General features: G+C 41.5%; 1 protein-coding gene across 1 annotated transcript; it reads left to right on the forward strand.

Moving 5' to 3' along the window:
- Window positions 1–7,880: 7,880 nt before the first annotated feature.
- Window positions 7,881–55,773, forward strand: LOC148013046 (uncharacterized). Its single transcript, XM_087667677.1, has 10 exons — window positions 7,881–8,190; window positions 42,751–42,829; window positions 42,904–42,999; window positions 43,129–43,297; window positions 53,096–53,195; window positions 53,305–53,374; window positions 53,581–53,635; window positions 54,386–54,505; window positions 54,591–54,699; window positions 54,792–55,773. The coding sequence occupies exons 1-10, from the start codon at window positions 8,007–8,009 to the stop codon at window positions 54,890–54,892; spliced, it is 1,083 nt and encodes a 360-aa protein (XP_087523803.1). The 5' UTR covers window positions 7,881–8,006; the 3' UTR covers window positions 54,893–55,773.
- Window positions 55,774–72,089: the final 16,316 nt, after the last annotated feature.

Here is a 72,089-nt window from a genome sequence, read left to right on the forward strand (position 1 = left end):
AGATTGCACTGGTCGACTATTTGTCTCATCGCGCCTTCCTTATTCACCAACTCTCTCAAATTGCTAATGATGCGGTACTTTGGTTGGTTGTAGACTTGTGTTTTAGTGGCCAATCGATACCTGTTGTTCTCTTCCTCTGAGAACAGAAGTTGGCCTACCATCTCAAGTTTCTCTTTGTAACATGTGAGACATCGAAACTATTGAGGTAGCAACTGGAGTGAGTTGTGCATGGACAAGGGACAAAGCATTTGGTGAATTGAATCTTGGTTGATGAAGAAACATTTGTTATTGTTGAGAGAGTGGCTCCTACCCAAATGTAGAGTTTGGCCAAGAAAGGGAGAGTACCCACCAATGACTATGCTTTGGGCCATGCTCAAATGCAATGTGTGCTTTCTACAGGGGTGATTTTCTCTGCCAGCGAGGCTTCTATCCATGGTTCTTTGTTTCTTGGTATTTTTGTTGCTTGGTTCTTGTGGGGTTGGTAGTCTTGTGGTGACTTGGAACTTGAATGCTTTCGTATAGAGACCTATGTCATCTTGCATTCACTTGTCATCTTGTGAGAGTACATGCAAGTCATATGCTTCAACCATAATGAATAGGTGCTTCTCAAAGAGACATCACTCATCTAAATCCCATAGTGTTGACTTCGATGCATATCACCTACACTTAATTATCATTGCTTGTGTGTGTGCTGGCTTTGCTTCTTTTGGTATTATTTATACACAGTCACAAAACACATTGTTTATTTATATATACGTTTATGAATCCATGTCACTTTGTGTGAGGATAAAAACCAATTGTAGAACTCAGGATTATACTAGAGTTGGCATATGTATCTAGTAATCGTGGCAGCCTACTCAGTAACAACATATATTTTGCAACATTGAGTAGCATGGTACCTTGTCCGAGTCTACTAGCAACATATAGCTCCTCCTCGGTGAGAGTTTTATCGATTAGAGAGTTCTCTTGGCTAGTTCTAGCTAAGTTCATACCCCAAACGATAGTCAGTACTACTCGAAAGGAAGTTGGCGTCACATAGGTCGGGTCTCTTTGAGACGCCATTTGGCCAATCACTCCTCTGAGACTCATAATCTAGGCTCCAAGTTCGGCCATTGTAACACAGATTTCAAACCAACACTTTTCAAATTGACTTCGATCCTCTGATTGTCACTTTAGTTGCTCTATCTCTAAGAGATTTGGTTGGCAAAGCACTTCATTGAATGTCAAAATTAAGCGTAGTTTGTCGTCTTCCTTGTTAGAGATGAGTTGCATGCATTCATGTAAGAGCTTATCATAGTGCTCGTTAAGATATTCTTGCTCTTCCCAGGATAGCGGATATGACAAATATTTCTCAAGCTGCTCCCTAGGGAATGTGCCCATGTCCACAAGGACATAGACACATGCGAATAATTTGAGTTTAGCATCCAACTCGATCAAGCACTCTATGACACTTCTATGTTCAATGAGGGCTTGCTTGATTACTATCTCATGCAAGGTTCTGGGAGTTTCCCTAGGCTTTAGCATAGCTAGGGGCTCATGCCTAGATAAGCAAGATTGGTTAATGCTAGGATTGCTCATGTCCTTGGGGTTTTCGTGTTTCTCGTGAGGCTTTGCTACCATTGTGTCATGGTTCTCCTCATATGTGACTGGTATAGTTTAGTCAACCTCTTTTATCCACTCTTGATTGGTCAATGTAAGTTTTGTTGACTGTCGGTGGATTGAGTGTTGTAAGCAATCGTTGATGGTAATGGTCGCTTTGATTTATTAGAATACACGTATGTGTCTGAGGTTCCACCGGGGTTAGGAGAGATGGTAATGGGCTAATTCGTGGGTGGACTTGATGCTTTCTTCCTCATCTCTTCAACACTCTTGGTATCAATCTCCTTGGCATCTACATCCACTTACAACTTCCATTGTTTTTGTTGTTTTCTCCTCTTTTTCTTGGGCAATTGAGATGTGTCCTTTAAAGACTTGAGACTTTGAACTAGGTTAGCCGTTGATGTGCTTGGTTGGGCCTCAACATTCTCATTCTCTGGTGTGTCCTCGTGGGACATAGCCACGGCCTGTTGAACAACCTTGCTAGGTTGTGAGGGTACAACTGCCTCTCTTTTTAGAGAGTCTAAATCTTCAACTAATTTCCCTCTATTTAGCCCCTCATCTGATTGCATTGGTAGTTGCTCCTATGGTCGGGCATTTGCTCTGGGCTCTTGATCCTTACCCATTAGAACATGCCTCCATTGCTTCTTATCAGAGTGGGTGTTGTGTTTAGAGCTATTTTTCTCTTGGTTAGGAGGTTTGGGTGACTCTAGTGTAGAACCAAGAAATGGTTTAGGATTCCTGTCATGTAGGCTTAGTTGAAACCAGCTGAAGAACTCAAGGTTGTATTGATGGGAAGCATAGAGATCTAGATTTGCAGGAGCTTGAGTGAGGTAGAAGATATATGCACTAACATCAAGTGCCATGCTCCCCACTCCTACCATGCTAGCCATGTGTAGATCTTCTTCTAGAAGCAGTTTATCATACAAGGGATGTTTTTGGACAATGGCAGAAAGCTGGACCTCATGGACCATTTCCAACACTCTTAATGAGGTCGAGGCAACATATGTGGGATCATGTATTGATGTCCAAAGGGCTTTCCTTTACTCAGCGAGAGTGTCATTAGTGGGTGGCCAATTTTGGCTGCCAAACTTTGGTTGGAGTACCATTTCTACACACAATTTTTGTCATTTCCCTTTTCGTTTGATTGCTTCGATCTCTTCCTTATTGTCTCACATTGAGCAGTATAGAGTGAGGGTATTTCGCAATTCTCTAGCTGTGGCTTTTGGGATGTCCTTTATGACTTCTTCAGCAACGGCTACATAGTGGGAGCAAACATGTTGTTGCTCGTCCCAAGTCAAGGGTTACAACTATGAGCTTCATGTGCTCTCGTGTTGGTCTTTTGATGCCCACATGGATGTATGCATGTGTGATGGCTATTAGCTTGTGATCAAGCTTCATCATGCACTTCATCTTTGGTTCATTGGTTAGATGCGCTATCTCTTTGGCCAAATCTTCAAGGGATTTCTCCTCAAGCCTAGGCTTCAAGTGCTTCATAAGTGTTGAAGGTGTCAATGATGTTGGTTGTGACACCTCTTCCATAGGTGAATTGCTAAGGACATGTTCCACAAGGGATGTCGTCACGGCCAAAGGTTGTGACTTCTGTGATTCTTAATTGGAAGTAGTATTAGCTAGTTCAGTGGACTGGCTATTGTTGGTAGACTGCGGTATCAAGTCCTTAAGCAGACCAAAAGTGGTTGTGTCTTTTGTTGCCCTTTGCGTATTCACTTGTGTAGATAGAGCGTCAGTTGAGTTATCATGGTGGTGGATTGCACATGTATATCATTAGGCCGAGAATTAGGGGTAGTGACATGTGCTGCACCTTGGACATTTGGAAGCTCGGATGGAGATAGAGATTGAGATTGTGCAGCTGCACTTGACTACCTATTATTGTGCTTCATGTGTCCATTTAGGGAAAGAGGGTGTAGGAGATTTGGGACTCTTAGGTGGACTTGGCACTAACTGAAATATTTGCTTGTGGCTGTTAGATGATTCTACCATTTGCTTTGTTGAGCAATCAGCCTTATCATGAGCAACATTGCGCTTGTGGTGCTCATTATTCTCTTGAGAAGTCAAAGGCTCCTTGGGCACTAGTGGTCTTTGTGCACACTCGATGGTTACATTTGATATCTACTTGTTAAGCATGCTAGGCTGAGGATCTACCTTTCGAATCGTCATGTTTGGTTTCTTGATTTCAATCATGAGGGGCTCAGTCATTCCAATGTTTTCGACTCAAGACTTGGATTTTCATTTAGATTTCCTCCATTGCGCTTCTTCGCTTTTGATATGATCTAGCCTTCAACTGACAGAGGTGGTTTAGCTAGGGGTTTTGGTACCCAAATTTATCGACTATCTGTGTAATACCCTTGAGCACGTAGCAACATTTTGGATATCCATCGCGGCGTTGTGCTAACTCTCCATCAATACCTTCGTCTATAAGGCTTGGGCTTCTTTTGTGGTCTTCTACTATATTTGTAAGTCCAAAGCTTATCCTTGGCATTGTTTCCTAATCTTCTTATTTCAAGCATGGCCTCGCTCACTGATTCTCTATGCTCAACATGCGCTTGTATCAACTCTTTCAACAAGTCCTTGCTCTCGTTATTGGGCTTGCTTGGTATGTCAGATTATTCCCTGTCTTTTCCTTGAGGTTTCATGAGGTCACCCTTGCTAAAAGTTGTGATTATCCTCACATCCAATAGTGTCAAGTGTATCCTCTGGTGCTACCTGATCGGCCTCACACTTCGTCACTCTTTTGAAGGGTCTTACGAGAAGGGTTTCCTTTCCACAAATTGCACTATTTGGAGGAACATGGAATAGGATAGGCAAGCTTTTAGTTTCAATAGTTATAAGGATCCTGCACTTTCTTGTAAAGTGCTTGTGGATGTTCCCCGTAAGGATTAAGAGTTGCATTAGTCGATGTAAGCTTTGGTTGGCCTAGTCGAGTCCATGCTTCAAAGGTCAAGATATTAAAATCTGCTTCTTCCTCGATGAGAGCATCGACACCGTGCTCTCTTTTTGCAGTGAGTTCGACCCTAAGATAAGCAATTGGTACTATGTCTTCATCTTTCGGGTCTTGGCTTAGAAGTTCAAGCCTTTTGATACATGCCTTTGAGTCCCCAATTGCACAACCGGAGGTGGATTCTCTGCTAATGTCTTGGGTTATCTGTGCAGTGCCATTTCAAGGTGCATCTATCACCATGTCTAGTCATCCTTGTAGTTGTAGCTTACTGTTGTTGCATTCCGCTTTGACTAGATGTAGTTCGAATGCAACATATACATGTTTTTGTGGTTTGGCCTCTTTGCCCTTGTTGGCTAGATTGGCCCGTTGAGGTTCTAGGGTCTTTGTTTGTCTTTGTTCGGTTATGGGCTTTTGGTTGCTATTTTGCAAATGAAAATCTATGCTTGTGCAAAGCCATTACTACACCAAGATCTAATTTGGAGGACTTGTCACAACATGCATTTTCTCTCCAGCCTACTTGGGGGAGGTGCGAAGGGGGTAGAGCCCCCTTTGCGAGGGTCTAGGGGGGCGGCCCCCCCAAGCCCGTAGGGCCGTTATGCTAAATACCATGTGAGATTTGAAGGACCGTCGCTCATAGGCAAGTTTTGAACCACTTACTCTATATTTTAGCCTACTGATAGATCTATGATGTGATTTCAACTCTATATGATCTTTGGGTCAGTTTTATGGGTTAGTCAAATTTGTATTCTATTCACCTGTCTGATTTTGATGATTTTCTATCCAATTCTCAGAGGTCCGATTATCAAAGTCAGATGTCTAATTTTGGGTTGGTTCAATTGGCCGATCGGATTGTCTGATTTTGGTTGGTTTGATTTTTGTGTGTTCGATTTTCATGCATCCAATTCTAGGAGTTTGATTCTAGGAATCAAATGTCTGATTTAATAGGTGTTCGATTTTGGAGTGTTTAATTTTGGATGGTCTGATTTTTGTGTTCGATTTTTGTGTGTCCAATTTTCATGCGTTCGATTCCCAAGTAGTTCGATTATTCGAGCATTCAAATCAAACGAGTCTCATGTGTCCGATCAAACAGGTTTTTAGGGTGTCTAAGTCCGAAAATTGAACCCCGTCCGATTTAGGAATCAGACTTTAGTAAAAGTGTTAGATTCTTACGGACGAGTTTCAAGGGATGACGAAAATCAACTCGATTCTAATGATTTTGGTTATGAGGGGTCGCAGAAACTTCTAGAATGTAAGAGTAGACCCTAATGAAGGATTGTATATACTTGAAATAGCAAATAAACTCCAAAATACAAATAGGCAAACAAATCAAACCCTCTTTCCCTGTTACAACAACAGAAATCCTAATGATTGTTTTTTTTTTTCTCTGTTTTTTTCAACCCTAATGCATCCAAATCACAAAGCAAACACCTACACTACTCCAATCTGCTTTTCCAAGTCCAAAAAACCAAAAAATCACTTGCTAAGGAGATCGAATACCTCTTCAAACTCCCTTGCTTCCTACTTATCTACCTCAAGCATTGTTTTAGGAAAAATCCTACTTCAATGCTTGATTTCGAGCGTGCAAGCACTCAAGGCTTGAATCCATTGGTCCCGACAAACAGAACCAAAATATAGAGGCGACCCACGAACTGCTTATTGTTCAAGCATTTCAAGCCGAGCACTAATGGCTACCTCTCACATAGCTGATGTGCTATCTCTCTCTATGAGTGTAGTGAGCTTACCTCCACGCCTAGTTGAGTTGCCTCTTCTCCCGAGCACTCCGGTAGCTCCATGATCCAAGTGCAAGCTTTAAGCAAGCTCGATCCTCAAGCTTCACGCTCCAAGCTCCATTGCCATAGGCAAGAGAAGGGAAGAAGAGAGGAGAAGATGGAGAGTTTCTCCACCATAGTCCCTTACCCTCACACTCTCACACTCCCTCTCTCAAGCACAAGCTCAATCAAGCAACAAGAAGAAGAAGAGAGCTACTTTTGGCCACACACAAGAATGAGCTTCTTCATTCACTTTTTATCTTTTATACAAAACCCTAACCCTAAATTCCTTTGGGTGGTCATCCCCTTTTTGGTCTGCCCATTCCTTCAACCCTTTTCCTTCTCTTTTCTATTGGCATGGCCTCAACTCGTGCCTCTAACCATTTACAATATGTAGGGGTGAGAGCCTGGTGTTCTTTTACAAAATAAATCATGGTGTGTCTTGTACTCTTTTACAAGAGTATTGACTTGCACTTTTTCTTGTATGCCTCTCTCCTTGATTTAGGACTTTTTTGCACGTCTTGTGTTTCCAAAATTTTCTCGGTGCGCCTTCGTCTTTTGTTTCACTTTTTCCTTAGTCTTATCTTCTGTTTTAGATTTTCTGGATTTTCCACCTTGTTTTTCTGAGGGTTAACACACCTTGTATAATGTTGTCTTCTTTTTTATCAATGTAGAGTCCAAAAATGGTAGAAGAGAGGAGATAACCCTGCTTTGTACTCATGGTCTTAGAGATTGCATTTGAAAAGTCCTCATCCCTCTCACATAATACGTAGATGCCTTTGATGGAATCTTAAGTATTTGAAGTCTCTATAGTAGTCTATCTTGTGGGATTGTGTCAAATGCTTTGCGAAAGTCTACCAAGCAGTAGCAAAGTCTCTCCTTTCTAGCTTTTGCTTGCTTGTTATCGCTCACAAGGTGAATATGTGATCTAGTGTAGAACCCCCATTTAAATCTAGTCTATCTTGCGGCCCTCAATCCCCCTCTATCTACACGTGCGTGCGCACACACACACACACAGGGAGGGAGGTGGAGAGAGCACTAGTGTCTTATAATGAACAAGAGGCCTTCCAAATTTGAACATGACATGCAGCGTACAAAAAGTAAGGAGGGGCACTACATGAGTCTACTTTGAAGTAGGATTTCAAACATAAATAACATATATGTAAAAGAAGGTAAATAGAAAGATATAAAAGAATATCATCCACTGGAAGGAGTAAATAAAGAGGGGCTAAGAACCTCTCTATTAAAGGCTCGAGAGAGGAGGAAAACAAAGAGGAGATGAAATTTACTAAAGATGGGGAAAGTGGTATGAATGCTAACTTCTTCAAAAGTCTACAAATAGCTCATTGTTGTGACAAATTAACACCAATTCTCTTAGCCCAACCAAGCTAATTATGCTCCTAATTATAAACTTGTATGCCCATCACTCTTGATGGTCAACATTTTTGCGTCTTGTTTGTGTGATAGCATGCCATACTCCTTATCTCACATAAGACATGACCTTAAGTAATGGGTTTAAGAAAATTTGATTGTTTATAGACCTTTGTGTGGATTATGATCAATAACATGTTTTCATAGACATTACCATTTCTAAGCATTCTGACATAGCATGTTTCATGGGGATGGTCGTGGTCAGTAGTGTGACAGCTACTTTTCTTGAGAAGACCTAGGCTATTTGGGACATGGCTGCTGCTATTCTCAGGCACATGAGCATTTCAGGGTGCTATCGGACATATAAGTGCGCCACCAAAGGCTTCTCACTGCAATTCGGTCGGTCTTGGTCGTTCCCCTGCAGATCCAGTCTCTCAAGGCCGGCTCCTCTTGTCGACTGCAGAGGCATGGCCATCTCATCCACCTCTGCTGCAGGTAACCGTTATTTCCTTCCTAACTGTTTGTGTCTTTCTCTACTATTATCAGTACAAAACTGAGAGGACCGAGTATGCTTCGAGGAAGAATGTTTCTGCAATCCAGTCGTACAGTAGCTTATGGTAGAGAGTCAGAAAGTAGACAATGCTAACAGATCTCTAATGTTATCTCAGACTGCTCTCTACCCTTTGAGCTTTGAAGCAGTGATAATGTGTAAGTAAAGCACAGCAGATCGGGGTGCTATGTAAAGTCCAAGTTATTAAGTCAAGGAAATCATAAGGGAAGAGAGCCATGGCATAACAAGTAAAGCCCTGTGCAAGATTGCAGAGCAGACTTCTTGCCCTAGATCAAGTGTGGACCTCGAATACTGATGACTTGAAAACAAACAAAGAAGAAGAAGAGTTAAAAAAGAAGTAGGTTGCAGTGGAGGAGGAGGAGGCTGCTGACTTCTGTTCCCGAGTATAGAACCTTATAAATTTTCAAAGCTTCACCGAATAGGTATCTGTATCCCTTGAAGAAGTCCATGAATAGCATGTTTAGGAATCCAAGAAGCTACTAGCTGCGAGCTATAGAATCTATGCTTTGCTTCTTTTCTCCGAGAGAGAGAGAGAGAGAGAGAGAGAGAGAGAGAGAGAGAGAGAGAGAGAAGCTTGGGTTTTTACCTATTATGGGGGGAAAAAAAAAAGCTTGGGGAAGGGCGGTTTTTTTTGGGGGGGGCGTTGATGCTTGAAAAGGGGGGTGGGTTGTGTGTGGCCAAAAAGGCTTGTTTTTTTGTATGAATACACACGGTACCATACCATATGGATCGTACCTATGGATCAATCAGTACTATGTACAAAGACAACCATGAATGTACACTTTTGCACAAGAAGCTACCACCAAAGTTTTGATTAGAATCTAGATGCTATCATATGCTTAGCCTATATTCTTGATTTTGCAAAATAAGTTTGGCTCTAATGACGATGCCTTTTACTAATACAAGCTCAATCACCTCAAGGCATGCTTCAAGAAGAGGGTTCAACACTTGATAAACCTTGCAATTTGTTAGGATGGTGTCATCTGTGGAGCATAGTTTAGAAGATTCATGAACTTTGAGTAGTATTCTTTCAAGGTTGAATTGAGTTAACGATGATAGACTCATTTAGTTGAGCTCTCTTTATTGTCTTCATTGTTTCTTCTTGCTTGAGTCTTCCTTTACACTTGCCATTTCTCACATGGTATACGTATTCATTCAATCACATGCTCTAAGTAAACATATTGTACACTTGTTTATTCATTCATAGCATTCATTCATTTACTTTAGAGTTATCTTTTTTCTCTATTTGTATAGAATGAATGCTATACTGATACGACCAAATGTACAGAATGACTTGTCTTTTGCTCTGAATGGGATCACAAACATGTTCCTTCTATACATTTGACTGAATGGGACCACAAATATCATTATTGTAATACTTCCATGCAATTAAAAATTAGTCGGTTAGTTCGAAAGTTAGTTAGTTAATTAATAGGTTAGTAAGGTTACTAACTAAAGACTAACTAAAGTAAAAACTAACTAACATTAATAACTAATAGTTTTTATTTAATTAAAAATATAAAAAAACTGAGAGTCGTAATCCGACATTTTTTCCGGATTGACAAGGATTGTAGCCACCCTTTTACGGAAGTTACAATTGGAATGAGAGTTATGAGCTATATTAATTAATCACTAGTGTTAATGTGTATAGTATGGATGGTCTAAAAATATTAGATTTTTGGGCAAAAAAAAACATATTTTAGATATTACTTATTGTAAATATCCTAAAAAGCTATGGAGATTTTAGAATAGGATGTCATGTAAAAAAAAAGAGTGGTTTTTTCAACTTGTTTTGGAGATTTCATACAAAAAAAGAAGGATTGGCGAAGTCGTGCGCATTGCGATTATAGTTTACAGAGAGTAAACAATACTTCGAATAGGGAGAAGAAAGAGTGATCTGGAAGATTTCTAATCAAGTGTTGTGAAGATTTTACTCCCCTTTCGGAGCTAACGGAACTATCAGAATTGTGATTTGAGCATTGGATTGTTGATTTTTCCAAGATCCCCTCCATAAAGAGCTATTCTTCTCAACCACAACCCTTCTTCTCTTGTTTAGCTATAAATATGAGGCATGAAAGCAATTAGGGAAGCACAAGGAGCTCCGAGAGGCTGCGAGAGAGAGTTAGAGAGAGGGAGGTAGAAAGATATTTCTCCAAGAGATTGTGAGGAGCTTGAGAGAGAGAGAGAGAGAGAGAGAGAGAGAGAGAGAGAGAGAGAGAGAGAGTTACCCCCAGAGGCTGCGAGGGAGAGAGTTAACTCAATTCTCCTATCTCGGTCTTCGACTAAGCCATCTTCTCTTACGCTTTGCCATCTCAAATTCATTCCTCCTTCTTTATCTCTCAAATCTACTTGCAGACGATGGTTCCTAAGCGAAGAGTGTCGCGTGCGGGTGGCAATCCCACACCCAGCAACGAAGCTTCGGGTGAGGGTATCACTGTCAATACAACTATGGTACCGGATACAAGTAATACATTTTCAAATTGTTAGATGCTTGCTTTGATTCCCACATGAGATACATTAAGTCCCATACTATGCCGCACGAGAATAGGTCATTGAAAATGATAAATTTCATCTTAATATTTGAAAGATGGAGTTTTCGAAGTGCACGTATCAAGAGAAGTAAATTGCATCTAGATGCTATGCGACAAATTTATACATAGTATGAAAAGTATATAAGGTTGTCGACTTCCTCTTCTTGCAAATTAGGAGTTATGTTTTGGCCACATTGAAAGTATATGTTGCGGCTTGTACGCCTGATGGATTGTATGGTAGACAACCGAGTCTAAAAGATATTCATCTTAGAAACTCTAGGCCTTTGCCCAAAGCTCTTGTCGACAATACGAATTGAGAGCTTATATTTAATAGATTGGGATCTTGATGATGTGCGTAGTTAGTATAAGCAAAGATCCTAAGGATTAAAACTAAGATGCCTTGGGATTCGCCTGATAACTACTATGTTTATCAATCTAACTCGGGGTTAGGTTAGATATAAATAACAACTCTAGGCCTCAAAGGCAAGTGGAGATCTCAAGGATTAGGAAGCCTAAGTCAAATTAAAGGGCAATACTTTTTGGACAAAAGGTTGGGTTTTCGATCAATGTAAGTGATCAATAGAACTTACATTTTGCATAGTTGTATGAAACCTTAACATATGCCTTAGCCGAAGGAAGGGAGTGTTAAGAAAAATTTTGTATAGTATTACTCTTAGATCCCAAGGGAGAGAGCGAATACGCAGATGGAAATGTTATCATGTCTATCCTTGCATTGTTTGGAAAAATACAATTGGTTTTGTTGGTTGATCAAACAACATCCTAAATGCTTTTATATTCAACTGATTGTTGGATTGTCGTTTGGATGATTAATCCAAGTGCTTGTGATTGATGGTAAATTCATGGTAGGGGTTTGTGATGACAAATTGCCATAGGAATAAAGGAATGTTTTCTTGGAAGATGATATTAGGACTGACTGCCTTGATTGTGCTTGATTTTTAAATGATTTAATTAAGGAAATGTTCTTTGCACGGGTGGATCACTTTCATGATCGCACCGTGGATCAACCCGAAAAGGGCAGTGCTCGATTCATGGGCCGAAGGAGGTTGAGTGGTGAAAAGGCCAACCACGAGAATAATGTTTCACTCCTAGGCAGCTTGCGGGTTAGGTGGAGGTTTGGACAACCCTTGCCAAGTCCGGAATGGAGTTGAAGACCTCCATGGCCCCAACGTCTGTGGCGTTGGAAGATCCTATTCTAGATAAAGGATGGAAATTGTAGTGCCATGTGATTTGGACTAGTTACTTCTGCAAGGCAGAAGGGATGTATAATTTCTCTTGGATGGGTTGGAGACAAAGATTAACTTGGAGATAAGTCAAGGAATTTGTTTGAACTTGTTTGTCAAAAGGATTGCTTGCTTTGTTTTCGTGTCTATGCTATAAATTATGCGAACGAACCCTGTTCCCTAAAAGGCTTAATTAAGGAAGCTGATTTTAAATGTCACATATAAATGTGGTAGGACCTAATTAAATAACTAAAGAATGTCTATTGAGGGAAGCGAGTAGGCGGAACCCTCGACGGGTCTGCCTTACGGCAGGGTGATCCCAGAGAACTGGGAGGCTTCTCACAAGGTTTTACCGACGTCTCGGACCTTTAGAAATTATTAGGTTAGAACCTTGATTCATGTCGTTTTAGGGGAGCCCACACATCTGGGGGTTCACTGTTGTATTTGATTGTCTCATGTCTTGGTATATGGATTCCATTTCTTGAGCATTCTTTTGAGTTTTGTCAGAGTGTAGTGAATGTGGAAGTGTATGGCAGGACTGAAAGAAAATGAACACGAGAGAAGAGGGAGAGAGAAAAGAGATAGTAGAACGTAGAAATCTGCAGTTAATGAATGGTGAAATGAAGAAGACATATGTATCCATAGTTTGTCGAATGTATCTCCGCGAGGCAATCTCTCTCACCATGGGCAAGAAAAATGCCAATAAATGATCAGGTCGGCCAATAACTGGCTAACCACACAAAAGCAATGGCTGAATAAAATAATGCCCAAAATGCTCTACAATAAAGTGTGGCTGCTGTGTGGCTTCCTGCACAGCCTGCCTAGTCTGTTCGATTGATCGAGAATGCTGGAAATGACTTGTAGATTGCATTGAAGATTGCTTTGGACTGTCCAACCTAAAAAATAGGAGATGCATAACTGTGTCCGAGAGTGCTAACTGTATAACAATAACTGCCAATGCCTATCTAGGGATAAATAAATCTCTAGCACCCCCTCGTAGATCTTGGATAGGGCATAAGGTTTAGGGGTTTGGAGTGTTGTTGAAGAACGGTCTAGGGAAGAGCCTTTGTAAAGAAATCTGCCAACAAGTTATCCTCTGTCTTGCAATAAACCACATCAATGATCGCATCCAAGATCTTCTCTCGAGTAAAATGGTAATGCATCTCAATGTGCTTTGACCTAGCTATCGAGAAAGCATGTCATTCCGTATAGTTTCCCTTCTTCATTCCCATTTTTGGTTTTTGTTTCCAGCCCCAAAAAGGCTTTCTAGGCCCTTTTGAGAGTCAGAGCGCTACTGGAGAGACTTTAGTGGGTGAGACTCAAGATTGTTTGTGCCTATATATATGGCACCACCCCCATTGGTTCATTCACTCACTTCACTTCTTTTTATGAGACCATCATGTCTCTCTCTCTCTCTCTCTCTCCCCTCTTCTTCCACCATCTCTATCCCTGTTGCCAAGCGCCAATCTCTAGCCTCCTTGGGCTGTCTTTATGGTGGTAGTGGCTTCTCCTTCGTTCCCATACACAGGGGACAGCTTCTTGGAGCCCTAACCCCTTGTGTTTGGTGCTCTCTCTTCCTGGTGTCAATATCCACTTGCTTGGCGCCAACTTCCACCCTTCAAGTATCACTAATCCCTATGTTTGACTGCCTAGAGGTCCTACTTCACCTATTGTCTCTATTGTCAGCTTGGCATAAGTTTTCTAGGCTCCATACAGTTGCGTTTTGGTTCTTGGCTGCTTTGCTTCCATTAGGTGTCACACTTTTAGTTGGCGTCATTATCATTAGAGGCTATCTTCATTTGCGTTTTCAGCTTCTAGCTTATCATCACTACCTAGTGTCACATCTAGTTGTTGGCGTTAGCTCATCAGGCTTGCATTTGCAAACTTCGAGGCTTCTTTGACTGTCTCCCTGCTCTAGGCACGAGTCTTCATCCTTGTGTTGTAGATTCAGGGTTTTCTCTTCATTGGCAATCTCCTTGCTCTAGGCGATGCCTCATCATCTATGCATTTACATGCTCAGAGGCTTCTTCAGCAATCTCCTTGCTCCAAGACATCTTTTGTGCTACGGCACCCTTGTATCAAATTCACTTCATTATTTCATTCCTTCATCATCTTATTTATCTGAGTTTCTCTTCTCTTCTCAATGTTTTTCGTATACACATTGTGTTTCTTCCCACAAAGCCTATTGTCTCTGTGGTTGCTCATTCATTTCTTGACACTAGCATGGAATACGAGATTTCGTACCAAAGTAATGCAACTTTCATTGTCGCAGTGCAATGTAGTAGGACTTGTTTGAGGACAGCCAAGCTCTCCTAACAATCGCCAAAGCCACATTGTCTCGTGGTAGAGAACACCACTCGGTACTCTGCCTCTATAGATGATAGGGCAACAATTTCCTACTTTCTACTTCGAGAGATAGCAACTACACCCAAAGTGAAGCAATATCCTATTGTTGACCTCTTGTGGTCAACATCTCCAACTCAATTTGAATCAGTCGAGCCTTGTAAAACCAAGGCTGAATCTTTTGTGCATGTTGAATAATAAATACCTAGGTGGGGTGTCCCCCTTCGGAACCACAAAATCCTCATAGCATCTTGCCTATGAACCAGCTTGGGTTCACTCATGAACCCTGCAAGCAAACCCATTGGAAAACACAAATCAATCTGAGTATTAAGGAGTCATATCAACAACCCGATCAATTGGCTGTAGTGGCCTATGAACCAGCTTGGGTTCACTCATGAACCCTGCAAGCAAACCCACTGGAAAACACAAATCAATTTGAGTATTAAGGAGCCATATCAACAACTTGATCAATTGACTGCAGTGGGTAGTATTTGCCACCGATAAATTTACATGGGCTATAGCCTTCCAGCTCAGATCCATGGGAGTAGAAAGAGCCTTACACTCCATCTCAAATGTAGTCAAAAGCTCCCGCACATACCATTGTTGGGAGATGGAAATCCCCCTCGGAGTTTGCCAAATTTCATTACCTAGAAAGAAGTGGAGAAGGCCCATATCTATCATCTTGAATATCTCTCCTTTGATTGCTTGACCTTTTGGGCATGGTCACTTGTCAAGATGAGATCATCCACATAAAGTGCGAACAATGTATGCCCTCTAGCTGCGATGTGGATATACAATTGAGGATTAGAAGAGGAATGTCGATATCCTAACTTTCCTTAGAGGAACAAGTCTTATCTTCTCTTTCCAAGCACATAGAGCCTGTTTGAGGCCGTAAAGGGCCTTCTTCAATTGTACACCTAGCCATTTGACGATGAAAAACTAGGAGGTTGCTCAACAAAGATCTCCTCCTTTAGATCTTAGGTAAGAAATGTAGACTTCACATCAAGTTGCTAGCCATTGCGTATGGTTAGCTAAGGTAAGAACAGTCCTAATGGTAGCCATTTGAGCTCCAGGTGGAAAGGTATCATGGAAATCGACTCTTAGCCTTTGTGCAAATCCTTTTGCAATAAGCCGCACCTTGTGTTTTCCAGAGTGCCATTAGTATGGTACTTGGTCTTAAAGACCCATTGATTCCAATTACCTTCCTGTGAGTGGGGCATGGCTCAAGATCCCAAGTGCCATTCCATTCAATGGCATCCAACTCCTACTTCATAGCCTTCTTCCAATTTTATGATTGTAAAGCTTCCTTCACGAAGGTGGGCTCCCTATTCTACATTGCACAAGACATCAAACAATAGTTAGTACAAACAAGCTTGGTGGAGTGTGCTTGGTTCCTCTTAGATTGCTGGGGGCCATCTTGCAACTGCTACTCCTCAGGGACTCCCTCAATCCTTACATTATGAAGTGTATCATGTGCCCAACGAGGAGGTCAATACTCCCCTTGCCGCCCTGCCTCTGCCAAAGTCTTTGGAATGTCCATTGGGGCCAGGTCAACGGGTGAATTTGGTGGTAAAGCAATTTTCTCCTCCATTGGTGGTGGAGCCTCAAGAGGCATAGGTTCTAATTGTGAGAGTGCGCAGCGGAAGAAGAACACGAACACGGAGGAGAGGAGAGAGAAAGCAGAGAATGAAGGAAGAAAATCTGCACTGACTGAAATGAATGCTGAATACAAAACTGGGGACTGATCAGCCCCTGCACGCAGCCCGAAGCGTCAGTGAGGGCACCAGATCAGGCTGATGATGATGGCAGCACCGAAGACGGAGGAGAAGGATGTCGGAGTGTGCACCTGCTGAAGAGAGAAGATCAGCCAAGTGTGGGGGGACTGGCTATATATAGCCAAAAGAGCCCAAAATTGGCCGACCTGCCCCAGGGGCCCTAAAAATGGGCCGAGTGCATTTAATGCAGTCCGACTGCATTAAATGCATTCGCAAAATGCTGACGTGGCACATCTGGGGCCAAAAAATCCTGAAACAGGGGGACAATGCCTGGCAGGTGTGGGCAGCCTGGGAAATGCAGAAACTGCCCTAAAAATGCACACTGGACCCCGACAAATAAAGGGATTGCATAGAAATGCTAACTGACAGCCAGTCCGACTGTGTCTAGCCTTCTCCACCATAACACATGACGGACATGTCAGAGCTCCTAATGTCCTCGTCTGACTCAGACTGAGGCTCACAGGCAGGAGATGACAAGGCATGACAAACATGACTGCTAACACCCCCTCTCAGATCCTGGATGTGGCTGAAGGCCAAGGGAGAAACGGATCCTGGGGTGGCAAGAGGAATGCCAAGGTCGATGAAGTCCGTCGATGTAGACTGCCGCTGAAGGAGCTCCTCATGATCCTGGGAATCCCCCTCTAAAACACTAGGGGCCAGGGAATCCACAGCCGCATCACCGAGATCGTCCCCCTCTGAAAGGGATGGGGGGTACGAGGAAACCACCGGAGGAGAAGGTGGGGGATGGGAAGGAACCTGTGGAATAGAAGGTGCACAAGCGGGAACGGGTGTAGCAATAGACTGCCTCGGAGGACCCTGCATCAAAGAAGGGGAATGGAGCCTGTAAAGCCCGCTCTCCTGCCAACCTGTAGATAAGACAGCTCCTGTAGAAGAATCCTCAATAACAACGGCATGCTCGGTGAAGATCACTCGTGTGCCAAGCCTCGTAAGGCCATAAACTGAGAGGAGGGGAAGGCCCAAATCCGGAACATGTAGGGCCTGTGAAAAGGAGCTCGAAGGTCGGTCGGTAAACAAAGGCAATGTGCCAACACCACTAATAGGCACCGATAAAATGTCACCAACAGTGACTGAACCCTCTGATGGACGGAGATCGTGTAACAAATCACCTCGGGGAGTCATATGACTCGAAGCACCACTGTCCACTAACCAAGGCTGCGCAGAAGACACTGCAGCCACGGAAGAAGGATCCTCCTCCAAAGCATGGATATGAAGGAACACTGACTCATGGGTAACAGCTGGTGTAGAGGTAGAAGAAGGCTCCGATGTAGATCCACCCTTCGCTCCCGGACGAAGGTGAGGGTACTTCTTCCAGCATTTCTCCTCGGGATGTGTCCCTTTCCCACAGTGTGGGCACTTCGGTCTCTCTGAATCTGAGTCAGAGCCTGAAGAACTGTCCTTCTGCTTAGCCTTTGACTTCTTCTTCTTCTTCTGTCCTCCCGAACCTGCAACAAAGGCTCTAGTGGAGTCGGATCCACTAGCACTGACCTCTCTGAGTCGCTCGTCATGCTCCAAGACAAGCGGGGATAGCTCCTCCCATAGAAGCTTCTCACGGGTCCTCGATGTAAGTAGGCTGGTGTAGAAGACATCAAACCGAGGTGATGGCAGCTAAGTCAAAAGAATCATAGCCATGTCTTCAGAAGATATCGTTCGATCGAGGGATGCAAGCTCATCCCTCATATCCTGTAATCTGTTGACGTGGTCCTTCATGGAAGGACTATCATCAATAGCGAGCATCCGCAACTTCTTTTCAAGAGATATCCGGTGGGCAAACGTCTTCTGCTGATAGAGAGACGCTAGCTTCTGCCACACGTCCGCTGCAGTCTTCAACCTGTGAACATGAACAAGGACAGAATCCTGCAAACTCAGAAAGAGGAAAGATCGGGCTCTAGAATTGAGCCGATCCCATAAGGCTGCGCGATCCATAGATGTCCCATCTGCGGGATCCACCATAGGCCGGGGAATAGGAACAGAAACAAGCTCCCAAAGATCGAAGGAGTCCAAGATACACTCCACCTTGCAGGACCAGAGAGAAAAGTTGGAGCCATGCTGAGGAAGTACGGGTATCTGTACAGGGGGTACCAAAGGCTGCATCTTCGGCCCATTGGAAAGGGCGCGCCGAGATACATGAATAGAAGGGGGATGGGAACGAGGAATAGACTCCGTATGACGATCCTCGCGATAGAAATCACGCCTCCGTTCAGATGAATGTCGAGACAAAAGCTCATCATCTGAGTCATCAAAACCTATAAACTGATGATAAGACATCTTCCAATCTGCAAAATACCAAACACCAAAGAAAACTGTGCCGATGCCGAAGAATGACCACCAGATGGGTCACCAACCACCAGAAGAACCACCAAACTCCAGGAAATCAGGTCGCCTATCACCAGGAGGTGAAAACGCAGTTGTGTAGGGCACAAAATCTGGAGGGAAAGTTGCTAGGCACCAAAACGCAGCCCAGAAAAGAAGCACTTGCTGGAGATGAGCCGCCAGGAGGGAAAACGACCACCTTGGATGCAAAACGCAGCCTGTAGGGGAGTTGCCCAGCTGAAGAGAAGGCCACCCAGCTGAAAACGCAGGGAGCAGGAGCTGGTTGATGACGTGGCAGCCTCTGGAAGGGGCTGATGCAGCAAACGCAAATATTCAGACCACCCGGAGGGGCCGCCTGGCTGTTGGAGAGAAGGGGGGCAGCAACAGATGAGAGGTGTGGTCTCTCTCCAGTCGATGAAGACCTCCGTGCTCTCAGTTTGGCGATGATACCATGTGAGTGCGCAGCGGAAGAAGAACACGAACACGGAGGAGAGGAGAGAGAAAGCAGAGAATGAAGGAAGAAAATCTGCACTGACTGAAATGAATGCTGAATACAAAACTGGGGATTGATCAGCCCCTGCACACAGCCCGAAGCGTCAGTGAGGGCACCAGATCAGGCTGATGACGATGGCAGCACCAAAGACGGAGGAGAAGGACGTCGGAGTGTGCACCTGCTGAAGAGAGATGATCAGCCAAGTGTGGGGGGCTGGCTATATATAGCCAAAAGAGCCCAAAACTGGCCGACCTGCCCCAGGGGCCCTAAAAATGGGCCGACTGCATTTAATGCAGTCCGACTGCATTAAATGCAGTCGCAAAATGCTGACGTGGCACATCTGGGGCCAAAAAATCCCAAAACAGGGGGACAATGCCTGGCAGGTGTGGGCAGCCTGGGAAATGCAGAAACTGCCCTAAAAATGCACACTGGACCCCGACAAATAAAGGGAATACATAGAAATGCTAACTGACAGCCAGTCCGACTGTGTCTAGCCTCCTCCATCATAACACATGACGGACATGTCAGAGCTCCTAATGTCCTTGTCTGACTCAGACTGAGGCTCACAGGCAGGAGATGACAAGGCATGACAAACATGACTGCTAACACTAATGTCATTGGATCAGATGTCCAATTGTCACATAGATCTCCAAGTATGGGATGCTCAACACCTCCCTTTGCAATTGGATACTCCACTGGCCGAACATCTTGACTCTTTGTATACCTTCCAAAAACGGGATTATAAAGCTTGTATCCTTGGGACTGCGAGCTATAACTCATGGACACTTGTCGTTTGGAAGCCGGCTCAGACTTATCCCTCTGTTTCTTTGGGATGTGAACATAAGTATCACACATGAACACCTTGAAATAAGACACTCGGCTTTTGCCTAAAGTCAGTCTCAAAAGGTATCATACCAACCATGACCAACGTAGGGGATTAATTAAGGATGTGGACAGTGGTGGCCACTGCCTTGGTCCATAGACATTGATGTGTCTGCTAATGCTCCATCACAGTCTATGCCATCTTGATCATACTGTGATTCTTTTGCTCCAATATGCCATTCTCTTGAGGTGTGTTCATGTTGTCAAACTCTTGGTGAATGCCATGATCTACACAAAACCTGGCTAGCTTGTTGGAGACAAACTCTCCTTTGTCGGATCGTAGGGTCTTGAGTTTCCTGCCAGACTTGTCCTCCTTGAAGGTCAACCAATCCTAAAAGTGCGGGAATCCATCGGACTTCGGCTCCAAGAAATACGCCCAAGTCATCTTGCTAAAAACATCAACAATTAACATAAAGTATTAGCTTTACTTTATGGACTCTATTCACATTGGTCCATATACGTTCGTTGAAACAAGTTTCAAGGGCTGATTAACCCTCTGTGAAGTCTTGTTAGGAATCACATTTCTATGATGCTTGCCACAAATGCAAGATACACATGGCGGGTGATTCACGCCAATCTTAGACAATCCACTCACAAGCTGACCACAAGCAACCTTCTGAAGGTATTCGTAGTTGAGGTGGCCAAACTGAGCATGCCATAGCTCAATTTGAGTTTGAGAAGAGAGAAGAAGAGAAGTAAAGGCTGATGAAGTTGGCATCTTGTAGACTCCATTCTCCCCATGACTTGCACAAAGAACTTGTCTAGAATCTCCATCAAGAACTTGGAAAGAGTCCTTATCAAACTTGACCATGAGACCAAGAGCACAAATCTTACTCAATGAAAGAAGATGATATCCCAAACTCGGCACATGGAGAACTTGTGATGTGTGGCACCACCTTGTCCCTCTGGAATCAACTGTATTTCATCTTTGCCTTTGATAGGGATTGGAGAGCTTTCACCTATGAGAATTCACCCATGCATTGGACGCATAGGGGCAATACCATTTGTAGAAGGAGTTGTATGGCGGGAAGCCCAGTATCCACAATCCACCCATGAGGTTGAGGGGCCAACATCACTACATTAGAGGCTATTGGAGGAGCATGCTCAATCACCTCCAAATGGAGAAAGGTGGCCAACGAAGAACTCGTTGTATACATCATTCTCATGTTTGGTATATGGATTCCATATCTTGAACACATCTCTGAGTTCTCTTCCTTTGCAGTGTTCTTTTGTTCTTTTGTTCTTTTGTTTTCTTTCTCATCTATCTTATCTTCAGCAATTTATTTCAGCACTTGTCTATGCTTCCATTGCTACATTACTTCTGATACTTGTCAAGGCAATCCTTCTTCCAATGACCTGTCTTGCGACAAATGTGACAAATAGACTCCTTGGCTTTATCTTGCTTGGTCTTCATGTCCTTCTTCTTCTTCTTCTTCTTCTTGTTCTTCCCCTTCTATTGGGAAGAGTGTCTTGTTAACGCCTCCGACTTGGGAGCATTATGACCTTTGAGTTCCTCCTAGTCTATGACCATGCGAACCAACTCCTCCTACTAAAGGGTATTTGTCCCCCTTGAAGCAATCAAGGCGGAATCGAAAGCACTGAATTAGGGCAATAATTGTGAAAGAAGAGTTATTGTTGTGTCCTCTGAGGTAATCATCTTCCCTGTGTTCGAGACCCATATATGCAATTGCCGATGCTTATTGAAATGCTTCTGTATGGAAGCGGACTTTGTGTTGGGTGTAAAGGCCCTTATGTTGTCTTGTGTATCTCCTGTGTACATATTACTTCATACACGTGAACTCACCCTAGCGGATGTAAGTGTACGGTATCCTAAGTATAAATACATCATTTTATTCTGTGTGTACCACACTGGTACATACCTATCCATCGACTCACTCTCACTCTCACTGTTCAGCACTATTCAGCACCTTGATTAATGTGTGCTCTCTCTTTGCTTCCGCTTGTTTTGACAAACTGGTATCAGAGCACAGATCGTGCATGCTTTCCGAGACCAACAGGTAGCAGGTGACCAGTAGGTAGCAGTTCGTGAAACGAGCCTTTTTTCTTGGATAGGGTGGTTTAACCTGATTAAGCACTTAATTACAACAATCAGCAAATGAACATAAACTGAAATGCTTACTTTACCTTCATAAACTTGGACAGTGGACACCCTGTTGGCCTCAAAACTGGCACCCCTTTCGGTATTTCTTTAATTTCAATTGCTAATGGATAAATTACAAGCCGAGGTTTCACGATCTCCTTGGCTGATTCAAAAACCCCTTGCTGTTCCAATAATTAGCAAAGCATTCGGGCAAATTGCTCCTTGCTGTTTCAATAATCAGCAAAGCATTTGGGCAAATTGCACATTTGATTAATAACATGCTAGTAACATTTTGAGATGCTTTAATCTTGCTAGTAACATTTGATTAAGTTATTAATCAAATGTGCAAGGTTGTTTAGCACATGTGATGCACATGGCAATTATTTCATGGGAACGGGACGAGGACCTCGAGGATGTAGTGGGTGTTAAAGGCAAAAGTTGTGTTAAGTTATGCCAACTGGGTTTTGGTGGTCAGTTGGTGCCAAGTTGGACCCTAGGACAATTGTTTGGCCATTAAGTATCAGTGGTGACACTAGGGGCTAGCATTAATTAATTAATTAATGCTAGTCTAAGGGTCAACAGAGGTTGGGAACCACTCCAAGTTGCAAATGGCCTAGCCAATTTCATTACAGATGGGCATGTTTAATTTTGGGCAGGGTTAAAAGGGTTGAAATTAATTTTCAGAATTAATTAATTCTGAAAAATTAATTTAATGGCTGAAAATGCAGTAGGAAGGCTGCCACTTGGCAAAATTTTCCCATGCAACTAGGGAGAAGGTTGTTGGAGGGTGGTGGAAGTTGAATGGCAGCCATTCGGAGCTTGGTAGAGGGAAAGGAGGTGATTAGATTTGGCTCTGAGAGGCGACAACGACTGATCACGTGCGGCGACAGGACAGGGGGCAGCAGGTTTTCTCTTCCGCCTCAAGAGAGGCAGCGGTAGGAGAGGAGGGCTCGCCTGCTGAGTAGGTGTTGTACCCCCCTTTTGAAGTTGTTGGTGCCATCAGATTTGTCATCAGAGCTACGAATCAAAAGATACATTTCAGTTGATTTTCTCTCTTTCTACAGCATTCTCTCATCTCCTCCAGTCTATGCTCAAGTATTCTTAGCAATTCTTAGCCATTGGTAGTAGGGTACAATCAAATTTGGTTGATAGCAAAGAGTTTACTGCTGTAAACCCTAAATTACAGCAGTAATTAGGGTTTAGCAGCCACCTTGGGACCCATGCCATCAGTCAAAGGCATTGTACATTGAAACCAGCACCGGAAATTTGTGGAATTGTGAGGACTTCAGATGCCAGCCCATCTATTGTGAATTGGGGGCAGCATTTGATCAGTTGGGGTTCCATTAGAGCAAGTCCTAGGTGAAAATCAAGGGGCAATTTGCTTGAATGCTTTGTTAATTATCGGAACAGCAAGGGGTTTTTGAATCAGCCAAGGAGATCGTGAAATCTCGGCTTGTAATTTATCCATTAGCAATTGAAATTGAAGAAATACTGAAAGGGGCGCCAGTTTTGGGGCCAACAGGGTGTCCACTGTCCAAGTTTATGAAGGTAAAGTGAGCACTTCAGTTTATGTTCATTTGCTGATTGCTGTAATTAAGTGCTTAATCAGGTTAAACCACCCTATCCGAGAAGGAAGGCTGGTTTCAGTTCGACCAGGCTGCAGACGAAACGGGCAGACGTGACAGGCGTTGCAAGCAACTGTTCAGACAGATGGGCTCCAGGTCAGCACTTGCTGGTCAGTGTGACGGTTGCTAGGAATTGCGTGGCGGGCGACAGACAGGACTGACGAAGGCAGCGTGTGTGGCAGGCGATAGAGAAGGACGAAGGCCAGGTTGACGGGGACTGATGGGCTGACCAGTGCGTGGCGGCGACAATCGACAAGGCTAGACGTCAGACGCGCAACGCGTGACGGGGCGATAGGGGCAGGTCAACGTTAATCTTTAAAATTTGGAAATTTTTTTGGTTTCCTCTCTCTTCTCCCAGGTATTCACGCGTGCAAGCACAGAACACAAATTTGTGCAAGTTTGCTCCTGGAAATTTGGGGCTTTTCCCAGATTTGATGCCGGACATATATTTCAGTGACTTTTGAACCATAAATTGCAGACATTGAGTCCACGAGTCTTTGAAATTTTGGGGATTTTCTGATTCAAGTGAAATTTTTGCTTGGTTGAGCAAATTTCTTGGATGTGAACTATTGGACCCCGAAATTTGGGGCTTTTGCAGAATTCGTAAAATTTCTGCAATATTAGCCCATACTTGATGCTCGGGAAGATGCATTGATGCAATTGGAGAAAACTCATTGCAAAATTTTTGGGGCTTTTCATATTGATGTATTTTGAGTTGATTTGAGATCAGACAGTGAAATTTGTAACAGATTCACTGCTGAGTGGGAGTCTTTTGAGCTTTGGATGCTTCAAATGTTGAAAAAGGGGCGGCTTCTCTTAATATATCTATTGCTGAATACTCACTATGTAGTGAAACAATGGTAAATATAGCATTTGAGTCATTGCATTTGGGTATTATGGTGATGTATTACTGAAGTGGGAGCTGTCTTTAATGTAAACGTATCAGATTTGATTCATGTATATGTTGTAATTAGTACTTGAGACTGAAATTGCAGCTAAACATCTACTTCTTGGACACCTTGGAAGTATAAGAGTGTGTACTTGTTGTTACAATTCAACAACCTTGCTATTGGCTGAAAGCATTCAGCCCTTTATTGCAGTTGTGTATTACTGAAGATGGCTGGTAGTGCATCTACATCTGACATAAAGAATCTCTTTGAGATTCGTAAATTCGATGGCAATGGTTTTGATTTTTGAAAAGATCGTATGCAGGTTATACTCTTTCTAAAGGATTGTGATGATGCTTCAGTAGAACATAAGCCTGTTGCTTTGTCAGATGAGGATTGGGCTAAAATGAATAAAAAGGCCATTACTTGCATTAAAATGGCCGTCACAGATGATATCTTGGTTGATATAAAGGGGCTTGATACTGCCTATGTAGTTTGGGAGAAACTCAAGGCTACTTATGAGAATATAACTCTTGCAATTAGGTACATCTGCGAAAGTTGGTCAGCTTGAAGCTTGATGAGTCTAAGCCTGTCTCAAAGCATTTGAATGCTTTCACTGGTATTTTGAGTCAGTTATAGGATGTAGGTTTGCCAGCTTTTGATCCTAAATTGAGGGCTATCTTCTTGCTCATGACCTTACCCGATTTATAGGAAGCATTGGTTGTGTCATTGAGCAATAACCCGAAGTTGACATTTGATGGTGTGCGTGGTTCTATTCTAAATGAAGAGATTAGACGGAAGGCAAGTGGGAAAAATAGAGGATCAACCTACAATGTAAGAGGAAGAGCTGAAAAAAGATCGAATGTTGCAAATAAAAACAAAAATCCCAGCAAAATCAAGGAAAAACAGCAAGATGTAATTTGTTATCAATGTGCTCACAAAGGGCATAAAAAACCCGATTGCAGGTATTTTAAAAGGGAACAAGAACGTAAGAAGGAGGCTAATGCAAAAGGCAAAAAGAATGACAAGGATGGTAGCTCTACCCCTAAAGAGACAAAAAAAACAAATGTGGTATCTAGTGTTATTATTGAGGAAATAGAAGAGGATAAAGATGCTGATTTGTTGGCTGCATTTTTAGATTCACTTGTTATGACAGCGGAGGACATGCATATCACTAAAATGGATGTGATAGATGCTTTGTTGTCAGCTCATGATGGTTTGTCACAATTGTGGATTGTTGAGAGCGGTGCTTCATTTTATGTAACTCCATCTTTGGAGTGTTTTTCTTCTTATGCAGAAGGTAATCTTGGAAAAGTCTACCTTGGCAACAATCATGCATGTGATATTGAAAAAATAGGCACCATACACATGGATCTAGAAGATGGTCAGGATTTGATTCTTCATGATGTTAGGTATGTACTTGGCATTAAGAAGAGCTTGCTTTCTGTTGGGCAGCTAGACAACAAAGGTTGCTTCACTACTTTTGGTGGTGAAATGTGGAAAATACAGAAAGGGTCAATGCTAGTCACTAGAGGTGGTAAAAAGGGGACTGTGTATTATTTCTACTGCAATGCACTTCCTTGAAAGTTTGTTGCAGTTGCTGAAGTACAATCACACATGGAGTTATGGCACAAGCGTCTTGGACACATGAGCCAAAAGGATTTGCAGGCACTTTCTTCACTTCGAAGAGTTGATGTGAAAAACTCAAAGCTTGACTTTTGTGATGATTGTGTTCTTAGTAAGCATGTAAAGAGTCCATACTCTCATGGAGCCTCTTGGAAGGCATGTATCTTGGATTTAGTCCATTCTGATGTATGCACCATGTCAATAAAAACTTATAGTGGTTTCCGTTATTTTGTGTCTTTTATTGATGACCATTCTAAGAAGCTATGGGTTTACTTGCTTAAGTAGAAAAGTGATGCATTGGATGCTTTTAAAAGGTTTTATGCTTTGGTTAGTACTCAAAAGGGCTTAAAGTTAAAATGCATAAGGATAGATAACGGGGGAGAGTATGTATCTAAAAAATTCAATAAGTTTTGTGATGTCAATGGGATTAAACGAGAGCTTACAGCTCCTTACAATCTATCATCTAATGGTGTGGCTGAGTGAATGAATCGCATATTATGTGAGAAGATTCGGTGCATGCCGTCCACAGCTAATCTCTCACAATCGTTTTGGGGAGAGACACTTAAAACCGCGGTGTATATTTGCAACCGATCTCCACATCGCACACTTGAAAGTGGTATCCGTGAAGAGGTTTGGTCTGGCAAACCTGCTTCATATGACTACTTAAGGGTCTTTGGTTGCGAATGCTATGTACATGTATCTGTTGATAGCAGAACCAAACTTGAGATGAAATCTCATAAAGGTATCTTTATGGGTTATGGAGATGAAGGTGAAATGGGTTATAGAGTTTGGGTTCCAACCATGAAAAAGGTGCCATGTAGTTGGGATGTGGTATTTAATGAGTTAAAGTTATTGAAAAATGCCACATCTAAAGACTCAGGGAAAAAGATAGTTAAATTTCAGCATGATCAATACCTTGAGCAGCCATCAGCCACTGAAAATTCAGCTCCTTTTAATGCTGATTATGACAATCAGTGTATCATTATTGAGCTAGATGAAAATGGGTAGCAAGGGGATGTTGAACATCAACTTCAGCACCAAAATCAGCATGCTGAAAATGAATTACAGCAGCCTAAAATTGTATTACAGCAACTTGAACATGCAGTTTAGCAACCAAACAATGAGGTCATTGACATTCCTTTGGATGTGGATCCATTACCTGATAACACAAATCATTGGGTAAGAAGGTCTACACGTGTTAGATGATCTATACAAAGATTTGATCCTTCTTTGGATTGCATTTTGCTCACAAATGAAGGTGAGCCTCTTACGTATGAAGAGGCCTTATCATGTGAATTAAAGAAAAAGTGGGAGCTAGCTATACAGGAAGAAATGAAGTCATTGTATCAAAATGATACTTGGGATTTGGTTACATTGCCCAAGGATAGGAAAGCCATTTCTAACAAATGGGTTTATAAAATCAAATGTGTGGATGGCAAATCCAAATACAAAGCTAGACTTGTGGCTAAGGGCTATACACAAAAGGAGGGCATTGATTTTCAGGAAGTATTTTCTCCTGTTGTCAAAATGACCACTCTTCGAGTGTTATTTGCCATTGTAGCATCTATGGATCTTGAACTTGATCAGATGGATGTTAGAACTATATTCTTGCATGGTGATCTGGAAGAAGAGCTGTACATGAAACAACCTAAAGGCTTTGTTATACAAGGAAAGGAGCATTTGGTATGCAACCTTAAGAGAAGCTTGTATGGTTTGAAACAGGCTCCTATACAATGGCATAAAAAGTTTGATGCCTTCATGCTCTCACATGGATTTAAAAGTAGTGCAGGTCATTGCTTATATATTAAGAAGGTTGATGATGGAAGCCTTTTTATACTTGTGCTTTATGTGGATGATATGCTTATTGTTAGTAAGTATAAAAGCGAGATTAATGCATTGAAAAGACAGCTGAATTCAACCTTTTCTATGAAGGATTTGGGTGTAGCTGAACATATTTTGGGCATGCGTGTGACACAAGGTAGAGAGCAGCAACTCTTATTTCTCTCACAAGAAAAGTACATCAGCAAAGTACTTGATCGTTTTTCTATAGTTGATGCTAAGCCTCTTGGTGTACCTTAAGCTTAGCAAGGCAGATTGCCCAAAAGATGATAAGGCAGCTAGCTCTATGAAGGGTGTTCCTTATGCTTCAACTTGTGGTTCATTCATGTATGCTATGGTTGCGACTAGACCTGACATTGCTTATGCAATGAAAGTTATACGCAGGTTTATGTCAAATCTTGGCAAAGCACATTGGGAAACAGTGAAATGTATCTTATAGTACATTAAGGGCACACAAAGAAAATGTATTTGCTATGGCAAGGGTATGTTAGATTTGCAGGGGTATTGTGATGCAAACATGGCAGGTGACTTGGATACTCGCAAGTCTACTAGCAGGTACATCTTTACCTTGACTGGTTGGGCGGTTTCTTGGTGCTCTAGATTGCAAAAAATAGTAGCACTCTCTACCACTGAGGCCGAATATATTTTAGCCATTGAAGCTTCAAAAGAAGTAGTTTGGCTTGGTCGATTGGTCAAGGATTTTGGGCTGCCCACCAAAACACCTGTACTTGGATGTGATAGCCAGAGTGTTGTATAGCTAGCTAAGAATGCCATGTTTCATGCACATACTAAACGTATTGATGTTCGGTATCATTTTATTAGACAGGTTGTGGATAATGGTCTAGTCACCCCGACTAAGATCAAATCACAGGATAACCCTGCAGATGTTCTCACTAAAAGTCTTGCAAAAGCTCAACATGAGCATTGCATTAGACTTGTGGGAGTTGGTTAAAGGTTTGCTTAGGACCTTTAAGTGGGAGGTTGTTGGGTGTAAAGGCCTTTTACGCTCTTCCGTGTATATATTACTTCACACATAAACTCACCCTAGAGGGTGTAAGTGTACCATACCCTAAGTATAAATACATTCTTATATTCGTTGTGTGTACCACATTGGTACACACCTATTTGCTTTTGCTTCTACTCGACACTTGGATGGGTTTAAAGTTTGCACCTTTACCTTTAGAGTAATGGCCATCTACTTGTACAACTGGTCTAACTCTAGCCATATCTCCCAAGCAATTATCAAATGCTCAAGGTGAGCTATAATTGTTGGAGTGCAAGAGAGAGAGAGAGAGAGAGAGAGAGAGAGAGAGAGAGAGAGGAAAGAGCGGATGTAGGCATTCAGTTTATCCCAATGTATATGTACCTTGACCAACTCAGCTCTCTCATCAGTAGAAAGCTTGGAGGCATCATGAGCTATAGGACGATCTATAGCCTCGATCACTAGCTCTGCCAAATCATACAACTCCAAGATGGCAAACATTAATACTTGCCAAATGCAGTAATTCTCCCCAGTGAGCTTTCGATTGGAAGGAAGTGTGGGTAACACGGGGACCTTGTGGTCCATAATAGCTGAAAACTCCATGTCAATCTCGGAAGACATTGTCACTTGAATAACGTGCACAAAAACAAGGGCGCCGCAAATGGTGCTTGCTGGGGCTTTCTCCACTTGTCTTGTACTTGTCTCAATTGTTGAGGCGGTGAAAACTCACAATTTGCTTCAAAAGGTTGAAAATGTAAACTTTTGTTGAAGTGGAATCTCCTGTTCAGGTCTGCCCATGATCAATTAGCCCTTTAGTGTTATTCTAATACCATGTCAGTGTAAGAGTGAAGTGGTGCGGAAGCGTATGACCAAGACGGAGAGTGAATAGAGAGAGAAAGAGAGAGAGAAAGAGACAATGGAACATAGAAAATATGCCATGAAGAATACTGTATAAGGAAGTAGATATGTACACGGGTGCAGAGTGTATGCTTGTGTATGTCTCCACCTCGAAGATCTCACGGGTTATGAACCTTGAAGTATGTGCAGCGGGCTCCACGATCAGCAATCTAGAAACCTGTGATCAGAAATATATGAAAGTGTGTGGAGGTTGGGCAGAATAAATAGGCCAAAAAGAAATGTGAAAAGTAATGCAGGTTGGCTGCATTAAATGCAGCTGATTGCACACAAACTGGCCGACTGCTCCGGCTGTGCCATGTGGCACCTGCGATGACTGCAACCTGCTGCGCCTACTGACGTCTCTTGTTGTACGACCAGACTGCCACGTGTCATGTCTATTGCGACTTCACAGAAATCTGCCACATGGATATGCTGCTTGCTCCACCATACAAAACTGCTTGCGAATGCTTGTTTGACATGAATAGCATATGTACATAGCCTATTTGATGAATGCCTGTCTAGGGGATGACATTCTCTAACACCCCCTCTCATATCTTGAACTTGGCATAAGGCTAAGGGATTTGGAATGCTGGCGAAGTAAAGCCTGAGGAAGTGCCTTCGTAAGCAAGTCTACAAGATTGTCCTCTGTCTTGCAGTATACCACATCAATAGTCTCATCCAGAAGCTTCTCCCGAATGAAATGGTATAGAATCTCGATGTGCTTCATCCTAGCATGAAACATAGGATGCCGGGCCAAGGCAATGCAACTCTCATTGTTGCATTGAATAATAGTAGGATTTATTTGTGGGCAGCCAAGCTTCTCCAATAACCTGCGAAGCCATACTGTCTCACATGTGGTAGAAGACGCTACTCGATACTCCGCCTCAGTCGAAGATAGGGCAACTATGGGTTGCTTCTTGTTGCTCCATGAAACAACACATGCACCCAAGGTAAAGCAATAACCTATCGTGGACCTCTGATGATCCACATCGCCAGCCCAATCTGAATCACTCCATCTTGCAAGTACCAAGCCTGCATCACTTGTACTGGTTGGATAATAGATCTCGAGATTGGGGTCCCCTTAAGGAACTGCAAAATCCTCTGAGCAGCTTGCCAATACACCATCTGGGTTTACTTATGAACCGGGCCAGGACACCTATAGCATAAGTTAACACGAGCGTTGAGAAGCTAGATCAAGGAGCCAACCAATTGTCTAGAACGGGTAGCATCCGCCAAAGGAGAATCAAAATGGGTTGTGGTCTTTTAGTTCGGGTCCATAGGGGTCGTAATAGACTTGCATCCCTCCATCTCATACGTAGTTCAGAGCTCTTGCATATACGGCTGTTGGAAGATACAGATATCCCTTGGAGTCTGATAGATCTCATGACCTAGAAAGAAGTGAAGAAGTCCCATATCCGTCATCTCGAACTTCTCATGATGTGTTGCCTTCATCTGCTCGACCATCTGGGCATGGTCACCTGTCACAATCACAATCGTACGCATAAAGAACAAACATCCTGCGATCTTCACCTGGGGTGTGGGCATAAAGTTGTGGGTTGGCCTTGGAATGCCGATACCCCAATCTCTCTTGGACGAACGAGTTAATCTTCTCATTCCAAGCACGGGGAGCTTGCTTAAGGCCATAGAGGGCCTTCCTCAACCTGTACAACTTACCATCAGAAGAACCAAAGCTTGGAGGCTACTCAATATTGATCTCCTCCTTGAACTCCCCCATTCAAGAAGGCAGACTTCACATCTAGCTCATAGACTGGCCATCTCCTATGGCTAGCCAATGCAAGAATTGCACGAATAGTAGCCATCCGAGTTGTAGGGGCAAAGGTATCATGGAAATCAATGCTTGGGCATTGTGCAAAACCTTTAGCAACAAGGCAGGCCTTGTGCTTGTCCAATGTGCCATCACTGCGGTACTTGGTCTTGAAGACCCATTTGACTCCAATTACCTTTTTATGAGAAGACTTAGGCACAAGATACCAAGTGCCATTTCTCTGAGTCGGCTCCAGCTCCTGCTCCATCGCTTTTTGCCAATGATCATGTTGTAAAGCCTCCTTCACGGAGGTGGGCTCCCGATTCTACATAGCATGAGTCATCAAATGGTAATAAGTGTATACAAGCTCGATGAAATGGGTTTGGTTCCTTTAAGAATGCCATGGGCCATCGTGCGATTGCCACTCCTCAGGAATCCTCTCAATCCCTGAATCACAAAGTGTGTCACGTGCCCAATGGCCGAATCTCTCCTCGTCGCTCTCCATTTGCTGAAGTCTCTAGAATATCCATTGACTGCTGGGGCTCAATTAGAGAGTCCGGTGGCGGAGAAATAAGCTTCTCATCCGAAGAAGAATCCTCAAGGGGCAGGGGCTCCAAAGGTATAGTCGCCAACGTCATAACTATCTCATGGATCTCCAAGAATGGGGTACTCCTCACCCCCCTTTGAGGCTAGAACTTTCACGAACCGAACATCAGGGCTCGTGTAGACATCCGGCTTAATGGAAGCATACAATTGATAACTGTGAGACTGCGAGCTATAGCCCGCAAACACTTGTCTTTTGGAAGCCGCTTCAAATTTGTCACGCTGTGTTCTCGGAATGTGAACATAGGTGTCACACGCAAAAAACCCTGAAATAAGAAACATTTGGCTTAGATCCAAAATACGCCTCATAAGGTGTCATACCAACAACAACGGAAGTTTGGGATCAATCAAGAATGTGGACTGTCGTAGCTACAGCCTCAGCCCATAGACATTGAGGTGTTTGTTTGTGCTCCATCATGGTACGGGCCATCTCGATCACATTGCGATTCTTCCGCTCCAATATGCCATTCTCCCGAGGGGTGTTGGTGTTAGCAAACTCTTGGTGGACACCATGATCTGCACAAAAACTAGCAAGCTCATTAGAAACAAATTCTCTGCTCTTGTCCGATTGTAAGGTCTTTAGTTTCTGGCTTGATTGGTTCTCCTCAAAGAGTAACCAATCCGTGAAGTTGGAGAAAGCCTTCAACTTCAGCTTCCAAAAATAAGCCCGTATCATCTTGTTGTAATCATCCACAATTAGCATGAAAAACAAGCTCCCTTTAAGGGACTTCGTCCACATTGGTCCACAAAGATCAGTAGAAACAAGCTCCAAGGGTGCTGAAGACCGCCTTGAAGCCTCGCTGGGAATAGCATCACGATTTTGCTTCCCACAGGTACAGGACACACATGGCTGTTGGCTCACCACAATATCTAGCAAACCTTGAATAAGCTGTTCCCTAGACGCCTTCTGAAGGTAATCATAATTGAGGTCTCTAAATTGAGCATGCCATAGCTCGAACTGTGTCTGAAAGGTAAAAAGAAGAGAAGTCAAGGTAGAAGAAGACTTCAACTTGTAGACTCCATTCTCCTCATAACCAGAAGCAAGGACCTGTCTCGATCCACGGTTTAGAATTTGAAAGGAATCCTCATCAAACTTGACTAAGAGGTCGAGGGCATAAATCTTGTGCACCGAAAGTAGATGGTATCCCAAGGCTGGCACATAAAGCACCTTGGATGTATGGGCACCACCTTGTCCATTTGGAATAAGATGCATGTTGCCCCGTCCCTGAATAGGGATAGAAGAACTATCACCGATGAGAATCTACCCATGCAAAGAACTATCCATGATCAAGAATCCAAAAGGAACCCACATCAAACCTGATCAAGAGGCTACGGGTACAAATCTTGTGCACTAGAAGTAGATGGTATCCCAAGGCCGGTACGTAAAGCAACTTGGATGTATGGGCACCACTTTGCCCATTTGGAATAAGATGCATGTTACCCCGTCCTTGAATAGGGATAAAAAAATTATCACCAATGAGAGTGTGCCTATGCGAAGGTGGCAAATGAGCAACACCTGCTATAGAAGGAGTCATGTGCCAGGATGCACCATTGTCAACAATCCACTCCCGAATATGTGGGGCTGTCAATGTAGCATCAAAGGCCTTCAAGGTTGATGCCTCAACCACCTCTAAGTGGAGGAAAGTAGCTAATGAGGGAGCAAACATCGCTTCAGAATCCTTGAAGATTTCTCCTTCTTTTACTTTTTCTTCTTCTTCTTGTTGGGGCAGTCCTTCCAAGTGGAGGAAATCGGTTGATGAGGGAGCAACCACTGCTTCGGAACCCTTTGAAGATTTCTCATTCTTCTCCTTATTGGGGTAGTCCTTCTAGTGATCGGTCTTGCCATAGATGTGACAAGTGGACTCCTTTAACTTGCCCTTCTTTGATTTGTCCTCCTCTTCCTCCTCCTTTTGGTCCTTCCCCTTCTTTTGAGAGAACTAACTTATTAATGCCTCCAATTTAGAAGCATTGGTCTCTTTCAATTGCTCCTCTTGGTCCAAGACCATAGGAACCAACTCCTCCCAGCGAAGGGCCTCTGACCACCGCAAGGCAATCAAAGCGGATTAAAAACCACCGAAATGAGACGGTAACTGTGAAAGAAGAGTTATCGCTACGTCTTTTGAAGTGATCACCTTCCTTGTGTTTGGCACTAGTATTTGAAGCTGCCTCAGCTTGTTGATATGCTCCCGCATAGAAGATGACTTGTTGACACTCATGGTCCTCATCTGCACTTCCAAAGAAACTTGTTTCATGATGGTCATTCGGTTATACATATGATCAAGCATCGGCCATATCTCCTGAGCTACTGTCAAATGCTCTATCAAGGAGATCATTATTGTAGTGCATGAGAGAAATAAAAACGAGTGGATGGGAGCATTTAGTTTGTCCCAATGCACTTGAGCCTTTGCCAACTCCAATTTATCACTTGTAGAGAGTTTGGACTCGTCTCTTGATGGAGGAGGGTGAATAGCCTCTATAACAAGCTTTGCTAAATCATAGGATTCCAGAATGGCAAGCATCATAACATGCCAGATGCGGTAGTTCTAGCCATTGAGCTTTTGATTTGATGAAAGAGCTGATAACACGGGCACCTTTCGGTCCATGATCGCCTGAAACTTTGTCTCGGCCTTAGAAGACATCTTCACCTAGAATGCTTGCACAAAACACAAAAAGTAGCCCCCTTTGATTGTGAAAAAGCAACGTGTTAGGGCTCTTCTCTGCTCGTCCCACTCCTTCTTCACCTACCGGAGGCGATGAAAAGGTAAAATCTGCATTTGAAGGCCCAAAATGCAGCCTTCTTCCTTCTCAAACAGCAAAAGTTAGTAGCAACTTCAACAAATCAACTCCTTTCTCGCATGACCATGCTTGCCTCAGCCTTGTTCTGATGCGCAGACCTCCTACTCGCCCTTGAACGCTGAAAACACAGCCTTGTGTTGTGTTGAAATCTCCTCTTTAGGTAGGTCCAGTCCTTCAATGCTTTGATACCATGTCAGAGTGGCGCATGACCAAGATTGAGAGTGAATAGAGAGAGAAGAGAGAGAGAAAGAGACAATGGAACATAGAAAATCTGCAATGAAGAATGTTGTATAAGGAAGCATATATGTACACAAGTGCAAAGTGTATGTCTGCGTATGTCTCCACCTCGAAGATGTCACAGGTTGTGAACCTCAAAGTATCTGCAGTAGCTTCCATGATCAGCAATTTGGAAACCTGTGATCAGAAATATGTGAAAGTGTGTGGAGGCTGGGGAGAATAAATAGCCCAAGAAGAAATGCGAAAAATAATGCAGGTTGGCTGCATTAAGTGCAGCGATTGCACACAAACTGACCGACTGCTCCTGTTGTGCCATGTGGCACTTGCATTGACCGCAACATGTTGCGCCTGTTGACGTCACTTGCTGTACGACCAGACTGCCATGTGTCCTGCCTACTGCGATTGCACAAAAATCTGCCACGTGGATATCCTGCCTGCTCCACCACACAAAACTGCTCGTGAATGCGTGTTTGATAGGAAATGCATATGTACACAGCCTATCTGATGAATGCTTGTCCAGGAGATGACAATCTCTAACAGTCAGAGGGCAATGAATGAGGAAGTGTATGATTGACTAAGAGAAAATGAACATGAGAGAAGGGGGAGACAGAAAATAGACAATAGAGCACAGAAATCTGCAGTATATGAATGCTGAAATGAACAAGGCAGATGTATACATGGGCTATTGAATGTATCTCCCCGAGCCGATCTTTCTCACAACTTAAAAAACCAAGTGAATGATGACTGGGGCAGGCTGCCAATAAATAGGCAAGAAAAATACCAATAAAATAATCAGGATGGCCAGTAAAAACTGGATGACTGTTGCACGAAGGCATTTGCTGAATAAAATGACAGATGAAATGCTCCGCAATAAAGTGTGGCTCCCACACGGCATCCTACACAGCCTGACTAGCCTGCCTGATGGCTCCAAAATGCTGGAAATGACTTGTAGACTCATCAAACTATCTGACCTGGAACATAGGAAATGTGTACGAGAGTGCTAATTGTACAATAGTAGCTTGCCAATGCTGTCCAAGGGATTAATAAATCTCTAAGTAGTGTTCTTTTGTTTCTCTTTTCTTATAGTCTTTTTTTTCTCTTGGGTTGTTCAGTCTATTACAGCAGTCTTCCATGCCTCCATTGTTGCACCCACTTTTGACATAGTATTAGATGTCCGTGTTAGGTCATGGAGGGCTGTTTTTGCCATTGCAGATTTGCCGACTACTGATTTACCTTCTACTAATTGCTGCTGTCCAGGCGAGACCTTTGGCTGCTGATCGCCCAGTTTTCAGCCTCTGCAACTTGTGTTTTTCACCTCAGCTGTCTAGTTTTTTATTTCCCATTGTTTGATTGCTGTACAGCCTGCATTTAATGCTATTATTGACCGCATTTTGCATTCCAGCATCTGCATTTTGAGTATTTTTCATCCTACCAAGCTGGGTGAGTGCTTTTTGAGGCTCTGTTGGTTGTTTTTTAAATCAGATTTTCCCTATTGTGGCTGTCTTTTTGTGATCAATGGTCTTTGCACTGCCTGTGAACTTGTGCCAAGTGCAATCTGTGTTGTGTTCTGGCTGTATTCTCTCTTTGATTCTCTTCTTTGCTTTACCTTTCCTCTTATCTTCTCCAAATGGCACCTCCCTATTACTCTATTGATGATAAAACTTCATGGCCTTGACTATCTTAGATGGAGTACCATCATGGAAGCATGGTTTGTGTGGAAGCAATTATGGTATGCTTTTTCAAGAGCTATTGAGTGGCCCAACCTCTCACTCCTCTTCGAGCTGATCAGGACCTTGATAACTATGAGGAAGCTATGCTTACATAGGATTTTGATGATGCTTGTGCGTATTCTGTTCTTCTCCAATGCATTTCTAAAGAGGTTCTATCGGTGGGTACCTCTTGCAGAACAACTTTTGTGGGAGAAGCTCTAGATGTTGTACAAGGCTCCATCGATTATACGTGCGGTGACCCCTTATGGACAGCTCCAACAACATATGAAGTATAAACCTAAAGATAATGTTTAGTCTTCCTTGCTCGTGTTATACAGGTACATGATCGGCTTTGGTAGATGCAATTTGTATTTCTAGAGGCTCACCATGTGGGGACTATGCTCTATAAGCTCCCTTTGGAGTTTGATGGAGTAGCCAATGTTTTGCATGCCTAGATCTCATTGGCGCTAGTTAGTTTCACACATGTTCTCAATGCCCCTCCCTTTGTTTCTTTTTAGTGTTGGTGATCCGGACATCCTTTAGGACTCTCCAGTGCTAGAGAGGAGTATGAGAGGGTGGTGAGGTGGTTCAGGTGAGCCTCATCTATACAAGTATATAGGTGCAAACAATTCAAATAGAGACTTCTCTTTTGCATTGATTGAAGTCTAGTAAATTTTGAAATCTTGGAGTTGGGATTGACTTCTAGGTTCATGATGGGCTATTTCTCGATAGAGAGTGGGATTGGTTCCATGTTCGAGCTCACATGAGGGGACACTTAGTTGTTTAGCCGAAGATGGTGAATCCATGGTCATATATGCTCAAAGGCATTGTTGATAGGATGGTCATGTATGCTATTGTGAAGCATTGTTGATAGACATTGAGAGTCTCTTTGATTTTTCTCTATTTTCAAGAGGTAGTATGATCGACACCGACATTAGGTTCTCTTTGAGGCACCTTGGTGGTGGCTTGATCACCTATTGCTTGGGTATCCATAGTCCTATTTATGTATCATTGTATTGTATCAGATCACCCATGATCTGAGAGAGAGTGTTAGTAGATTAGTTAGCTCATGAGTGAGTTCGTGTGATTTAGTGGGCTAGGCACATGTGATTATTTATGTATGTTTCTAGTATCTATTTTTATTGTTTTTGCCATTATTTTGTGCCCAACCAACATTATTATTATTTTATTTGCTGGCTGAATTGATTCGGATATTGGCATATTTTTTGGCTATTTAGTCAGTGGCTCCCTCCTTGGTCATTCATTCACTTGTAAACTTTTAGAGCAGGTTTTGTTGGAGAGAGGGAGCTCGTACTAGTGCCCACATAGCTAGTGACTAACGGGTGTATCTAATTGTCTCATGTCTTGGTATATGGATTTCATTTCCTGAGGATTTTTTAAAGTTCTTCTTTGTAGTGTTCTTTTGTTTTTCTTTTCTCGTAGTCTCTCTTTCTTTTCTCATCTTCCGCAGCCTCTTACAATAGTCTTCCATACTTCTATCTTTGCACCCGCTTCTAACAAGGAGATGGTAAGAGGTGGAAGTGGAGGTGGTAGGAGAGAGAAAAGAAGAAAGAAAGTTATATTAACGTCTACAACAGGCCAAGTTGGCCTATGAGACCAAAATGTTGCATACAAAATGTCTGGGAGATTTCAAAAGTCCCAGTGAAGCTAACGTTTATGCTATGTTAAACTAAATTGAGTAGGTACAAAATGATATCTAGACTAGATACAATCTAGAGGTACTTCCACTGCGGTGTGAAATTGCTCCTGGAGTGTTCATCCTAGGATGTCCCGCATGGGTCGCTCTAACACGGAGAGACTAAAGCGGCGGGGCAGGGCCCTCCGATGACGGTAAGAGAGGTAGAGGTAGAGGAAGAGGAAGATGTTCAAATAGTCTACTTTTTTTTCAAGTTGGCAAGGTCTTTTTTTTGTCCAATCTAGATATGGGTCGGATGTATCCGATCAAAATTGAGGGATAGACGGGATGGTTTTGTACATGGACGGGATGCAACCTTGCACCACATGTGCACATACAACTCAAACACGAACAAAAGTGCCCTAGTGAGGGGCTAATTTGCTGCAACGTGCTGCCCAAACACTTATGCGAGAGAAACACATGAAGAATGAAAATGAGGAGCATAGAGTTGGGCAGCATTGATGTTGATGTTGATGTTGATGAGTTAAAGTCAAAGGTGACTGGCTCTAAGGTCATGGTTGTGGAGTTAATTGCAGGTGGCGCACATGCTAGTGGTGCCTATGAAAATCGACAGTAAATAGCAAGGTACTCTAGGAGTTTGAGACGATGCCCATCTAATAGCGGCAGTGGTTGGGACTCAAGGTAGTAAAGATTGGTAGTAGAGTTGTCACTGATGGGTGATATAGATGGTGCAGAGAGTGGAAAATTAAGTATTTTATGATGACATGTTAACTTCTGTAGGGCAGTATCTAGGTTGCTGTGGCAGTGGCAGTGGCAAAAGTATGCAAGGAGCTATTTTTGGTTGGCATGATAGATGGTTAGGTGAATGCCCAAGTGGCAAAGTATGGTGGTGTTGGGCGGCATTTGAAGAGGTCTATTGAGTGATAGGATGTTGAACTTTGTATAGGTGGCCAAATGATAGTTGGGTGGTGCACTTGGTGTTGGAGGTAGCTGAGATAGATAGTAGCAAAGTCGGGCATAGGGCAAGAGAGAAAAATCGACAGGGTCTCAACAAGGTGCGGTAGCTTGAGAGCTAGACGGTGGCGACCATGGTGATGAGGCCAGTCAACAGTGGAACTTGCTTTGATACCACACTGTGGTAGGAGCTTAACTACACACATGGTAAGAGAGAGAAATTGAAAGGTTCTCAACGAGGTGTGGTAGCTCAAGAGCTAGACGATTGCTACAATGGTGATGAGGCCAGCCAGCAATGGAACTTACTTTGATACCACATTGTGGTAGGAGCTTAACTACACACACACACACACACACACACACACACACACACACACATAGTGGTAGGAGCTTAACTACACACACACACACACACACTCACTCACTCACGATGAGTGATGAAAGTACAACTATGATGTACTAAAGCAACGCACCGTTAAGGGCTATTCGTGGAGGGGAAGTATGGGAAAGAACGTGAGAATGACAATACTTTGAATTGAACCAACTTAATCAATTATCACCATGAGAGAGAGAGAGAGAGAGAGAGAGAGAGAGAGAGAGAGAGAGAGTTGACACCATGTTGAGAGGGGAACCGGTCCCTCCCTCTTTATAGGAATTTATTGAAACAAACCACGGGCATCTTATGCGACATGCGTGAACTATATACAAAAGGGACGATTTGCTATAATCTGAAAGTTAGGGTTTTGAAACCCTAATTTTTGCAAACTTTGGGCAGCAAGCTGATTTTCTTCTTTAGTGCTTGGATTAGATTAAACTAAGTAGAAAGTGCTTCTTGGATGAGAGATAGATAAGAGAGTACAAAGCATGTGGCTGAAATTTCAGTATGAGAGCTTTTTTTAAATGAAAAGAGAGACCTCCAATATATTGGTGTGGGACTTGGGTGCTCGAAAGTAGAGGCTATAAATGACAAGTGTTGTTGAAAATGACGTGTAAGGACGCTTGTCTCTTCAAAAAGACACATGTCCTCTTTTAGATACTACATGTCTCTTTTCTAGAGAAAGAAGCTTTCAAACTTTTTACTCTAAAAATCTCTCCAATGGTTAAGAATTTGAAATAGCTGTCGAAGATAAAATTGTTCCTTGCTTCGAGAGCTTTTGACGTGAACAAAATTTCCATTTGAGCAACTTTCAAAAATAATAATCTCCTAAATTTTAGAATTTGCTAAATTTAGCTTTTGGAGAGCTTCATTATATAGGTTCACTGATTCATGGTTTGTTTCTTCAATCATGAGCATTTGGTTTCACTTTTTGAGACCACTCATTGTATAGGCTTCTAGTCAATGTGACTATTTGAGTGTAAAAGTCTTAGTCATTTGAGCTTTGTGGTCAATTCAACCGCTGGACTAAACTTCAATTATAGGGCATTCTAGCCATTGGCCACTCTTAAATAGAAAAATAAACATTAATCATATCTTGAAACACTTAAATAATACAAATCGCCTTTCAAAGCACATGAGCATCAAATTAATTTGGAATCATTGAGCTAAATATGTCTTGGTAACAATTGATATACAAAAGGTTTGTCACAAAACCTATCTTTGGCAAGAAGGTTAAAGGTGCTTGTGTGTATAGGTAGGAGCGTTCACACCAAAATAAGTGGAGGAACACAAGAAAGTGTAACAATTTTGGGGGGATGGTAGTGTGTTAGGAGGTAACTCCAAAGGTGGTGGAGGTCCAACCGAAGCCCCTACAGAAAGCCTTGGCAAGAGTAATGAAAGTGCTTGCATTCATAGGCCCTACCTTTGATGATCTAGAAGACCAGTTGCGCCGCTTTAGCTTCAACTAAGGAAGGAAATTCAGGAACCAAAGAAGAGGAAGGAGATTGCTACATCAACATAGCTATGATGCACTTCCAACAACAACTTTGGGCACCCCACGAATTTCACTACAAAAAGCTTTGCAGTTTTTGTCAAAAAGAGGTTACACAAGCCTAGAATGCTACTATTTGAAAGGATTTCACAAGCTACAAGTTACAACAAGGAATCAGTCTGTGTAATCTGAACTACAGCACCTCTATCTCGAGCTACTTCCAAGGCTCTATGAATGCAGATCCAAGGGGAGCAATGGCTTTAGTTGGGTCAGGGTCTTACATGAACTGTGGAAATCCTCCAATGTTAGCAACTCCTCCTAGTTTTATTATGACCTCCCCATCCAACTATGCCCTAACTCTTATGCCGTAGCCCCACAATACCTTGCTCTATGGTCCCTGCCATTCAACTCCCTGCACAACACCCAATCAACTAGTAATTTGCTATTGATGTGGATTATATGGGCATTATAAAAGCAGTTGCAACTCACGAGCAGGATAATCTCCTTGTCAACAATGTCATGATGTTTGTGACCATCACAGGAGATGGTCCCAAGAATAAGAAGGCTTCATGTGACCTTATGCATGATAGACACAATCAGAGACTCTACCTCTGATAGCAGTATTGACATGAGCTCAAGCCACAGCCCAGTCCCCTTGGCTAGCCCTCAAGAGAATCCTCTTCCCAGATTATAGGAGTGGCGAACTAAGCATTTTCTCAAGCAGCACACCATCTTCAGAACACAGTGCAACCTTCTGCACTGCTGCAGGTCACTTCTAGCCCTCTTAATGCACATCTTCCCTTGAGGAGGCCAATATTCCTTAACTGCCCTAGCCTTCAGGGCTGTTCATATCTATTGACCTAGTGGCCAATGTTTTGGTCACCCGTCCAAGATGTCGAATGTGTAATGCCTATTTTCTTCAAATAAGTCTAGGCCATGTATCTTTCTTTCCAGCATTTTTAGATTAGCCTTCTAGATGTTCAGGCATTTCCAGCTTTATTATTTTCTAGTTTGGCATACACAAGATGCCCAGCTTTTCATTTAGGCATCCAATTTGAAGATGACATTAAATATGCGTGTCAATATCGTCATGGAAATCTTTATTGGCAACAACATAACTTTTGGTGTTACTTCTCTGGTCTTGTTTTTTCTTTGCTGCATCTCTGTAGTACGAATTTCTGAAAATGCAAGAATTGTCTGAACATCTGCACATTCTTACCATGTTGCTTTTGGGGGCTAATTCAGAATTGTGTTATTATTCTATGGGAACCTTTCTGGCTTCAAACTTTTGGAAAGTTTAAGTTTTGGCTACGTGACTTAGATTGCTACTGTTGTTTTGCAGGTGAAGGGTTTAAGCTAGCAAGTTTTTTGACGCAAAAGGGGGAGACTTCTGTAGGAATTGTCTTTGATGAAAACATATGGTACATGTCTTTTGATTTTGTGAAGCATGCTCTGATATGATTACGGAGAAGTGATTTTACACACCCTTGAACAGGCCGTTGCAGAATGCTTTCAATGTGTCGCCTGACTTTGACTTCAATATCAAAGACATGTTAGGGCTGATTAATAATTGGAACATCCTTGAAGAAAGGTACTTGAGAATATCGCATTTGCATGTATGTTCAGTGGCTGAATATCTTCAGATGGTAAAAAGGCCTGCATGGGTGATCTGATTGCAAGTGTTTGCTGAATTCTGCTCTCTTAATTTGGGGTGTTGCAGAATCAATTTACAAGGAGACAGTTTGCCTCTGAAATCTGTCAAATTACAAGCTCCAATTCCAAGACCAACTGGAGCAATTATGTGCATTGGCAAAAATTATGCTGATCATGTGAAGGAAGTTGACACATGGAAAAGTGCCCCAGGAATAACTGCTCCAGCTATTCCACAGGTCTGTTCTTCAATACTGATGTCAAATCCTTTTGCTGCTGGAGAATAGACATGCAGGTTGGTAAAATTGTTTGCTGTGATTTTAGCCCATGTTGCACATATGGAGAGACTCATAAAGCTGGATGGTTGATTAGTTGACACTCACTATGCTGGTAATCTACATGCTTCAAACATTCATACTGGCATCTCCTCGATAGTAGAATTAGATGAATTTTCACTTGGCAAATGTTTAGATCAGTACTGGGCCCATTCCTGTGATATGGTGTGTCATTTTAATGGCCCATCTGCCCTTTCTTTGGTTGCAGCTCATGGACTGGGAACAAGTGGGCATGCATATGGGTCTGGTATCAATTGATAGTTGTGTCCTATCTCTGCATCTACTATCATGGCTGCAAAGTTTCCTTTGTGTCAAGCCACATTCCATACCCTGTGATCACCTTTCAACCAAGAGGCTTGCATGGCAATGCCTATGCTCGTGAGCAACACTGCATGTGCCCCTTCTGGTTGCCAACTGTTCTGACTGTCAAGAAGTGTGTGAGGGGACTTATCCACCAACATTGGTGAAACGCAAGCTACACAGCCTATACCCTGTCATCACCTCTCATGAGGATGGGCAGTAATGTTGAATAGGGGATGGGTAACCAAGAGGCTGGCATGGCAATGCTTAGGCTTGCAAACAACACTGCATGTGCTCCTTATAGTTGCCAACTGTTTTTATGCCAAGGAGTGGGTGGGGTGACTTAATTTTAAGATGTGAAAGGTAATTGTCAAGCTCAAAGCTCAAAAATGGCTTACAAAGATTTTGCAGAAAGTATTTATAAAAAACACAAGCATTCAAAATATATTTATTGTGAAGCTTGAAGTGCTAGGAAAATCAAGCCGGCAAGAATTGTAACCAGCCTTCCTTCCGTGGATGGGTGGTAAATCCCTATTTACAACTTAATTACAGCAGAAAACAATTAATGCAAATCTGAAAATACAAATTTACCTAGTGATCTTGGACAATGCACACCAGATTGGCCCCAAAATTGGCGCCCCTTTCAGTATTTCTTTAGCTTTATTGAAGAAAAAGTTGATTTACAATGGGATTCTCCCGATCCCCTTCGCAATCTAAACTCCCCTTGCTGTCCAGAGTGACCAGCAAGTCTTAATCTATTTTGCCCCTTGATTCAGACACTTAATTGGCCTTCACCCACTGCATAGATGATGGAAATGCCCCAAATTCAATGGCTGGCTAGTCCTCCACTTGAATTTAGCTGAAATTCACCTTCAGCCTTGTTGAATCCAAGTCTTGGAGCTTTCAATTTCTGGCACGCTTTCCAAGGTTGCTGCTAAACCCTAATTTTTGCCGTAAATTAGGGTTTGCAACAGAGAAATTTGCAATTTCTCAGCCTCCAAGCGTCGAAGTGCTGAGATCTTTAGAGCAAGATTGTGAAATGGTTGGGAGATGAGAGAAAAAGCTATAGAGAGAGAAAATTCAGAGTTTTGTCACAAAGAATGATTGAAAATCAGTCAAATGCAGCTGCTGCCTTACCACAACAACTTGTAGATGCAAAGAATTGAGGAAACTCAGTCATTTATTGCTGTTGCCTTGTCTCAACAGCTTGTAGATGCTGTCACCTGCTATTGATTGGTCTTCTTCTACCCGTGGTTGCCTCAGAAGGTTCTCCAATGGCTACAAATTAGATCAGTAGCATCTCCTCCCTCTCTCTTGTAGGCTGAATACACTAAAAATGCCTCTCTCCAGCCTCTAAAGACATTTTTCAGTCTTGCATGGGCATTTTTGATAAGTGACAGTCTTTCCAAATGGTTTTTCTAGCATTAGCTATAATTAAATATTAATTTTCAATCTTTAAATAATGAAAATTAATCTAATAACTATTCAGTGTGCTGAAAAATAATTTGACTGGCCAATAATTGAATTGACTAGGCAACTTTCATTCTTGAGTGTCTTTGTGCCATCTTTAACGATCAGATTGGCATTAGGTACTATTAAATGTTACTTCTCTAGTGTCACCAACTGACATTTATGGCTAAATGAATGACCTAGGCCAACAACTAGCACCAGATACCACCAAGTATTTGTGTGGCATAACTTATAGCAACTTTTGCCTTTAACATCCCGTGATTTTTCTCAGGTCCCAGGCTTGTAAATTTACTCTAACCCTAGTTGCACCTCACATGTGCAACATTTACTTAATCATGTGATTAAGAATTAATCTACTTTTTTTTTTTGCAAGTAAAATGTGGCCGATTATATTACTATAAAAAACTGATTACAACGGAGTGCTCATGCTCAACAGACTAATTGGAGTTGATGAAAGTCACAAGTACATCATATATACAAGCCTCTCAAGGTAATCTGGGGGGGGATGGGGGCAAGAAGCCATGGAGGGGGGGTGTATCGCTATCTGGGGTTGTCTGTCTGCATCACGAAAAATAGGTCATGGCCGCCCCAAGTGCGTATGAAATGACATCGGAGCTCTTAACGAGTCTTGGACTCGCTCCGTACCTGATCCCATCGGCCGCGGGAAGAGTGGATGATGGGGGTCCAGAGCTTTGCTAAGGTTGCTTGTACTGAAAGTCTCTCTTTGCCGAAAGGGAGTGCATCTTCCGAATATGCCAACCGATAAGACTCCCTATGATCTCCTATACCTCAAAGCGGTCTGCTGTGGGCTTCAATGCCTGGCGGATGGATAGAGCCTCTAAACCGATCACTACGCACGACCTTGCCGCGATAATGAATATCGTGTCTTGCATCCTGGTCTCATACAAAAGGTGACGGCCCTGGCTGACCACCTACCCCAGCAAAAAGCTCCCCATGAGATACATCCAAGGTTGGGTGCTATATATCAAAGGATGTGGCATGCTTCTCTCCACACGCGTTACGTCGCCTCACACGACCAAAGGCAGTGCTTTGGGGTTTCCAAAGACTGCTGTATGCAGCGCTTACAACCTCCCTCCTTCTACATCTCGGCAAGCTAGCTTTCCACTGCCAAGCCTCTATGCGCCACTAGCCATAAAAAATACGATACCCTTCTCGGCCTCCAGCTATCCCATAGGCAACGCCAGAAGGTTGGTCCTAAAGGCTCCGTGATGCTGTGCTCCGCCGAGTGCTTGCTACGTGATGACGCGCAATCCACATTCTCCTGTATCAGTACGTGTCTGCTAATCTTGGCGGTGTACTCCAAGAACCTCGGTGGCTTCTTGGCGACCGTAGTGGCCGGCCATAGCCACTCTCTCGGATCCCCCTCCAACTCATCAAGTGGTATGCCCTCCTAGATCCAGAGGCGCCACTCCCGGAGCTCCTGCCAAAAGACAAAAGGGTCTAGTTGCCATGTCTTCCCCTAAAGGCCAATCACCTGGATCCTCTTCCATGAAAGGACAGCTATTCCCTCTTTCTGCTACCCTTTGTCAAGAGCCAAACCCCCCCACCTCTTTTGTACGGTGAAGAAGGTCCTAGGTGGAGCGCCACCCACTCTACTTGCCACCTGTAGGGGGATGCTTGTTAGTGAAAACCTAGCGGCCCATACCTCCCTGGGCTCTATCAGCTCTCGTATCGGGGAGCGAGCTACTCTTGAGATATTGCTGCGTCTATCTCCCTTCTTCTCAACTCCACTCCTCTCTAGTAAGCGTAGACAGAGTACACTTGATGCTAGTTGGGATCCCAAGAAGAAGGAAGAGGTAGATACATCAGTGGCATGTTTTTTTGTCATGACTACATTCAATTTCGTGCAGCCAGGTCAGAGTATTTTAAATTGATGTGCAAGAAGATTAGTGAGTATGGCCCTTCGTATGTACCTCCATTATCAGATACCTTACGCACCACTTTTCTTGACAAGAAAAAAAATCTTGTTGAGCAAGCAATAGTGACTAGAAAGAGCCTATGGGCCAAAAATAGAGTTTCCTTGATTGCTGATGGTTGGAGTGATACATGCAAGCGATCCATTCATAGTATGATACTTGCTGTAGCACATCCTCGTCCACCATCTTGTACACCTTCCGCCATGTCTTGATGGTACGAGCCGGGCTAGCCTCCCAACCAACCCACTGGATGTGGGGGCGCTCGCTAATTTGTGTCCCTTTCTGATCCCTGACTTGGGGGTTCCAGATCACCAGCTGATGGTCTATCTCCTCTTGGCAGTCTGGGGAGCTTTGGATTAGGGTCTTATGGAGGCCTTGCCACACGCAGAGCAAGCTGCGTAGGAAAGGTGATTTGGGGGGGTGATCTGGGCTGACGTGAAGATCCATCTCAGGGACGGCCTCCACTCACCGCCAAGCCTCGATCTACAATTTTGAAGACCCTTCTGCAACAATAGGACCTTCTAGGTCTGCTCTCCCTATGTGAGGCCGTGGACAACTAGCTTCCTTAAGAGGGCCATACTTTGATACTCTGGGTCTATGATCCCAAGTCCTCCCTTTGACCGATGCCGTATGATGGTCTCCCACGCTACCTTGGCCTTGGAATCGTTGGAGCCGTCTGACGTGGACCAAAGAAAATTCCGCACTAGGTGGCAAAGTTGCACTACCTAGGATGAGGAGAAGCACCAACACGAGGCAATGTACCAGGCTGTCGCTAGGAGGGTCTGGTTAACCACCAGGGCTCGATTGGCTAGTGAGAGGCGAGCTATGCTCCAGTAGGTCAGCTTTCTCCGAATAGAATTGAGGATTGGAAGAAACTGCTGGGCGGGAGTGATGTTGAGTTTCACCTGGAACCCTAGGTATCAGACGGTCTACCCTCTTCACCCATCTAAATCCCAAGTGGGCCCCCCACTCCGTGCTAGAGTCCGGGCCTGTGAGGAAACCAACTGACTTTCGCCAGTTGATTTTCGCCCTCGCTGCAGAATAGAACATCTCAAGAGCTAGTCTCACTCGCTCCAGCATCAACTCATCGTCCTCTATGTAGGGTGCTGTATCATTTGGATACTTTGAGTCTAACAACTCAGCTACTCTCTCATTGGAAGTCGGAAGCCGTGTAATCCGCTCATATGTGACTTGAGGAAGTGAGACATCGCCTCTGCAAAGAGTAGGAACAGGTACGGGGCTAGAGAGCAGCCCTGCCAGACCGATCTCTCCAACCGAAACTCCTCTCCTCGCCTACCACCTATGAGAATCTTGTTGGTGGCCGATCTGTAAAGTGCGGAGACCTCGCGAATCCAAGCGTGGGGGAAACCCAACCTCACCATGGTGCCCTCTAGGAAATCCGAGTCCACCCTGTCATAAGCTTTCTTGAAATCCAAGAGTAGTACAACCAGTCTCTGCCCACTATGCTGAGCCTACTCTGTCACCTCAAAGAAGGTGCCTATCCTGGACAAAGCTTGTTTGTGTGTCATGGGTGATGTCTGGAATCACGGGGCGTAGTCGCCTACAATCATCTTTGTAAGTGCCTTATAGGCCACTGACAATAAGGTGATCAGTCTCCATTGAAAAAGCTCCAACCGGTCTTCCCCTTTGAGGAGAGGATTGATAAGGCCTGCGGAAAGGCTCCCTGGTATATGTCTTGAAGTGAAAATCCCTTGGAAGGCCATCAGTAGAGGGTCCTTCACCACTTTCCAGTAGGTAGTAAAGAAGGCCTTAGAGAGGCCATCCTCTCCCGGGCATTTTTGCCCGTCTTGTGTATGGAAAGCCTCCTCTAGTTGCTTCTTTGTGAAGGGGGCTAGGAGAGAGCGTCCCATCTCCTTTGTGACGAGGGATGGGATGTGATCCCAGACTTGCTGCCTACATCACTGTCCTCTAGTTGAGGCTGTCTTGTGTTGGAAAAGGCGTCTATAGTAGTCAGTGGCAATCTCCATCACCTCGTCTAGGCTAGAACGAGTCCTCCCATATTGATCTCAAAGGCTGTGTATCTACTCTCCTAAGGTGCGAGGCTGGTGCACTTGGAAAAACTCCTTGCACATCGTGTCTCCCTTTCACACCCAGAAAGCTCTTGAGGTGCAGAAAGAGAACTATGAGCTCTTGTCCTCTAGGCCAGCAATGGCTGCTCGCATGTGCACCTCGTGTGCGAACTATGCACTATGTTGTTGTAAGCAAACTCAACCAAGGGCGATTATTGCTCCCATTGTGTCTTGTGGTCTGAAACATAGCACCTCAAAAGATCTAACATTGTGGAATTTGCTTCCTTAGACTGACCATCTGTTTGCGGATGGAAGGATGATGAGAATTTCAACATGGTACTCATATTCTCAATAAGCCCTTTCAAAATAAACTAGTCATCCGGGGGTCTCGATCACTAATGATCGACTCTAGCATACCATGATACTTAAAGATGTGTTGCAAAAACAATCGTGCCATATGATCAGCCTTTATTTTCTTCCTCACCGGAATGAAATGGGCTTGCTTGCTAAACTTGCAAATGAGAGTCCATATCCTATCATTCCCTGTAGGTGTCTTAAGAAGCTAAAAAACAAAGTTCATTGCAATGCTGTGCCAAAGCCTTTTTGGAATAGGCAAGGGTTGTAACAAACTCGACATCTTTTGCCTATCATGCTTTACCTATTGGCGTACGATGCATGTCTTAACAAATTGTTCTATGTCATGCCTCAAAGCTGGCCAATAAAAGAAATGCTCCATTGCCTTGACTGTGGCATCAATACCTTTGTGTCCTGTATAAGGAGGAGCATGGCTTTCAGTGATAACTCTAGGCCTTAACTGCTTTGTGACACACAGTCGTTCATGCATCCTCAGAAATCCATCTCTTAGCACAAAGTGTCCATGGCTTTGGCCATTGCAAAGCTGATCATCAACATTAGCAAAGTCCGAATTAGCAACATATTGCTCTTTCATGGCATCCAACTCAGTGTGATAAACCATATTGACAGTCCACAACTGAGGTTTATGTGACAGTGCATCACTTTTCCTACTCTTTCTCTGCGATCTATTTCTCTTTCCAGCCCTATTTTTCAGATTTGCCTTGATTTTCAGCTTTATTTTCAGATTTATCCTTTTTCTCAGCCTTTGACTCTTTGACATGCGGCTTGGCATCATCATCGTGGAATCCTGCATCCTTTCCACGCAGCAATGTGTCGGTTGTAGTAGTAGTTTCTATAAGCTGAGACATACTGGAAACAATGGTCTTAATGCAAAAATCCCAAATATTCTTTGGCAAACCACAAGTATACTTCTCCACTTGCTCATGGAGGGGTCCCGTGCGATAAGAAGTAACCGGTAGCAATTCATCACAAAACTTCTTATTATATTGATCCAAGTTCTTGCAGTCTTTGGAATTCAATTGATTCCAAGCCCTCATAATGTCTACGGCAAAGGTACTTGTCAATCAATTTGAAGCAAACATTTGCTTGAATTGGACCCAAGTGGTAGGTGACTTCCCTTGAATAAGAAGTGTAGACCACCATTGCAATGCATTTCCCTTCAAAAATGTGGCTGCCTTGCGTATCTTAGATGCCTTTGTAAAGTTGCCTCCAAAATAGGATGCATCAAACAATTGAATAAAAACAAGTGCATTCAGCCTATCTTATGCACCACTAAAAGGCTCAAACTTCACGCTTTTGCCACCTTCATCATAGTTCTTCAGTGGACCTATGGGATTCAAGTTATCACAAATGGGCTGCTGCAAAAAGGGTGCATTGGCTGTATTTGCATTAAAACCAGCACTATTTGAAGCACCTACATGACCAGCACCAAATCCTTGTGCTTCAACAGTCCTTGGGGGTGCCGATACATATCCATATGGCCCCCTTTGTGCCCCAAGTGTTATGCCTATACTGCCATATATGGGATTAGGCATTCCACTTGCATTACCTGGATACATCGGGTGTTGTGAGCCATGCATTCGCTGCTGTATACCATAGGGATTTGTGCCATACATTTCCATATGCGGTGCCTGTCCAACCATAGCATGAAAAATGGTACTACCACCAAAGTATCCTTGCTGTCCCATGCTTGCATGTGCATAATTGCCTTGCTGCCCATGTTCCCATGGATTGGCACTACCAAGGTGGCCATGCAATTTGCACTTGCTGCCCTGCGGATACCAATTGTTTGTGCTCATTAGGCATTGTGGGCTCTTTTAAAGAAGGCTTAGCATTTCCTTTGATTCTTGTGGCTGTCCCGAAGCTATAGAAGGTGTCTTCTTCTCTTTGCCTTTGTTGTCCTTCTTTAGGGCATTCAAGAATTGAGTAAACTGGGGATCCTTTGCTAATTCAGCAAAAAGATTTGCTGCTGTACACATTCGATCCTTGAAGCTATCATCAAATTCTTCAGCCCCTTGTTGGTCATCAGCCTCTTTATGCATTGAAGTGCCAACATTTGGGTCATTTCCCACATTTTCAGCATGCTGTCCATGTTGAGAACCATGCCCAACATCAGTCATTGCATTTCCTCCTTCACCACGTGATTGATCAAATTAATATTAGTATTAGTTCCCAAATGGTTTTTCTAGTATTAGTCATAATTAAATATTAATTTTGAGTTCTCAAATACTGAAAATTAATCTAGTAGTTATTTAAGTGCAGTGAAAAATAATCTGATAGGCCAATAATTTAATTGGCTAGGCAACTTGAGTGTCTCTGTGCAATCTTTGACCATCAGATTGGTGTTAGCTATCATTAAACGCCACTTCTCAGTGTCACCAATTGATACTTATGGCCAAATGAATGACCTAGGCCAACAACTGGCACCAGATACCACCAAGTACCTGTGCGGCATAACTTATAGCAACTTTCGCCTTTGACATCCTGTGATTTCCTCGGGTCCCAAGCTCGTAAATTTACTCTAAACCTAGTTGCACCTCACATGTGCAACATTTACTTAATCATGTGATTAAGAATTAATCCACATATTAAGTGAGGTTTTCAAAAACACATGTCCTCATCATGACAAGAATTGTTATATAATCAAGACAAAATCCTCCAGTATGCACTCTATGGCATTATGAAAACGTTTTGAGGACTGGTGCAGAGACTTTGTGTACCAAAAGGCCAGAAGCATGAGCATAACATCAACAGAAGATTGCTTCAGCTCCAGAATCACACCTGTAAACCTGCTGCACAACTGTTGTCTGGGCAGTTGACAATCAAATGCTTAGCAGACCACAGGGACATAAACATTTTGCCAGTTGCAGTGGTTTATCTCTGTCGTGTGTATGTTTCAGTATACAACATTTTGTTGAAGCAATGTGTGCAATGTCTTTTGTGTGAAAAAAGTCCATTCCCATAGGCATGAAGCTGTTTCCTATGTGACTGTCACTATGTAGCAGACATGATTGACTGCAGCAATTTTGGAAATTCATACTGTAGGCAAATCTCCAGAAGCACCATGCTTCTCTAAAAAGACCGTACACACAAATCTGAAACCCAAATGCCACATCCAGAAGTGTAGTGTGTAATTTAACAGGTTAAGCTTAAGCAGCAGTTAAGCAGAGTACTTTCAACTGAAAGTTTGTAGGGTTGAAGCAAAATATATTGTTGTAGTTTCCAACATAGTGACAACCTGCTTTCTGATACCATGAAAGAAAACCAAAACATTCGGTCATATTAAAGTTACAAAGAATTACTGGAGGTAGACTTGATGTTCTTTCTAGAGTCTGGAGGTACACTTGGGATTTCTTTCCAAAGTCAAAGAATTACTTTTTTTTTTTTGGGTGGGTGAGGGAAACGCAAGCCTGCTGCTTTTGCTTTTCACCTGTGTTGGATAAACTTCCAGTTTCTGACCATTTGTGTTTCAGCTAAGCATTCAATGTATGCTTTTTGGTGACACCTAGACAGTTTCATTATTTAGCAACAATAAAAAAAGGAACACACTCAAATGACCATCCATAAGGGCCTGCCTTGTGGTCTTGTAGCATCCGATAGTGTTTACAAAGGCACCACAATCAGTTATTGGACCTGGAGAGCTGATCAAGTATCCTCATGGGCTTTCATCACAAGTGGACTATGAAGCAGGCATGGATATCCCAACTTTTAAACCTGACCCTTGTTTTTAGGTGTTGAAGTTATCAAAGGAGTTTATAATAAATTGACTGTTCGATAAACTACTTTGTTAGCATGACAGAGCTAGCAGTAATCATTGGAAAAGAAGGGTACAAAATTACAAAGGAATCTGCCATGTCTCATGTATTTGGGTAAGTGTGTACTTTTAGTTTGTTTATTTTACCTAGATGCAAAGCAAAAGTAACATAGCTTGAAATAGAAGTCATGCTCATGCTGAATACTGGAAGCTGTGTGATTGGTTTTGTCAATGTGTGGTTCAAAGCTTCAAGTAATGTTGCAATGTGGACTCCCTGGTTTATTGTGTGTGTAAAATTTGGCTATTACATGTCCCTGGAAGGTACACAATATTGAACGATGTTACTGCAAGGGATTTACAGAAAAAACATCAGCAGGTGTGTACGACTTTTTTAGGTTGGACAGTAAACTGGTATTTGTGGCCAGCTAGGCTTGATTCACTTAACTCAAATAGAGAGCAGTTAGAAAAGTGGTTGTGTGTTTATGCTTACAGTTCTCACACAATTGATTTCTCATTTGTACTTTTAGTTTTGGCTATACTTTAATGGTGTTTAGGCAATATAATGAATAAAATTGCTACCTAATCATTTTAACCATAGAAATCTCCAAGTGATCTGATTGAGTAGACTGTCTGTTCATGCTCAAACATCTAGCAAGTTATGGTGGCTCAATGACCTTTCTGTAAGTCATACAGCTTCAAATATCCAAGTCAAATTTTACAGGTCTGAAATGATGGAGGATGATACTTCATCTATTTGAGTGCTGTTGGGATGCCAGACCTGCAAATACTTGATAGTGGGCAAATTATTTTCTGCATCTTAGTCCATTAACTGTTTTATGAAAGTAGCATATTGCAGCAGCACGTTCACATTTTCCACTTTTCTCATCCCTGGTACCTAAATGTGATGGTGTTATCCTCTTGCACATGGCATCATCATCATGACCAGCTGCACTCATGTGCTCAATCCAGCAGCATTCATGTCTGCTGGGTATTTAATCATATCAAGCTCTGTCAAGCAAGGGATACTTCTTGCTGATTGCACTCTTCAGTTCTATCATTTGTTCGTTTCATGAAGTTGCTGTAAAGATGTGATTTTGACACTGTTGAGTGTGTGTGAGTTTTTTAGTGGTTTATAGGAAAGAGTTGTGACACATTCTGTCCTATGGGGCCATATTTAGTTCCAGCTTCTCAAATTAATGGGCAAGATCTGCAGATTTGTTGCTGGGTAAATGGAGAATTGAGGCAGGTGAGGGATACTTAGAGATCTTTTGGTTTGTAGCTAATCTGTGTAGGTGTTAAGGCCTTAATTTTGACTGTGAAAATGATGGCAGGATGGAAGAACATCACAGATGATATTCCCTATTCCTGATCTGATTGAGGCTATTTCAGCTTGTATTACTTTGAAGCCTGGAGATATTATAGCCACTGGAACGCCTGCTGGTAGGGATTGCGTGCACATTTGTGTGTACTGTTTTGCTATTTTTTTTTCCCACTAGATCTCTGTTACTTATGATGTTTGTCTTGTGTACAAGGTGTTGGATCTGGCTTCAATCCTCCAAAACATCTTTTGCCAGGTGATGTGGTTCGCATAAGCATTGAAGGCATTGGGGTGCTGGAAAACAAAGTTCAATGAACCAAAGCATTTTCACTTGGATAAAGCATTGAATATATTGGGGTGCTTTGGAAGAGCCAATGGGCCTGATCGTGTTGTCATTTGACTTCCATATTCTATATTGAGCTAGATTACAAATATGTTGCTTATTATCTACTGATCTAATCATTCATTGATTATGCTTGATATAATTTGGGAGATATGCAAAATACTTCAGAAAATGGTCCCATATGATAATGTGGTTGGTGTGTCCAGCAAAAACTCGATGCAGATGCTGTCTGGAAAGAGTGAAGTGTCACTCCTCTTCCTGAAGACCATGCACATTTTGCCAACAACCCCAACAACCTCATGACAAGTTTGGCACTATAAATTACATCTTATTGTGTACTCCAATCTCTCAAAATTTTGAAGTTACAGCTCATTCAGATATTCCTGTTTTTGTGTTTAATAAGCATGCTTGTTTTACATGGCCTTGGCAATGCAGATTGATCTTCAATTAAGCTTATAACCATGTAATTTTGATGGTGTATGTCACTCTAGTTTCCAGCAAAGTTGCATTTGTTGGCTACTCGTCCCTTCATTGTATCTCTTGGTCTTGGAAGGTGCAGTTTCTACAAGTTGTAGGCTGTCCTTGTCCTTCATCCAACATGGCTCTTGTTGGGAGATCAAGAGCGTATCACATCTATGAGTGGGGTCCATGGCCATTGTATTAAAAAAAACGCACCCACATGTATTGTGGGGTATGTTTAGTGTGAGGATGCAGTTTGTATGATTTGGAAGTGGTTCTTGTCCTTAAAACATTGCTCTTGGAGGCTCAAGGGTGTCATGCATAGGTCCATTGGCATTGTGAAGAAGACAAGGATTGTGTATTATTGCGGCCACCTTTGTAATTTGCAAGCACCTTTATATGTGAAAGACATGGTTGTATATGTTATTTGTTTTGCCAAAATCTTCAAATATTTGGACTTCCAAATAGACAAGAGGAGACCTTGAGTAGAAGATGCGGATCAATTCATAAGATAGTATATAGACAAGCACATCTTATAAGCACATTGATCGTGTTATGCATCCATGTCATGTGCCTCGATCTAGGATCATCAAGGATGCGTTGCTATCAATTATATTTTTCTAGATCTTTCTTTGGTAAAAAGCTACAGTCAATGTCTAGTGTGAAGTTGAAGGACATACATGAGTTAAAAAGCTCTCTATTATGTGGTAATCAATCCTTTATGCTTTGCTTATTCTAGAGGCTTAATTGATGGTTCATTGGATAACTTAGATGTGAGTGTAATTTTTTCCTTTACCTTTGTAAGTGGTGTCTTTTCAAAGAAACACATAACATTGTCCTTTTACTCTTTGGGTTTCACTTTAAAGTTTCATAATCTCTTGGCTTTTAGGACTTTGGTCATTACCTAACCCTTATTGCATGTTTTTGTGCCATAGTTGATTGATTTTCATCCATCCAATTCGGACTATGTGGACTGAAGAAGTCACATTGCTTGCAGTAGATAAGCATATGTTCACTTGTGGCACCTCATGTCCAAAGGGCCTACTTTATGGAAGCAATAACCTTGATTGGAAATTGAAGATACCAAGAGGAGAAATTGGAGACACCTATAAGCATGTGGATAGCATCTTGCTTATTGGTTAATCTTCAAGTGAAGGTGGTGCATGCTAGAGAAGTTGATGAGCTTATGTATGGTGGTTAGTATATGGAGGCCTTTACGAGGCAAACTTGTTTGCAAGATGTCACCCTTGAAACTCAAATTTGCAATCTCCTCATAAGACATTGCCCTTTAAACCCAAATTTTCAAGTGAAGGTGGTGCATGTTAGAGAAGAAGATGAGCTTATGTATGGTGACTAGTATTTGGAGGCCTTTCCGAGGCAAACTTGTTTGTAAGATGTCACCCTTGAAACTCAATTGAAGTCTCCTCGTAGACATTGCCCTTTAAACCCAACATTGCATCCTAACCTTGATTGCATTTTTTGAAGCTATTTATTTGATTTGCATATATTTGAAATAGTGTGGATTGAGGAAGTCACAGTGTGTTTCAATGCCTAGGTTAAAGAAGCATATGTACATGCCTATAGCACTGCATGTCAAGTGCATGCTACATGATAGAAGTAACCTTTATTGGGAATCAAACATGGCTTATGTGTAGAGTAGAAAGCAAGGAGATCCAAGAAAAGAGGATGACATGGAAACACTTAAAGAGTGAGAAGAGAAGAATAACCAGGATCATTTTGTTTTATTGTTTAGGCTTCGACCATAGGTGATCCATGTGTAGTCATTGGAGAATTTCAGGAGGTACGTGTTAACGGTATTATCTTGGAAGCTTTATGATGAGCAATCCTCTTTGCAAAACCATGTAAACCAAACTTTGTAGCTTGGCACTCCAATCTTGGTGATGCTTCTTTGCAAGACACTATCCTTCAAATCCAACCCACAACTTTCTAATCCAATTAGTTATTTCGAGAGCTTTATGAGATTCAAGCTCTTTCCAAGCCATCAATCAAATTAAGAGAATTAGCTCTTGATTTGACTATGGAAGGGTTCTCTTGGACATTGTGATAGAATTAAGGACTAATCACCTCAGTATATCATTTATTGGTATGTTGCTTGAAAATATACTCTCTTTGCAAAAATATCTTCATTATAGCAAATATATTCTCTTTTAAAAAGTGGAATATTTTAGTAGAGAAATATGAACTCAATTTTGGGTCTTAAAAGTGTGAGATTATCCACTCCTTTGAAAAGTGAGAAGCAAAGTGAGGCATGTTCATTTACATGAAAAATATTTTACTTTGACATGCATGGGGAGGGGTATATTCATGTATCTATCTCATGTAGGGACTTAAAACTCAATCTTTGAGCTTTATGGTATGTGTTGTTGCTCATTCACATACACGTGACAATCTGTATAGCACTTGTTTGTCGATATAGATTGGAGTATATGAGGGGTCGTAGTGTTGATGTGTACTTGGCAATGTTATGGGCTTAGTTGGCACATCAATATTTGGTGATTAGGAAGGCCAAAATTGGGTCAAACTCTTGTATCCAAAGGGGTTCATTTCTTTGGACATAGGGTTGGGTGAATTAATGTGGAATAAAAGAGTAAGGCTCCTTCCTTGGAGTTTGAGACTAGGAGAATATTTTGATGGCATTTCAGATTATTTAGCTAGCTAGTTCTCATGCTTTTGAGGTGCTAGTAATGGTAGAGAGAGAGAGAGAGAGAGAGAGAGAGAGAGAGAGAGAGAGAGGGAGCCACATTTTACTTGCAAAAAAAGCAATAAAAAATTGGCCCGTGTTAAAGACCGTGAGAGAAGTTCGAGAATTCCTAGGCTTCATGATGTTTTGTAGAAGATTCATCAAGGATTATAGCCCAGTCGCCACACCACTATCACTAATAGTCACTTCATCAAAAAAGTTGCCATATAAAAAATTATAATATGTAACATCTATGTAGTAACTTTATCATACAACCTAGCATAGAGTGACATAACAACATATCGTAGAATGATATTTTTGTATCTTTGAGATAAATAATAATAGAAGAATACTGGATTTAAAAAGCATTCCTGACAGAGTAAAAGTGAATAATAGAATTTTTGCCAATGTCTACAATAGAAAACCAACATATTGTAATGTGAAATCCAAAGTATCCCTATTCTACTACATGAACATTGTCTAAGCTTTAACTTCCAATGATTGTATCTTTGATATCGTCTAAGCATTAAATTACAATACGATATGTATTAATATTTAATTTTTACAAAGCATTGAAGTTAGCTAACATGTGTAACATGTATAAGAAGGTCGATAAATGATCTATAAAACTTGAGTCTGTTGTTCTTTAAAAAAAAATTAAACATATTAGTAAAATGACCTAAATTTTTTATCACAAATAATTATGAATATCATGTTGACTGTATCAAAATTCTGATAATTTTCTATGTGGCTCCTCAACTTGTGCATTTTATGAGAGTCTATACTCTTAGTAGACCTAGGTCTAAGTCTAGGGCAAATGCAACCATCTTGAAAGAACCTTGAGCCCAAGAAGCCAACTTGAAAGAACCTTGAGCCCAAGAAGCCATACATCCTCATTCAGAGTTTGATGGAGAATTCTCTCATCCTCAAATCAATAGTTTATCAATAGTACACACTCTTTTGAGAGGAGAAACCTGATGGATTAACTATGCCACTAGAAAGTAAAGTTTGCAAGGTAGAGTCAAGATCCCAAAGCCCTCAATCTAGGACTAGTCTAGTACTAAATTATTGTCGCAAAGTTCTTAGTAGCATACTACCACTTGGAAAAACTTATATTTTAGTAGCATATTACCAATAGTAAAAGCTTATATTTTAGTAGCATATTACCAATAGTAAAAGCTTATATTTTAGTACTTTTTTGTTGCCCCATTTATTTCTCTACACACAATTATAATTCCCCATACTTGAAAGGCCCTTACCAACATTAAAACCCCCTATCAACTATTAATAGAAGATTGAGTGAGGATGTGTGACTCCATATCTTCGAGTTCCAGAAGTTGATGCATGATTAAATAATTCAATTCATGCTTTTTAGCTTGATCTTTTTTTCAATGGTAAAGCAATTAGATGACAATTTAATTTAGTCCCCCCTTGCCCATCACTTTCATCATCATTTTCATTTGACAAATGAGGGCAATATTGGTTCCACATACTCAATGATACAAGTGTTTTTTGTTTGGAAAGTACAGTTCCTCTTCCCACTATTGCAAAGTTGTAGTACTTGTTTTAAAAAGTGTTGGAATTCACAACCTTATTTTTACTAGATAATGAACTCAAGAAAGATCAATAGTGTAGACACGGTTGAGGAATGTGCCCAAGATGTATATGCTTCTTAACATGTAGGCTCATCCAATCTCTAGTGCCATGACCAACATGGTGTTAACAAGGGGAAAACTCATTAAGGTTGACTATATTGATGGCACTAGTAGACATGGGGCTCCTAATAAAGGGGTTCCCAAAACATTAGCTACTTGATTAAGAAGCCCTACACTAGATTTATCATCTAGTCTTTAATAACATAATGGAAGATGCGACTTATGCCATATGTAACCCCTTGCAAGTAATCAAATGACAATAAGTAGTCATTATGAATGATCACAACATGTTGAGGAAGTCAAAGAGTTAACTGAGCATTGTATTGACATGCTGAAAAGAAATAATTGCTACTTAGCAATGGATGGTAGCTTCTTACGTGTAGAAACTACTCAATCAACCTTACAAGATGGGGGAAATTCTAAGAGCTCTATAAGGAATATGCTAGCATAAACATGAATCCAAGAGGGTTTGTTGCTTACTTTTGATTCATGTACATTGTTCAATTTTACTAGATATACTAGTTGAGCCTTTCTCAAATATTCCAAAATGCAACTTGCTTTAGTTAATTGGATCTTGGGTGAACTTGATTTCCTTTTTGTAGATAATGGATATTGGTGTCATTGCTTACTTATTTCCAATTTTCCTAATGATATTGGTGTCAATAATCATTCCTAAAATTAACTGGTGTCAATAATCATTCCTAAAATTAACCAAGGTAGTTTTACGTCCTAAGATGGCCCAATGATTTGTTAAATATTATTTATTTTACACTTTCTAGTATTAATAACATCTTTTTAGTAGCTTTGTATTTATCTATTACATCATAATTTTTGAGGTGAAAGAAATCAATGTGTTTTGGTAGAAATCAATGAAGGTTTGCCAATAATAAAAGAAGCTTTGAAAGGAAACTTACCCTAACATATGGCCACAATTTGGATGATAAGATTCAAGAATTGGTGCTTTTGTTGATAATGGTAGCATGATTGTGGCCTAACTCTAGGACCTCTATCCTTTGCACAAAGCAATTCCTCTTGATCATTTGCGAACACATGGCTTTGAGGGTATTTAGGTGGATCACTATGGAGTCATGTAACATGTCTTGAGTTCACTTGGATATTCAGTCTTGAAAGGGACCAATTATTGAGGGGACTCTAGATATCGATGATTGGGCACAAGGGGTTGGGTGATTGGGATTAGGGCCTTGATAATTGTTTTGATCCATCCCCTAGAACTCATCCCTATTATCATTTCCCAAGTAGAATCCCCATCCTAGTATTGCACATGTAGAGATCATTTATCATGCCCCTCACCCCAGGGTACTTACCCCTCCATGCTTTGTTAGATTCATTCATCCCTTCACTCTCAATTGGAAAAATTGATTCACTTCCCATGTTTGTAAGGAGGTTGACCTAGAGTTTTCGTTATGTGATCCCCTACTTTTTCAACTTCATTGGTAGGCAATCTCATCCATTTGTAAAATGGGCCTTGGTTCACATCCTAGGCATGTCAGGTCATGACACATGCTTCATGTTATCATCTCATCTATATTACTTTTCTTGAGCTCGGGATTGTGGCTTTCCTCTTCGACATGTGGTGAGATTTCTCTTTGATAACCTTGTCATCCTTGCACGTAAATTTCTTGTTGACACATCTTGTGCCTTTGACTCATTTCTTCCTTTTATTTGTCACTCATGGCATTTCCAACATTTTCTTAGCCTCACTCTTTCCACTCTCAATTGGACATTTTTTCGGATGCTCTTTTGTGTTCGTTGCTAATTTCTTTCTTCTATTCATTTTTTTCTTTTAGACTCTTTACTCCATATTTCCCTTTTCACACCATGTCTTCAACAAGCTTACCTAATAAAATAATCCTCCCTGGATGTATGTGTTGGTACACATTGTGTTATGCTTCCTTCAAATAATGGTTTGAAAACCATCTCTTCTGCATCACTCTTCCCTTCTTAGAGTGATGAGATTGCTGTTGATTGTGAGGATTCCCTTCTTGGGGTGGTTGAGTTGTAGCTTGGGGTCTTATTGCATTATCTCACCTCTAGTTTCTCTCGTTCTTATTAAGCATAATGAGAAATTGGAGATGGGTTTGAAATCTTTATATTGGCTTAATAGGGACTTATGGAAATTTTCCTTCAAGGTAACAAGAATATGTCCCTCCTAATGAACAACATGTCAAGATTGTGGGAGAGAAGGAAGGAGTCTCACTTGTAGCTTTCTTGCTTGCACAATGGGGGAATACACACAGAGATGGAGGCTGAAAACAATTTTCCTCTTCTTAGTTGTGTAAGCCAAAAGAACTCGCATACAAAGAAATAGAAGAACCCTATATATGGGTCTTAAACCAAACTCAACTAACTAAGGTGGCATACTAACTGAGCCACGAACTAGAGTAGATAAGGATAACTATCATGTAGCTATTATTCATGGGTGGTGTACCAACCGCGTCTGCAACAACTGACAAGTCGGTGACATAAATACACAACGGTCACCCTGGCGTATCACGAGTGGAGCTCGATATCTCAACAATCCCCCTCGAGCTCAATCCCAATTCCTGCACACCAAGCAGGTCTCTGAACTTGCGCAGCTTCTCTGTGCCCAATGCCTTCGTGAATATGTCAGCTACCTGATCCTCTGTGCTAACATAAACTAGATCAATAAGACCTAGTAAAACCCTCTCTCGCACATAGTGATAATGCACCTCAATGTGCTTTGTTCTAGCATGATAGACTGGGTTATTTGCCAAGTGTATACTGCTCATGTTGTCACAATAAATGACAATTGGCCCATCTGTAGACTGATGCATATCATAAAGTAGCTTATGCAACCAAGCTACCTCACATGCAGCCATTGCTGCACCCTTGTACTCAGCCTCTGTGCTCGACAAGGCAACTGTAGGCTGTTTCTTGCTGCTCCAAGTGATTGCAGCACTCCCAAAAGAGAACACATATCCACTGGTAGATCGTCTATCAGAAATACTACCAGCCCAATCAGCATCAGTGTATCCATGCAGCTGTATCTGAATCCCAGTCTCATAAAATAGTCAATACTGCAATGTGGACTTCACATACCTGAGTATGCGTCTAGCTGCATCCAAATGCGGTTTCCTTAGAGCTTGCATAAATTGACTTACCAATCCAACAACATAGCTCAAATCTGGCCTGGTAATAGTCATATAAATCAAGCTTCCTACTATGCGTCTGTACATAGTAGGGTCTTCTAGAAGCTCACCTGTATCTGTGCTCAGCTTCATATTCTGCTCCAAAGGAACTGAAATAGGCTTACAGCCTGTCATCCCATATTTGGACAGCATACATATCCAATCCATACTGCCTCTGCAAGAGCTGTATCCCACTTGGTGATCTAATCACCTCAATGCCCAAGAAATAACGCAGCTCTCCCAAATCCTTCATCTCAAACTTCTGCTTCAGTAGCATTTTCACATGAAGGATATCTTCATCACTGTCACCTGTCATAATCAAATCATCAACATAAATGACAAGTAGCATAATACCTTTCTCTGTTTTTCTCACATAAAGTGAGAAATCTGCCTTGAAAATGTGAAAGCCAATAGTGACAAGATATTGTCCTATCTTGTCAGACCATGCTCTAGGTGCTTGTTTCAAGCCATACAATGCTTCCTTCAACCTACAAACAAACTCAGGATGAACAGCATGCACATAACCTGGTGGTTGATCCATATAGACCTCTTCTTGCAAATCACCATGCAAGAAGGCATTCTTTACATCCATCTGATGTAAAGACCATCCCTTTGATGCAGCCATAGCAATGACTGCTCTTACGGTTGCCATCCTTGCAACCGGACTGAATGTTTCTTCATAGTCAATGCCATATGTTTGTGCATACCCCTTGACTACTAATCTTGCCTTGTATCTGTTCACAGAACCATCTGCATTGTGCTTCACCTTATAAACCCACTTACAGCCAATTGCATTTTTACCTTTAGGCAAAGGTACCAATTCCCATGTAGCATTTTCTTCCAAGGTATCCATTTCTTCATCCATGGCTTTCTCCCATTTTTCTTTTCCCATGGCTTGCTCAAAAGAAGTAGGTTCTGGTTCTTGTATCACTTTAACCATATATGCATAGTGAATGGCTGTAAATCCATCATATTTCAGCCTATCCACAAGATACCTAGCTCTCGTAGATCGCGCAAAGTAGGTTCACTCCCAGGTGCTCTCAAAACATCCCTGGTCTTCCTTACTCCAGGTGTAACAATGGAAGGAATACCCAACTCATCATCAATGCTCTGTTTTGAGCCACTGGATTCACCATCCACAAAAGAGTGACCTGCATTCACATCAAACATGGGCTGATCAACCTTCTCTTTTCCTTTTCCTGATACTTGCATACCACTATCTGCATTGCTTTGAGAAGATTCTCCTAATCTCAATCTGCCTGTCCATGGCGAAGAATGTAAACCACTGCTAGAGGTCGCTCCAGGTCCACTAATATTTTGTGACTGCTGCTGTGAATTCTGTGCAGCATTACCATTTTGTGCATCTACATCATCAATTACATTTACTAGTTTATACCAGCTACTCATCTCATCAAAAACAACATCTCTGCTCACTGTAAACTTACGAGTAGAAGGGTTATAGCATCTATACCCTTTTTGTGGCAGAGAGTAACCAATAAAGATACACTTCTCAGCTTTTGGATCCAACTTGGATCTCAACTCATCTGGCACATGTACATAGGCAATGCAACCAAAAATTTTCAAATGAGAAATATCTGGTTTCTTACCAGTATACCTCTCCTCTGGAGTCATCCCATGTATTGCTGCAGTGGGAGTCCTGTTCATTATGTAGACTGCTGTAGCAACTGCTTCAGCCCAATAAAAATCTAGCAGGTCTTTTTCATTGAGCATGGCACGAGATACCTCTCCAATATGCCTGTTTTTCCTTTCAGCAATTCCATTTTGTTGTGGGGTATGACTGCATGAATATTGCTGCTTTATGCCATGCTCCTGCAGGAACCTTGCAAACTCATTTGAGAGGTACTCTCCCCCTCCATTTGACCTTAGGCATTTTATCTGCAGGCCTGTTTCTTTTTCAACCATAGCTTTAAGAGTTTTGAAATGCCCAAAAACTTCACTTTTCTTTTTCATAAAATACACCCAAACTTTTCTACTATAGTCATCAATAAAAGTGACAAAATAATGACAGCCTCCAAGAGATGCAACTTTAATAGTCCACACATCAGAGTGGATTAATTCCAATGGCTTCTCACTCTCTTGAACATGTCTAGGAAATGGTTTCCTTGCCTGTTTTCCAAACTGACAGGCTTCACGTACCTTATGCATTTTTGCAACCTTGAATTTGGGCAATCCTGCAACAATATTTTGGGCCTGCATTGATTTAAGTCGTTGTACATTAACATGACCAATGCGTTTATGCCAGATATCAATATCTGCAACTACTCCGGTCCCATGTGCAAACATTGCTGCACTCAATTCAGACATGTCTGCATCCAATGTAAACATTTTGCACTTCTTCTTTCCTTTTGCTATCAAGCGACCTTTATTTTTCATATCCTCAACAAAGCATCCATGAGGATTAAATCTGACCTGCAAGCCCTGCTCAACCATTTGACAAACAGAAACCAGATTCTTGGTGATATTCGGGACACGAAATACATCAGACATGTATTTCTTTTTCCCATCCTGCATAGACAAATGAATTTTTCCAATCTGCACAATAGGATGTGCAGTATCATCACCAGTCTCCACAAATCCTGGTTTTTCCATTTTCCTTGCATCCTCCATCCATTCTGCATGACCTGTCATGTGGTTTGATGCACCTGAGTCAACATACCATACATCATTGATTTCTTCTGCACTTGTCACAGAATTGTTCATGTGCTGCACCATAAACAAATGCTCATTTCTGTCATCACCCTGTCTACTAGAAGATGCATAATTCCCTTGTTGCAGTTTTCCATTCATGATGTCATTCTACTTTTTATAGCAGTCTTTAGCCATATGACCCATTTTACCACAGTAGTAGCATTCAACATTACTGTTTGCATTTTGGCCTCTTTGCCATCCACCACGACCTCTTTGGCTCCCCCTGCCTCTAGAGTTACCACGTCCTCCTCTATAGGACTGGTCTTCTTGAGTTTGCTGCATATTCTGATTTCTACCACGGCCTCCAAATCGGCCTCCTCTACCTCTGCCTCTACCTCTTCCAGCATTTGAGTAGAAGACAGCTTCTTTTGAAGTTCCTCCTGAAGAAGATGCATCACCATTTCTCTGCTCCTCAGAAATTAGAAGAGCAATCAACTCCTCAAAATCAGGAAATCTTTCACGGACGGAAATGGATGTTCAGAACTGTGCATAATCCTTTCCTAGACCATTCAAGGTCATTGAGACTAAATCATCATCTTCCACTGGCGACCCAATGGAAGCAAGTGCATCTGCAATCTTCTTCACCTTCATGTGGTAGTCATTGATGCTCATACTTTCTCTTTGCACATTGTGCAACTCTTGCTTGAGCTGCATTTTCCTGGCTTACGTATTTGTGCTATACATTTTTGACAAAGTATCCCATGCCTCCTTTGGCATACTTGCATCTTGAATATGCACAATCATAGAGTCTGAAATGCTGATAGACAGCCAGTACATAACTTTCCTGGCTCTCTCATGCCATGCTTTAAATGCCTGCATTTGCTGTTGATTGGGAATATCAGGAAGAACTGGTTCTTCTTCATTTCCTGCAACAAATTCCCAATATCCTTTTCCCATAAGGAAATTCGTCATTCTAAACTTCCATGCTTGGAAGTTGTTCTTGTCAAGCTTTTCAGTGACAATCTGTGAGAGAGAATCAGACGCCATTACAGAACGCTGCAAAAAATTCTGTCACTGCAAAGAACACAGCTTCAGCCTCACAAAGGCAAATCTGCAAAACTGACGAAAGTGGTATTTGACCACACAGTCACTTCCTAGTGACGATTTTGCATCAACAGGCAACAGGGGTGATTCTGTAACTCCCAATGTCTCTGTGCACAAGCATACGATGCAATTTCTACAGTAACTTTTCACTGACCTGTAGAACAGTGGCTGCACAACATAAAACTGGGCCTTTTCCTGAGTGCGTGCAGAAAACTTCCGCCTCCAAAACAGGCCCCGAAATGGCATCAAATAAAGAAAACCAGGTCGCCAAGGGCTAAAGCCCTGACCCGCAGTATATACTGCCCTCTTGCTTCACCGCGAAGGGCGTCTCAACTTGAGACAATGCACTCCTGCACTTTTCGGCTGTGCTACCTGCAGAGATCTGCTACCAAAATAGAAAATGAAAGCAACACTGCTCCTCTTACCAGAACACCGCGAGCTTGGCTTGCTTTCTTGAGCTCCTTACCACAAACAAGGCTCTGATACCATGTCAAGATTGTGGGAGAGAAGGAAGGAGTCTCACTTGTAGCTTTCTTGCTTGCACAATGGGGGAATACACACAGAGGTGGAGGCTGAAAACAGTTTTCCTCTTCTTAGTTGTGTAAGCCAAAAGAACTCACATACAAAGAAATAGAAGAACCCTATATATGGGTCTTAAACCAAACTCAACTAACTAAGGTGGCATACTAACTGAGCCACGAACTAGAGTAGATAAGGATAGCTGTCATGTAGCTATTATTCATGGGCGGTGTACCAACCGTGTCTACAACTGACAAGTCGGTGACATAAATACACAACGGTCACCCTGGCGTATCACGAGTGGAGCTCGATATCTCAACACAACATTTCAATGATCTTGTCTTTATACAAAGTTTCCCTTCCAACCAAGTTGTGTTCTCAACTGCCAAACTCAAGGGAGTCACAAATCAACTCACAAGAGGTAAAATGTTGGACCCAAATTTCCCTTTGAGTTGGTGCCTTGGGTATTTTAGGCCCTCAAGTAGTTCCTCTAGTGTGGGATGACTAGACCCAAGTTGTTAAGTGGGGCTAGATTGGAGACTTTTTCCTTTGTGTAGTGACCATTTTTACCTTCAATTTAGAGGTTAAAAATTGTCTTTAGCTTGAGTTGGTTTTATGACTAGTTTTTACATTGTGTTGCAACCTCGTAGCATTTTTTATACACTCTAAGAAACCTTGGGGTGCAACCCTGTTGTATACGATTTTAATGAAAATAAAAATGGAAATATGAGATATTATAATGCTAGTTCTTTTTTCTTTTTCTTTAATCAATCCAATAGCTAGCTATCTTGTTTTTGCTATCTAACACTATACCAAACTAGCCTGCAATTGAATTTGTTACTCTATGCTTACGATATCAAAGAGTAGACTCAATTTGACACTGACAATTAGGCACGCTCTATTTTGATGGTAAGGGTCAAGATCACACCTATTAGTGTGTAGAATACCATCATGTCTCGACAATGGAACCAAATTGTTGATGCACCTAAGCTGAAAAAGGGGAGTTCATAGAACCACCTATTCTTTTAGGGGTTCTCCATACTAAGGGTCATGTACCTCTCACCTAGGTTGCTTTGTCTTTACTCTTTTACTTCCACTCTCACTATCCTTCACCCAAGAATATGAGAAAGTTCTTAGAAAGTTCAAGAACCATAATAAGTACTTATTGACACCTATATGCCCCCACAATTGTGTTGTTGCTTGTTTGTTGTTTCTTGTACATACTTGAATACCATAACACCACTCAAAGTCTAAGAGTCTTGAGATAATTCTTGCATCTCTTTATTTTCTTGCATAAATGTTTATGCAAGAAAATAAAGAGTTACAAAAGTAAAATGTGATTAAATAGAACTAGGAGTGGGTTTCTAGAAGTAGCTAGAGTTTTTAGAAAAAGGTAGGATTTCACTATTTGACCAATAAGATGTGGTTCACATGGAAAGCACAAAGTTCCAAAATATCAGTATACCACAAACACCATGCAAAATCTCAAATCCATGTCTCATTCAGTAAAGACCATCTACTCTAAGCAATTAGAAGCTTAAACAATTCAATAATGCTTCAATATAGACACGAATGAATCTAATTAGTGAAAGGGCAACACTATCCATAAATCACTCTTTTTTGCTAAATAACATCAATCATTGTTACTTGGGTCACTGTAAATTGCTGGATAAAATAAAAATGAGAATTATTGAGTAGAAATTAGTCATGGGGAACCATCTAAGCAATCAACGTTTGGACAAAAAGCCTAAGGTATCCGATTTTTACAAATAGAATGATGACCCATAATCACTATTCACATAAGCACCTGGAGGGTGAGCTTAGTCTCAAGAGTGTAATGCTAAGCAATTTTGTGGGCCAACTTAGATCAAAGAGCATGATTCAAAACCAATGGCATGATTCAAAATCAATGGCTTTGTATGGAATGAAATTTGGAAATAACAACGTTAACAAGTACAAGTTAATGAGAAATGGATGTCATTTTGTAACAATGTTGACAAAACAAGCTATAAATTGTAATGGTTAGTAGTATTCATGGCCAAGTTAGATCAAAAGGCATGATTCAAAGCCAATGGTTTGAATCAAAATAATAGAGTTGTATGGAATTAAATTTTGAAATGACAAAGTTAACAAGTGCAAATAAATGAAAAAAGGATGCTATTTTTTACTGATGTTGATAAGACAAGCTATATATTGGGAACTTTGAAATATCTTAAAGAGATGCGATTCCAATTATCCAACATAGGCTAGCTATGAGAGATGTGCCTCATAGTGAAGCAGATATTTGAAGGATAAAACATTTTTTTCCCTTCCTTGTCTAAAATATATATTCTCAATGCAATGTACTATTATGACTTTAGGCCAAAATACGAAGTAAGGCAAGTAAGACTAAAGAATAAGAAAGTTAGGGGAAATATATGTGCCAATTAGAAATTCTTGAATAGAGAAAACAATAATTACTTCTCCTAGGAACTCAATTTAGGAATAAAGTGCAATTCTACCTTTCTTTAAAAATATGCAAATAATGATCGTTTGATTTAAATCCATGAGTAGTATTTATAATTATTTAGCAACCAAATTAATGATGTAATTATATTCTTAAATGAGAGGTCTTTAAAGTCCAATTGATGTAAATCAAAAGAAATCCCAAAAAATATAAAATTGTAGTCCACAAAAAAGAAATATATTTAGAAAAAAAACCATCGATGACATTATGTCCACATTTGATAGTGTCTAATCCAATGTTTTATGCATTAGGATTAATTAGTCATATGCCAAAATGGAGATTACAAATTGTCTTATAATGCTTTTTTGTGTTAATCCACCCCTACAATTAGACTACGTAGATATTTAAAAAGGACTACTAGATTACAAAAGCAAATGCATTTTGAAGAAGTGAAAAGATACAAAGTTGTGTAAGGTAATTTAGTGAAATGACAACTAGATCTAGGTGAAAACTAGAAGGCTCTATCTTAAAAAATGTTCTATAAAACATGTGCTTCTTTTACAAAGGCCTAGTTCTAAGCACAAGCACATGAAACTTGTACCTAAGATCAATAATACCTTGTTTTCTAGTTCTAGAAATGAACTATGAGTGATGGATCACATTAGGACCATAATATCTCATTAACAATACAAAATCACAAAGAAATATATGGTAGATCTTTATATAAATGAAAATATTTCTAAGGCTAGAATTTGAATTATTTGTCTGATAGGTCTTTATGAAAAATGGGCACTAACATATATTTCATCTTACAAATCAAAATGGTTACTTTATCATAATTGAATAAAATATTTAGCCAAATATAAGCAACAAAACTAAGTTTCTCCTAACTAATGAGTAAGTGAACATGTAGTTCAAATATTACTTATGGAATATAAACTCAATGAATGTGTTCAAATAGAAAAATGCTATGCTAGAAATGACAAATTTTGGTATCAAAGACATTGCTCCAACATTAAAGAAAAGAAAGGTAAAGCTTGTAACACATAGAAATGACAAATTTTGGTATCAAAGACATTGCTCCAACCTTTGATAAAAGAAAGGTAAAGCTTGTAACACATAGAATCATGAGCTTATATTCCAAGTCAATATTACAATCTTCTAACAATATTCTCAACAATAATGTCTTATCATCTAATTGGCTATAAATAAGAATTTCATCATTTAGCTTTGGTATTGATACCACTTAACTATAGAGAATAAGGTAGTCATTAAGGATATTTTTGCTTGAGAGTAAAAAATAGATATATGATAGAAGTCTTGAAATGCCAAGGGGGTTACTTTGGGTAGCAATACATATCACATTTTTATTAGAATGAGGTAAATCACAAGATTCCTTACATGTGCTAGCTTCCTAAATTTGAGCATATATATGTTAAATATCAACTACAAAGTAAATCAATTTTTTGTGCATTACTACCAGAATAGAGTTAAAAGCCAACTAGAAGACAACCTTCTTGTGAACTAATAACATAGATATGAATGGCATCTAATAAAGTTCTAAAGCTTGAAATAGTCTAGAATTTATGTTGAAATATCACATTCAAATTTGCACATTTTAGTAAATATTTCACCTCAATGTTTGTATTACCCATGTTTAGTCTCATTTTCTTTCTTTTGTTCACTCGATTTTGATGATTGCTTAGGAAGCAAAATAGGATGCCCACTTGATTAAAGATGACTTAAAAAAGGAGGATAAAATATAGCTAAAAGAAATAGGATGCCCACTTTATTAAAAAGAAAGGAGGATGAACTATATCCAAAAGAATTTAAGGAAGGAGACACTTTAGAAATCCTAATTCTTATAGACACAAGTTGAAATTTCAACATTGCATACTTAAAAATGATAAAAAAAGAAAAGTTTGCACTGTATTTCGAGAGAATTTTGTTTTAATGGATTGAGACTACTATAGCATGTTTGGACACGAGCATGTTGGTTGTGTAGTGTTAGCAAAACTAACTAGTATCAATAGCTTGTGCCATCCCCAAGGCTACACTTTGAAGCATTAATGTAGATGTGATCAATGACACTCATATATTATTGTCAATCTTGTTTCAATTTGGTATGTGTGTTGTTAGTTGGACATGTGTGCAAGTTGTTAGGGGTTAAAGGCCGCCTACATACACAATGCTCCCACACCTATATACTATAGGTGGCGGCTGCCCATCATTGTCACTTTATTCTTTAACCTTTCTATGAAAATAGAATAAGGGAAGGTAGGAGACAAACCGTCGCTATTGGAGTTCCCACATATTCTCTCTCTCTCTCTCTCTCTCTCTCTTTCTCTCTCTCTCTCTCTTGTTTGAACCTCCATAGATCTTTCTTCCTCTTGCTTCCACTGTGCTCTTTCTCTTGCTCCATCTTTCAACTAGTATCAATTTTCATGGCAATTTAATGAGGACCTT

The sequence above is a fragment of the Lygodium microphyllum genome, chromosome 26, assembly GCF_053477565.2.
Source record: "Lygodium microphyllum isolate KBCC chromosome 26, Lygodium_microphyllum_v1.1.10, whole genome shotgun sequence".
Lineage (NCBI taxonomy): Eukaryota > Viridiplantae > Streptophyta > Polypodiopsida > Schizaeales > Lygodiaceae > Lygodium > Lygodium microphyllum.

Bases quoted from the DNA above. Each gene is read 5' to 3' on its own strand.
- LOC148013046 (XM_087667677.1), top strand. From the start codon at position 8,007: ATGGCTGCTGCTATTCTCAGGCACATGAGCATTTCAGGGTGCTATCGG. The intron at 42,830-42,903 runs GTACATGTCTTT...ACCCTTGAACAG, and splicing joins GTCTTTGATGAAAACATATG to GCCGTTGCAGAATGCTTTCA. The intron at 43,298-53,095 runs GTCTGTTCTTCA...GTGGTCTTGTAG, and splicing joins CTGCTCCAGCTATTCCACAG to CATCCGATAGTGTTTACAAA.